This window comes from Carettochelys insculpta, chromosome 4, assembly GCF_033958435.1.
Source record: "Carettochelys insculpta isolate YL-2023 chromosome 4, ASM3395843v1, whole genome shotgun sequence".
NCBI classification, from domain to species: Eukaryota; Metazoa; Chordata; order Testudines; family Carettochelyidae; genus Carettochelys; species Carettochelys insculpta.
In genome coordinates this window covers 112,648,777-112,720,865 of record NC_134140.1, presented here as the reverse complement: position 1 = coordinate 112,720,865, position 72,089 = coordinate 112,648,777, and the positions used below count along the sequence as shown (strand labels likewise).

The following is a 72,089-nucleotide window of genomic DNA, read 5'->3' as shown; positions in this document are numbered from 1 at the left end:
GGCTATACAGAAATGCTCTTCTATGGAGTCTCTTCACAAGCATATCTCCAATCGAAGAGTGAAGAAATCAGGCTTTGTTTGTTTGAGTTTGTTTGGGTTTCCTTGCTTACTCTTAACCAACCAATTAATCTACATAATCTGGCAGTTGGATACCATCTTGACAACTTTAATGTTATAAAATTGCTAGAGTCAAGTGCTATTTCCGGTTAAGCCAGCTTGGAGGGATCATGCTGAGTGGCTGCTGTTATCATACAAACTGCAGCTGGTCTTACTCATGGGAGTACTCACCTGAGTCAAGAGATCAGGATTTAGCCTATCATACGCTGTGCTCTGGTGGCCCTACTGCACTTCTGAGTGTCACCGTATCTGAGGAACAGCTTTGGATGTGAAGTCTGATCTATGGTTTCAAGCAGAGGAACCAACAGACTTGCCAAGCGTCTGGGCAGTCACCAGAATGGTTGGGCAGACAGCCCTCAAGGCTGCTCTGAAAGTGCTGGGTGGTGCTTCCCCTTCACTGCCCCCCCCCAGTCACCCTCCCTTAGTGCTCCCACAGGCAGCCTGTCTGGCACTGCAGCAGCAATTTAAAGGGCTGGGGGCTCTGGCTGCCGTCACTGCTACAGTACCAATGGCAGCTGGGAGCTACTGGCCCTTTTGGGGCAACTGCTTCCTTCTCCCACACCTCCTATGCACGGGCCTGGTTTTGAGCTCAGCCTGTTTAAATCCATATTGCTATCTCTTGCAGAGTGTACTGAAGCAGTGCTTCTCAACCAGAGGTGGAGCACCCGGGGGTATAGAGAGGTCTTCCAGGGGTACATCAATTCATCTAGTTATTTGCCTAGTTTTACACCAAGCTCCATAAAAAGCACTGGTGAAGTCAGCACAAACTAAAATGTCATACAAGTATTTGTTTATACTGCCCTATATATTGTGCACTGAAATGTAAGTACAATATTTATATTCTAATTATATAATTGTATGGCAAAAGTGAAATCCTAAGCCATTTTGCAGTAACACTGTGTCATGCCACTCGCATATTTTTATATCTGACTTTTTAAGCCGGGCGTTGTTAAATGAGGTATAAGCTGTGGTTATGTAAGACCAGTCTGATTCCTATATGGGGCACAGTAGTCTGAAAAGGTTGGCAGCCACGGTACTAAAAGAACAATGCTATCATAGCCAGTCACCTGATGAGCTGTAAAAACAACAAGAAGTCCTGTGGCACCTTTATAGACAAATTTTTTGGAGCATAAGCTTTGGTGGGCAAAGACCCACTTCGTCAGATGCAACAACTTGCCCACAAAAGCTTGTGCTCCAATAAATCAGTTAGTCTATAAGGTGCCGCAGAACTTCTTGTTTTTGCAGGTACAGACTAACACGGCTACCCCTCTTATACTGATGAGCTGTGACAACCTCTTTTCTCTGTGTTCCTCAACCCACTTTGTTTTCTGTTGCTCTTTTTGCATCTCAGTTTTGTCCTTGTTTTACCATTCCCTTGTCTCTTTTCTGCAAGGGCTCAATGCCATACTCCTTTTGCTGGCAAACCTTATGATGATTTGCCGACAGCAAAAGCATGGAACTGGCTTGGGTAGGGTGATGTCCCCAAACACTGTTATGACTCTGATCTATCCACACACACATACACACACACTTTTTTTTGGAGAAGACACAGCAAATAGTTCAGCTGCTGTCCTCTGGGTTTTGAAAAAAAAAAAAAGGGCCTCATATGGATCTGGTGGTTGTGCCGGAGGGTCACAAATCCTTGCGCAGACTGACACTGATATGCAATTATCTTTGAGTGGTGAAAATGGCCTGGCAGTTCTTATTCGTCTGCTGAGACAGCTTTTCATTTTCAAAGTGGTTCCCAAACGTTAACTGGCCGCGTTTGACAGCACTGTGGGGAGATAGATAAGGAAGGATGTTGCTCCCATTTTGTGGAGAAGAAAATAAAAGCTGTTCAGCGATTAGCTCAAGGCCACAGCGGCAGCCAGACATGAAACATAAACTCAGCTGTCCCTATCCCCTAATGCTGTACTCTGACCACTAGACAATGCCGTGGTTCACTTCAGTGTTAAACCATTTAAAACATGTCTCACTTTAACAGGATGGAAAAGGCTTAGAGGATTGAAAAACATGCCTTGTTGTAGTACCCAGGAAGCTCATCTCTTCAGCAGAGAGGTTAAGGGTGTCTTAATCATTTTTAAATGTATTTACAAAAATTAGATAATGGACTCTTTCCTTGGCAGACCAAGATCAAACAAGACAGAATGAGCAGAAGCTCAATTTCAGTCTAGAAATACAGTGCTGACTTTGAATGATAAAGAAAATTAATTAGTCGAATAACTTTAAAATCTGGAGGACTCTATCACTGGCAATTTAGAAGTCAAGACTGGATATTTTTCTAAAAGATGCTCAACTTCAAATAAGAATGAATTCAGGAAGTTCCATGTGGGAGATCTGACTAGCTGATCACAGGTATCGGAGGGGTAGCCGTGTTAGTCTGGATCTGTAACAGCAATGAAGGGTCCTGTGGCACCTTGTAGACTAACAGAAAAGCTTTGAGCTCACGAAAGCTCATGCTCAAAACTTTTCTGTTAGTCTATAAGGTGCCACAGGACCCTTCGTTGCTGTTAGCTGATCACAGTGGTCCTTCTGACTTAATTTATGAAAGTATGTTCCAATCACTTTTGAGATGTGAATGAAAGCCATATATGGTGGTCGGTTTTGCTCCCGACACTTTTGTTACAGCTACCTTGCTGTGAAGATCATATCCTCAGTTCTGCAACATGGTCAGAAACCACACTGTGACTCTGGTTAAACTTCTCCTGACAAGGGCAGAAGCTGAGCTGCAAGGATGCATGCCAGAACTTTGCCTGTGGGGGTGAAGAAAGAGAGAGACCACAGTAATTTCCAGTCTGTTTTATCTGCTTTCTTGAAGAGGGTGACAATCAAGGCACCCCTCATTTTACTAGTATCTCCTCCTTTATCCAGATTTTAAGGAAAAGCAGGTAAAGCTGCTTTGATTCAGTGACTCTCCATGCCCTCTGGATTGTACTTTTGAACACTGGATGTTCTCATAAATGTATCCGTGTCGGAAAGTTGCTTCATGGCACTAAAAACAACAGTTCTCTCAGAGTGACTCAAAGTACAAACAGGAGTCAAGCCAGGGCTGAATCATCTTCCCCAACTATGTTTGTGGTTTCTATTGCCATCGTTCTTTACCTAATCGCTGGGAAGCTCCAAGCTGCCGTTGGAATCATTTGTAGAATGGATGTAAATCTCTTCAGGTTTAGCAGGCTGTAAGCTGGGTAAGATTTCAAACACATCTATCGTGGAACTTCAGAATGCTGATGTCAACACAGTTTTTCCCCACTCTGAATAAGATCCTCAAACTATCCTGAATGCCTCTGCTGATGCTTGCTCATGTCTTAGTCTCACGTTGAAGAGCAACAAGACCAAAGTGCTCCATCAGCCTTCTCCAAACGAGATATCATTCCGTCTATTAAAACCAATGGAGAAGTACTGGAGAATGTCGACCACTTTCTCTGCCTTGGAAGCTATTTCTCATTCAAGGCAGCTATTGATGCAGAAATCCAACGCTGTCTGAGCTGTGCCAGTGCAACCTTTTCTCATTTGCAGCCCAGGGATTTTGAAGATCATGGCATTTGAACAGACACCAGGCTTCTTGTTTATCAAGCCGTTATTCTTCCAGCATTGTTGCATGGATCTGAAACCTGCTGGACCAGAGACCTCCCATGTCTAAGAGGCCCACCAAACTTGGGAACTAGTACTAGCATTGACTTTGAGAGAGCCGAGCACAGCACTGATTTCAGCGGCAATGAGATTGGCGTATGAGCTGTTATACCAAACTGGCATGTGATACTCCAGTGTCAATAAAACTGTGGAGTGTATTGACCCGACATACAAAGTGTGCATGCACCACTCCCCCAGGACGGGCCAAAGAGCTTCTGGCTGCTGATGACCCTTGTTTTTATGGGGGTTTTTTTTGGTGTTGTCAGGATGTTGTGCTAGCTCAGCGTCTAAGGGTAACTCCAATGTATTGTGGTCATGTGATCAAAAGCAGATTGCAAAAAGGCTATGTCAGTGGCACTTGGGCCATTGTTTCACTTCTTTGAGCGGCCAGCAAAGCTAAGTGTTCTTTGAAACATTCTTCTAAGAACTGGTGGCAAGTGCTGTCACAAGGTGGTGGCCTTAAGAAGAGACACAAGATGTTGCTACCTGTAAAAATCACAGAGCAGCATCATTCATTCACATTTCTTTCACATACAATACTGCAGGCTTATTGTTGGCTTTCCAATCAACCAAAGGACTTGCCATGAGATGCCAAGCACACCCTGGAGACCTGGTAGCTAATCAGAGACTGAACAACAGCTTCCCCTTTTTGTGCTTGCACTGTTCAATCTCCATATCCGTGACAGTTCAGTCTCATCTTGTAAAGTCATCAGTGAAGATGATACTGCACTAGCAATGCAACTGTCTTCTCTGAAGGTCTCATACCCTGACTTCTGGACACTTGAGGCTGTTCCAAAGCTTGGCAACTCAAGCAAGTAGCAGAACTGAACTATCATCTTACTATTATTTGTGTGTGTTCTGCCATAGTTATATATGGAACGCTAGAGGTGCTGGAACCATTTGTTGAGTGGGGTGCTGAGAGCCATTGAATGAAACTGTAAACACTCAGCTGTGCTTTCCAACAAAGGGTGCTGCAGCACCCACAGCCCCAGCCTGTATGTAGAACCCTTGCTGAGAAACAACTGGCACCCACAATGAATCTGTGTGGTTCTTCAGTTCTCATCAGGCTAATACATTTCCCCCTAGTTTTAGAACCCCCATCTTTCTCCTTTTACCATCTCACCCCATTTTCTGGCCCCTTTCACATCCATATTTGAAAAATCTCAAATATTTATTTTCAGCATGCATTTCCTACCTCCCGCTCAGCTCATGTGTTTTCCTCCAGAGTTTAAAAAGCCTAACCAAAATTTCCCGTTGCTGATTTGTTAGGAATATCACAAATGCCTTCCAAATTACAGCGGTGTTCCATTTAGTCTCACGTCCTACTTCTGACTATAGCAGTACTAGGTGCCTCACAGAAAGGCTACTATCCACCATAAGATGTTTGGTACATTTCTTCTTAACTGCACCTATTATCTGTTGGCTTATTCCATGAAGCATACAACTTGGAACATATCTTAATGTATGTAACTGTAGATATTCTCATTATTCATATAAAGACCTAACTTTTTAATTTGTCTTGGTCTCAGGTGTAGCTTCTGGCAATACATGCTCCAGCTGCTGTGATGTGGTTTTTATTTAACAAATCAGTGTTGTTCACCAGTGTTCCTTTTTGTTTGCACACATAAGCAAGGGTGGATAGGAATGCCTCACTCAATTTCTCTGTATCATTACAGCATTACTGTGCTGTCTCCTGAGTCTAGATCTGTATACCTCTGGCATGCTCCTTTTGTTGTATTAGCCAAAGGTAGCCTTGGTTTTGGCTATAAAACCTGCTGGACTAGTGACAGCAACAGGACATGAGTCACAGGCATAAGCAGCAAAGCACCTGGCAACAATTCCTTCATTTCTGATTCTATGAGCAGCAGAGTTGTCTCTTGTTGCTTCAGGTACAGCTACAGCCTTCCAAGATATTCCCACAAGGCAGTATCCTTGGAGAAGTAAAGATGACTCAGCGCATGAGGTTATGTTGGCAGCTAACTGTGGGCATACACCACCAGTTTGACGGCTGTGTTCTGTGAGCGGTGCTGTAACCAACAGGTTTTGCCTCTGCCCATGTAGACAAGCCCCAAGACTCATTCTTGCAGAGCTTGACACAACCTTTGGTGCTTCAAAAGGAGGGACTAGTCAAAGTCTTCTGTATTCTGTGTTTGCAGTTCACTTATGGTTCCTAGTGCTGTCGGGTATTCTATGAAGCGTTCATGTGAGAACTCTGGCTGGGGACATGAGTGAATGGTATGGCATAGCAACTGGTTTGGACAGTGACAGAAGCAGCTGTGTGACCCTTCCTGTATCTACTGTATAGAGGGGCACAAGACAGGCCTCCAAAGCGTGCTTGCCCTTCTGTGCAACCTAGGTAATCCATGAAAAAGAATAGCGGGGGGGGGGGAATGTTACTGTCCTGCTCACACTCTTCTTCACTGTGCACTAGCAACCCACATACATCCTGAGTCCCCAGCAGCTGTGTAGCAGGGCAGCTATACCACACTGCCACATCTTCACGACCATTGTCACCCATGTCAGGTAGATTAAAGGTAATGCAAATGTGACTCCTCCTGTACAACTGCATGATAATTTGTGATGCGAATGCAACAGCTGTGGCTGGATCTTTGGCTTTTTTTTCCCCCCAAGTTATTGCTTACTTTTGGAGGCTCAAAGGAGTGGCAGGTGTTAAAAAGAAGCTAAAGACATCCTCTGGGAAATCCCAGACAGTATGCCTGATTACCCCTGCGGTGCATTCTGCCTGCACTTATGTCTTTAGTTCTAAAGCTGAAAGATGAAGTAGTGTCATTATTTCAAGTGTGAAAGTACAGAAGTAGTTCTTTAGCCTTGTAAGTGAAAGGAGAAACTATTCACTGTACTCAGGAAAAGCTCTGCTTGAATCTTCTTTCTTTTCACAAGCCACAAATCGCAGTGTGTCCAAAATGTTAATTACAGTATTTAGCACAGAATTTACATAAATAGAAGTAATTACAATAATTACTGTTACTGTGGTGCAATTACATTTCATAACTGTGTCTGGTAAATAATAAATTGTCCTGACTTTCACTTTAGATGATGTCATCTGTCTCCATATGCCTTTGCTCAGAAGGGAGATGAAAAAGTTCAATTACTTGAGTCTTAATCAGCATTCCTTAAACAGTGTTTTGCAGACTGCTATCCGCTATTGGCAAAATTATTGTCTTGGACCTACTCAGTAGGACAAAACCTGGAGTGTTCAGCTGTCCATTAGGGACAGAAACACTGCAGTTTTATAGGCACCAAGATAACCATGTTTAATGTTAATGGACATAGTGGAGAGGATTGTGGTTTTCCTCATAAGCCTCTACCTCAGGCTATGGCCCCAGGGAGAAGGCAAAAAGCTTTCTGTCAAGAGAGATGATGGCCTTACTACCTGAGACCATAACCTGATTTGTGACAAAATAAGCATAGCTGAGGCTGTAGTCGAACTGGTGAGAAATATTCGATGAGAAGTGATGGTTCACTAGGTAGTATTATATATATGGCCCCTTTTCATCTCGAGAGATGATTGTTAGCAGCAGCGGTGAGGACCTATGTGCACTGTCTGAGTCTGCAGCTTCTCTCATGGCTTATCCGTCCAATATTGGATTTGCAGTTTATTTCTGAATTCTTGAGTCTGAGAGCTTTTCCTTCTAAGACGAAGTTCTTTTGCATGGCTTGCACATATGCTATCAAAGAATGATGTGCCCTGTCGTAGCAGTCATTGACAGGTATTTTGAGCTGATGATGTAGATTCCCAGGATTTTGGATCAATGATGAATTTTTCATGGCATTTTTGCATGTATCCTTGAATCTTAGCTTTGGTATTTCTCTTGTTCTCAACCTGCATGACAGTTCACCAAAGAGGATTTCTTTGGGAAGATGATTGTCAGTCATTCTTCTCACATGACCAAGCCAGCATAGTCTTTTGCTGTTGAGGATTGCTATGAGGCTGGGTATGCCAGATCTTGACAGGACATCTGCATTTGAAACTTTATCTTGCCAGTTGATATATTCATAATTCTGAGGAGTCAGCGAAGATGGAAGCTATTCAATTTTTTCTCCTAGTTCAAGTAGGTGGTCCATGCCTCAGAACCATTTAGCAGGTTGTTCAATGCAGTTTTCACTTTCAGCTTAGGATTGTTCCATGCACGTTTCATAAGTCTGCCAAAAATAGTAGCCGCCTTCCCAATTCTGAAGTTCACTTCTTCATCGATGGAAAGATTTATGGTGACAGTCGATCCAAGGTAACAGAATTGTTGAACCACACCTAATGGGCTGTTATCTAGAATGACATTGGGTTGATGAGGTATACGTTGAGTGAATACAACAGTTTTCTTCATGCTTATGTCAAGGGAAAACAACCTGCAGGCTCTGGACAGAGAATCCATCAGTGACTGTAGCATGTCTTCATTGTGAGCAATGAGAGCAGCAGCATCTACAAAGCGGAGTTCCCTAATGAGGACTTTCTTGATGTTAATTTCAGCAAGGATGGAGTGTCCTCTCCATTTGGCACCCTCTTACGTGCTGCATTGCTTGGGCTAGCATTTGGAGCAAGTGCGTTGCCTGAGTAGCAGTGTCCCCCTGTTGGTCACCCCAGCTGAATCCAAGGAAAGACAGAAGTCGATATGTTTGGAAATAAGGTGACTGCAAGGAGATGCCGGAAAGTAGGTCTGACAAATTCTCCCTGCTAACCACCCTAGGGTATCCATTCCAGATTTTCTGTCTGGGTTTACTCCCATAGCCTTTGGCTCTCCTGAACCTACCCACAGTTAGTGGGGAATTTTCTGACAGGGTTGTTTTCCTTGGGGTGACATAAGGAGTCATGCTCCCCTGGATGTCAGTGACCAAATCACAGTTCATATGTCATTTGGATTATCCAAAATAATCCAGGGACCCAAGTATCCCAGACCCTCATCTCATGCAGAATGAGGGGGCAGTAGCCTTATTTAAGTATATACATATAAAAGTGCTATGAAGTCTGTTAAACTAGTATTACATTATACTGATGTCTCTTATCTTATGGCAGGCTGTATGTAAGGCAAGGGAGTTTTTTGGGTGTGAAGATGTCCACCTATTTCTGTAAGGACCAGTCCTGCATTTCTCTGCACCCTCAGAACTCCTACTGAAGAGTAGTTTTGCTGAAGTGAAATTAGACTCCTGGCCGCCACTGTTACCAATGTATGGAAAAGCTCATTTCTGCTGGTAAAGGTTAGCTGGTAATTGGTGGTGAACTATGGTAAAACAAACAAGCATAGATTTAGTCATCACTGAAAGTGAGTGTCACAAAGGGACCGCAAGCAAAAACTTTCACAAATCTGTATTCTTTCATAGTAACTGGATTTTAAAAAAGTCCTCAAGGAGGAATGTACCCCTCACTTACTTAGCAATTCAGTAGCAGCTTTGATTTCACTAAGACATATGCAGTGAAAAATTATAAAAACTCTGAACGCGATGATTTCTCTTGGCATTGATTCAAATAAGTATCATCATGTAAACATTAATTGTGATGGATTCTGTCTCTGCATGGTGTGTGTAGTAACAGACAAATGTCATTCTAACTTAGCTTTAAATAATGCTTCGTTACTGTAAAGCGTTACCAGCATTTTATGGCCAAAAGGCTGGGTAGTGGAGTTATCAGACAATAGCTCATTAAAGTGGCCCAGAATACCTGTTCCATTGAATTGCAAGAAGTATTTAGAAACAGGTAAGAGTGTTACGTGCGAAGGAGGTAGTCAGCTCACCCAGTTCCTTTGATTCAAAAAAATAACCTGAAAATAGGAGTAATGCATGTGGTGTGTTTGTGAAACTGAGTGAAAGATCATTATTTTATTTCACTACTAAATGCTTTATGGGTAACTTGACAAACATGAAAGTGAAAGATGACTGACAGATATTGCAATTGCCTGTAACATCACTGAAATGCCATATTGAATTAAACTTACCTTTCTCTAGAATCCTTTGTACTAAGTGAATGGCTGATGTATAATTGCGAGCCTGGATGATTAAAAGACTGTTGAACAATGTGGCAGACAAGAATGGCGTTGGACAAACCGTTTCAATTGGATATCTCTCATGGGAGGTAAATGCAAACTCCCTGTGATGCTATCTTGTGAGGACACTGTTGTTTCCTGGTTACCTGTCCCCAGAATCCAAAGAGCGAAGGCCCAAGCTGTATAAAGGAGAGACTGGTTCATGGTGTGCTTGTTCTAAAGCTGTTATGGAACTGGAACCACCGAAAAAAGTCAGTTTGTGGTGTTTTTGAAGGACTGTCGCCTGCCAAAGGCCCTGCTGGAACTGGGGGAAGTACAGGAACAGGTTTGCTCTCATTAGCATCTATGGAGGCTTTTGTTGTTTTTAATGTTTTCTCCAGAACCCTAGGCTTACAGTGACTTTAACTGTTGGTTGTGACACTGTTTATAGCTTTCAGAGAGAACAAGGGGCACGTGCTAGTGTGGTGAGGCAATCTGGCTTGCTGGGAGCATCAGAAGAGATGGAGAGAGAGCCCAGAGAGGAACCTGAGCCAGGAGTAGGAGAGGTCTGTGTCAGTGAGAGATGATGAACAGGTATCAGGTGAATACCTGTGCTGGATAAAAGAAGGGGACTATAGATGCAGGTTTGAGGGAGCCACAGCGACAGACAGGCAGACAACAAGGTTTTAATATTGAACGTTGGTCATAACCTGAAGCTGCCAGTGAAGTTCTCCTCCTCAGGGTTTGCTGTGCATAGTGGCGGTTTGTAAAGATAATCTCCAAAGTACTTCACTATAGATTAAAATGATTTCTGCTGTAAGTGAATATACCATATACTTTTACTTCCCCTTGGCCGAGGGCTCCTGCGAGGTTGGTAATACTTCCTATCTGAGCTCAGATATTATCTCCAACTGATGCATAGTAATGTTAACTCTCAGTTCAGGTGCCTTTATATCTGCTACAGGGATCTCATGACAATTTAGAGGCTTGATTTTTTTCAGAACTACTGAAAGCCATCATTTGTGATGACTTCAGTTGGACATGCAACCAAAATTGGGTCCCTCTCTAGCTATTCAGGTATTTCACTTGTAAGTCCAATTTATATTCCTGGAAAGCTGTAGTGTAAGTTGTGTACACACAATAAACCAAAATATTGCTTTGAATCGAGTATTTTGCAAATACATTATCTGGCAATAGAAACATGATGTAAAAGTTCATTAGGCCCCAACCTTGCAATTGCAATCTTTTGCATGTGCAAAAGACAACTGAAAGTCTTCAAGACAAAACACAAATTCAGAGAAACTTCCAAATAAAACCAGATGAGCTAACAAAGCACATTGTGTCCTCTTCCAATCTACTGCTCTCTCCATGAGCCCTTTTAACAACTTGCAGGATGAAGTCCTAAAACCACTTAACTCTCTTGTCAAGGGTGCTCAATGCCTTACAGGAACAGTCAGTTGTCTCAGCAGTTAGCCCATTTCACAGAGGCTAAGAGCTGCAAGGCATCACTTCCATTTCCTCTGATGTCAAAAACACGCACATGAAGCATTTTGTAGACTTAGCATAGCTGTGTGACAAACATAGAACTCATGGAGCTAATTATACACTGCTTTAAAAAACACAGAAGCGAGCTCTTAAAATTCTCACTTGTAGACTACTTTGTAGCTGATGGATAGAGCGCAGGTTAAATCAAATTTAGGGCCTTGAAGCTTGCCTCCATCCCCCAAAAGCATGGAGCTCTAAGTTATCGCTGAAGCATAAGATAGGTGTAAGAGAAAAATAAAGGGAAAATAGAATTTTAACAGGCTCCATGTATATGTTCTCAGACCCAAAGAGCTCCCTGTAAGCTCAAAATCCCCTCTCACCAACAGATGTTAAGTCAATAGCAGACACTACCTCATGTAGTTTTTTTGCTCAGTTACATTTACCCAGTTGAGTCAATGTGTAATTATGCCACATTCTTATATGGCTGGCAACAAAAAGGCAACGGTATAGGAAATGAAATACCAACACATCACATAACCATAATGTGGGCAGACACTTCACTTGTTGTACTTGTCTCTAGCAGCCATGCAGCCTTTTGTCTGGTTTCAATTTTAGCCACGCTCATTTAACTTGACACACTGGTTGTGGGATAGTGTAGGGGGGTTGGTCTGCAGAGATAATGAGCATCAGGCATTGCAGGAGTTGATCAGGCAACTATGCTGTTCTCAGAGTCTTGTGTCCATTATAATGGAGCCATAATCTGCCACCAGGCGAAAGTACACAGCTCCCATTGGAATCAAGAGGCCTGGGGCCGGCAGGAAGTATTAATGTAACCAAAAGCTAGATTTTTGGTCTTATAGTATGTAGAGGGGCAGCAGTTTGTACACTGAGGGTCAAACTTACTGTCGCGCCTCAGATTTGGTCCTGTAAATAACAGGCTTAGCTAGGGCCAAGTGTTTCCACCGGTCTTCAGTCCTCACTCTTGCAAGATTCTCATTGGTGAATATTGTCCTGTCATGTAGGTGGGATGACACGAGTTGTGGCTGGCCAGGTACTTCAGCCCAAACATCTGAGATTGCTCTGCACCGTTCGTAATCATCCTAGACCAGACTGACATTCAGTTGTATAGGGGGTGCCTTTGTCTCTTTCTCATTCATGGTGTAAATGGCTTGCTGCCGGCTTTGCAGACCCACTGGATTGGAAGACATCTCTTGGCTTGTTTAAACTGCTTGACCATTTGCAAGGGACAATTTGAAGTCAAAGGCTGTTAGATGTTTTAAACCATATTGTTGGCCAGCACTGCAGCAAAAGGTCCACAGGCAGACAATCCCAATATAAGGCACCGTAGCATGGGCCAAGATATGCTAGGACAGGGCTCTCATGGCCTGCTATGGCCCAAGCAATGCCACAGTCTGGTCCAGTTGCCATTGGTGGAACGTTGAGTCCCTGTGCCCTGGTGGGAGGGCAGGGGGCTCAACTTCTTCCCTTGCTCTGCCCCGCTTCATCCCATCCCTACTCTGCTCTCCCCTCCCTACTCCCCCTTGCACCTCTTCCAACAAGATCCCTCACCAGAGGGCTGCAGCCTCAGGTATTTCCTGGGGGGGGGGGCTGTTTGCAGGGGAGGGCAGCAGCAGGAATTGCTCCTCCCATTCACTGCAGTGTCAGGTGCCCCAGAGAAGCAGAGCAATGCAGCAGTCTCAGGTGGAGTCAAAAGTTCAGTTAATAGTTGCATTAAACTTAATTGGCAGAAAATTATGATTTAAAGACTCTTGGTCTGTCTGTACCAGATTGTCACACTTTGCTTAGTACTCCTACTGGAAGAAATCTGGAAGCTCTCGTTGTCCACATTGTTGCTTCTCAGATGGTTGTGTTTCCACTACAGCAAATATATGGATCCAGATGCACTGTTCTGGCTACAGAGGCTGTGTAGAGAAACACATCACAAGAAAAATATGTCTGAGGCCACTGTCAAGGTAGAAGCTCTTTGATGTATGGATCGTGTGACAGGCCAATGTACTGATCTGTTGCTGTGATAGCAAAGCATAAAAGGTTGCTGTTAAGGATTTGCATTAGCAGGCAAGCTTGATGCTGATACTTATTACATTTAGGTGTCTGTTGGACCAAGTGAAAGCCTTAAGGAGCTTTGGTGTATGGCCTCAATGGTGGTGTAGGCAGTATGTGAAGCTGAAAAGAAATGTACAAGTCTCTCCCCTTGACTTATTTCCTTGCTCCCACGGTGAGGATTAATGTGTGAGGCAGGGACTGTGACTTCCATGCTGTATGGACCAAGTCTAGCACATTTCAGATGCTCTTTGAACTAAACGACTAGACCTGCTATCACACAGAACTGCATTAAATCAAGGAATTTACCTAAATTGTGGTGTTCCAGCCGTAGACAGCAGTGTGGTTCAGTGCACAGGCCCTACTTAGAAGCAGAGGATCCTATCCTAGAAAGAGGTGAAGGAAATAAAATTGGGAATCTTGATGAATAATCAAATGTTCATGAGTTCCCAGTGCAGTGTTACAGCCAGGAAAGCTTCTGTAATCCTTGAGTGTGTGAACTGGGGAACTTAGAGATAAAGTAAACGGGTTTTTTTAACCTCGTTTGACACTGGTGTAACCACTGCTGGAACACTGTGTCCAGTTCTGGTGTCAACAGTTCAAGAAGGATGTTGATAACTTAGAAGTTGAAGGGTGATTTGATTACTCTTTCTTATGCTAAATAGCTTGAACTCTTTTGGCCTATCACTAAGGCGTATTTTCTAATTCTACAATCATTCTCTTTAAATAATTAATAACAGCCTCTTCAGTCTAGCAGAGAAAGGTATGACATCATCTAATAAGAGCTGGCAGCAGAAGCCATGTGTTAAATAGGAGGTCAAAGTAAATCATCAATGGGGTCTTTTCTGGCCTTGGAATCTATGAATCTAGGCTGTAAATCAGAACTGGGATCTCTTCTTGGCTCTGGCAGTGACTTGCTGCATTACCATGAGTAGGTAATCTGAAATCCACTGTTTAGTTACTTCATCGGTAACATGGAGATGCTACTTAAACTCCTATAGCACTTTTCATCCATAAAGCCGAAGACACTTTGCAAAGGAGATTATGTGCTCAGTGGGGAGTGATCATCTTCATAAAAACTGTCACCAGAGGTTACGGAGACTGATCACAATGAAGGCTTACTCTGTCTTGTTCTCCTCACACACAAACCAAAAGAGCTAAAATGCAGAATGATTTATATGAGAGAGGAGAATATTGGGTGATGTTGAGACACCTTTTGTGCCAGAAACCTGAAGTTTGGGTGGCTGATGACATTTCTATATAGTAAACTATATGAAATATTTAAATTGTAGACTTAAAGTCAAGCCTAACAGCAATTAGAGCTGCAACGCAATCTGCCTTAAACATGTTCCATTTTAGCAACCTTCAAAACGTAACGTTTACATAATGTCATTAGAAACCAAGGTACAATTTAAGCAATTTTATTTTAACAATGGGGAAATGTCCAATCGCTATAGATGGAAACGAGATGGGAGACAGTATTTGTTTTGAAATGGTAAAAGCTGTTTTTGAACAAAGGGAAAATGTAAATAATTCACTTTAAAACCATAGTCTTATGATAATTGAAAAGAAATATTAGGTGTATCTCCTTCCTCTCACTCCAACCCACAATACAAGGTCAGTTAAGAACATAAGAATGGCCATACTGGGTCAGACCAAAGGTCCATCCAGCCCAGCATCCCATCTGCCGACGGTGGCCAATGCCAGGTGCCCCAGAGAAGGAGAACAGAAGACAATGATCAAGTGATTTATCTCCTGCCATCCATCTCCTGCCCTTGTTCTGAAGGCTAGGGCACCATACTTTATCCCTGGCTAATAGCCATTTATGGACCTAACCTGCAAAAATTTATCAAGCTCTTTTTTAAACCCTAATAGAGTCCTGGCCTTCACAGCCTCCTCAGGCAAGGAGTTCCACAGGTTGACTGTGCGCTGTGTGAAGAAAAATTTCCTTTTATTAGTTTTGAACCTACTACCCATCAATTTCATTTGGTGTCCCCTAGTTCTTGTATTAAGGGAAAAGGTAAATAATTTTTCTATATTCACTTTCTCCACACCATTCATGATTTTATATACCTCTATCATATCGCCCCTCAATTGCCTCTTTTCCAAACTGAAAAGTCCCAGTCTCTCTAGCCTCTCCCCATATGGGACCCGTTCCAAGACCCTAATCATCTTAGTTGCCCTTTTCTGAACCTTTTCTAATGCCAATACATCTTTTTTGAGGTGAGGAGACCACATCTGCACGCAGTACTCAAAATGTGGGCGTACCATAGTTTTATATAGGGGAAGTATGATATCTTTTGTCTTATTATCTACCCCTTTTTTAATAATTCTTAACATCCTATTTGCCTTACTAACTGCCACTGCACACTGCGTGGATGTCTTCAGAGAACTATCCACTATAACGCCAAGATCCCTTTCCTGATCTGTCGTAGCTAAATTTGACCCCATCATGTAGTACGTGTAATTTGGGTTATTTTTTCCTACATGCATTACCTTACACTTACGCACATTAAATTTCATTTGCCATTTTGCTGCCCAATCACTCAGTTTGCTGAGATCTTTTTGTAGTTCTCCACAATCCGTTTTGGTTTTGACTGTCCTGAACAACTTGGTGTCATCTGCAAACTTTGCCACCTCACTGCTTCCCTCATTTTCTAGATCATTGATGAACAAGTTGAACAGGATCGGTCCCAGGACTGACCCCTGGGGAACACCACTAGTTACCCTCCTCCATTGTGAAAATTTACCATTTATTCCCACCCTTTGTTTTCTGTCTTTTAACCAATTCCCGATCCATGAAAGGATCTTTCCTCCTATCCCATGACCACCTAATTTACATAAAAGCCTTTGGTGTGGGACCGTGTCAAAGGCTTTCTGGAAATCTAGGTATATTATGTCCACTGGGTGCCCCTTGTCCGCATGTTTATTAACCCCTTCAAAGAATTCTAATAGATTGTAATAGATAATTCTATAGATTCTAATAGATAGTTGTATTGTTTAGTTTTTAAAAACTGGATTCTTCTTAAAAGCATGATTTTGGAAATGTTTATCCCAAAAAAGTTAATGTTTTGAGAATCCAGTGAATGCAAGGTTGTGTATTTTCCTTGCTACTCTGAACTTTGCACAAGGAAACCACTCACTACAGAAATCCTTTGAATGCTGACATTAATTTTTTTTCTTTGTGCCATTTGTCAATTGTTGGCAATGAAATCTTACAAAAGCTAAACCAGAAATTGATCTTTTTCCCCAGAGTAGCATCTGTGGAATGTGATAGATACCTGAATGTAAAACAAACTCAGACATTTCAAGGCAAAGTAATTGCAAAATTTCAAACACAATCTCTTTAAAACATTACAGAAATTCATCGATTGTCAAATTTCATATAAGGTTTTTACTTTAAAAATTGTTCTCAAAATATATCCCCATTCTTAGTGCACATAAAGAGGAAAGACCAAAAGTATTGACTGCTATTATTCCTTCCAGTGTTTAATTAGAAACTTAGACTCACTTATGTCTCTTCTGAAAGAGTTTGGGGGGGTGGGGATATATGCTTATACAGAAATTCTGCAACAACAGTTCTGAAAGCTAGTTAGTTTTCATCACAGTTAAATTAAGACTATAAACATTTGTCTTGTATTAATGTCCATGGTAACCTCTTATTTAAGTTCAAGTCATATGGAATAAATATAGTGTACAGATAGCTGCCTCCTGCTTAATTCCACTGAATATAACATCTTAGTTTTACTGTTGTACAGGTATGTTTGGAACCTTCAATTAAAAGCAAGTGTTTGAATCCATTGCTTGTAATAGTCAGAAGTTGATGGTTCATTTTATAGGACTGCGTTGGGAGTCGTGAATGGAAAACCTAACTGTCGGTGATTTGCAGAAGAAAACAGAGTCATTGTTTTAAACAAGGCAGATTTAATTTGAAGACCCTTTCTGGATTTCAAAAGCTCTTCCATTTATATGTAACTAATCTCCATCATTCTCAGTACCAGCTTTAGAGTCTCGTTATTCCAACTCAATGTCTCCTGCATACACAGTAATCAGAAGTATAGCAGCAAATCCTGTTAGCAAACCAGCATTCTGTATGAGGAAGAACATTAAGTCTGTTTTCCTTCCAGTCACACTCTCTCTTAGCATATCCGTCATCTCTGGGAACTAGGGACGAGAGAGAGAGATTTTTAGGTAACTGTTGCCATCTTGTGGTAGAATATTTAATTTAGCATCCTGACAGTAATTTTTATTTTATAATTTATCTGTTTGGATCTTAAACCTAAGAACATAAGAACAGCCTTATTAGGTCAAACCAAAGGTCCATCTAGCCCCATAGCCTGTCTTCTGACAGTGGCTAATGCTAGATATTCCAGAGGAATGAACAGAACAGGTCATCATCAAACGTTCCCTCTCCTGTCGCTCACACCCAGATTCTAACAAACAAAGCTCAGGGATACTCTTTCTACCATCCTATCTAATAGCCATTCATGGACCTAACCTCCATGAATTTATCTAACTCTTTTTTTTAAACCCTGTTTAAAGTCCTGGGCTATGGTTACGCTAGTGAGTTTTGCTGGCAAAACCCCGATTTTTGTTGACAAAAATAGTAAAGCCTCTGCACACAAAATGGGATTTGTCAAAAGTATCTTGACAAAACCTGGCACATTTTCTGACAACCTTCTGCCTCTCACAGGTGAGGAAGAGGGCTTTTGTCAACAGGTCCTGTCACCAAAAAAGCTGTGTGGGCACTCTGCGGGGCCTTCTCTCAACAGACAGGGCATCCAAAACAATGGGCATCCCTGTCTGCTGTGCTTCCAGCTGCCTGTTTTGTCAAGAGTGGCCAGGCAGTCTGGCCATCCCATCAAGAGAACAGAGTGCATTTCCAATTGCCTTTTGTGTGTGGCTGCACTCTGCCAGAGGTTTTGTCCGGAAATCCCTTCCGACAGTGACTTCTGTTGACACATCGCTGTAGTGTAACCATAGCCCTGGTCTTCTCAACATCCTCTGGCAAGGAGTCATACAGGTTGATTGTGCTGTGTGAAGAAGTACTTCCTTTTGTTTTAAACCAGTTACCTCTTAATTTCATTTGGTGACCTCTAGGTTGTGTTATGGGAACAAATAAATAACTTTTCCTTTATTTACTTTCTCCACACTTTTTCTGAACTTAATAGAAAGAAGAGGGGGTGGTTGTGATAGGTCAAAGTGTCCAGTTCACCAATTATGGGAAAAGCAAAATGGTGGTTTGTTCTCCTCTGCTGTTGTCTAGCATTGTCATCCAGATCTGAACCACCACCTTCTATGACATCAGGAATCGGTAGAGTTCCAAAAGCAGGATGTTTTTTTCTGTCATGCCATGCGCTTCTGCAATCAGGCACTTGTCTAGGTTATTTTAGGGAAGGCAAAATGAGGATGCTAAGAGCGCATCGCTAAACTGACACAGTGGCACTGGAGCTGCATACATCCCTTCAGAACAGAACACCTCAGGGAGCTCTCAGGTGCACCCATGAACTGAAGGTTAATTGGGGCAGAATGCACAAAATGGCATTGTGATAAGATATAACCCCTCATCTAAGGTACAAATGCATTAAAAGGACAGACTGGAATAAAGATTAATGTATTTTTAATCCATTTCAGGCAGCAACAAAGTAGTATGATGATTCAACATACTGGAGCAGAAGACAAAAGTACTATAACTATAGAATTATTCAAGTTTCTTCGCAGTTAGCGGAGACCCTGTCAGCAAAGGTGATGGGAGTCCTATAAACTTCAGAGACCTTTTCATCCGTATCAAAATCCCTTAGGATTTCTCAATCCAGATTATCAACCACAGGTTGTCCTCAGGTGTTCACAGGTTCCACCCACCCTGTGGCCACCCTATGGACCTTCAATCTGGATATGTATAAAGCTATGTATCTATTACTAGTGGTTATCTGAACATTTCCTTTTACATAAATCTTGTCCCTGCTCCTAGTCTGATTTATGAGTTTCCACTGCATGCTGACACAGCCAATAACCAAGGCACCAATGACCTAATAAGATACTATACTCATAAAATATCCATTTCTTGTGACATAAGTGCTGATTACCTGCCACTCTTCTTAACACAGGCACACTATGTTGACTTCTCTCTCAGGTTCTTATGAACTGTTGAAGGTATGAAACAAAGTGGCTACTAGCTGTAAAACACCAGCCTCTCCGACCAGGAAGTCTTTCAGACTTGCTGTAGTGTCATGTGGAGACAGCGCTTTTCTCATCAGCCATAGTTAATGCAAAGTCTACATCCAGCTGAGCTGGTGTGTACATTGTCTAATGAAACCTGTAGTGTATTCCACAGCCTCAAGCTTCTCCATGCACTGCAGAATGACCATGGGGTGAGTGGCTGGGTGGGTGGGTGGCAGCAAACAAGCAAGCATGGGCTAGACAACGCCACAGCTCCCGGAAGGCCCAGTCAAACAGCAGGAGGTCCTGGACATAGTTCCCTCCCTATAAGCCACTCCCTCAATTCTGAAGTATGCTTCACGGCAGTCACCATTCAGGCTCTCTAATAACAGAGGCTGTCAATTCTGTCTTTGAAAAGGGGCAGCAGAGCTGACAGCCTCCACGGGCCACTAGGCAATGTGGGATGGGAGCCAGCGCTACATTTCTGGAAGGGGTGGGGCTGAGGACAGCCATCCCTCAGTGTGGCTCAGACCACGTGCTCACTATGCCTTTACATTCCAAGAGTACGAGGAGGACACTGGGCTATTTATCTTTTACCTCGCCTGTAAACTCTGCTATCTCCAGTTACCCTGCACCTGAACTACATCAACCCTTAGATGGAGGAGCAGCTGGCTGAAGCTGAACTCAGAAAAAAACAGGACCAATGCTAGTGGGTTACAGAGAGACTTTTCTCAGAACTCAGTAACATCCTCAAAACAGGGTGCTTACCCTCACCAAGGCAAAACTATGTGACCTAGAACACCTCATGGAATTGAAACAAGACAGCAAAATAACTGAGAAGCTTACTTCAACTTGCAATATGCCAGGCGATGATGTCCTATCCTGATCCAACCCAGTGATCCATTCATTTGACCTCCAGGCTAAATTACTGTAACCTGAGTAGTCAGGAATAAATCCAAACACACTTAAACTTGAATGGGTGCAGAATGCAGTTGACTTGCTGGCAAAGACAACTCAGCAGCAACTTCTCATTCTCAAATCATGGCTTTGGATGCCATCAACTGTTGCATCAAGTTTAAAGTTCTAGTCTCGGCTGGTTTACTTTGGTGGTTGGTTTTTTTGTTTGTTTTTATGTTTTGTTTTTCAAAGTTCTTAGTGGGGCGATATTAACACAGCTCAAACTGCCTCTCTCTTCATGACCTTCCCAGGCAAGTGCAATTCCCCCAAACCGGTTAAGACTAATGGGAGCAAACGACTATCTTCTCAGAAGTAAGCCCATCAACTGCGTGAGTCCTATCCGTAAGTGGACATGCACACATACATCAACTCTCACCCACCTGTGAAAGTAACTAACACAAGCACTACTCTGCCTGATCCCAGAACTGGGATGAGACGAACAAGGAGAGAAAAGAAGTGCTAATTAATCCTACCTGTTTCTAGACAGAAGAGTGTGAAAATCAGGAGAGAAGTGGAAAAATCAGACCTCTGTATAGAGCACTTGCATAATTATTTTCAGGTACAATTGTAATGGACAACCTAAAAACAGAAGAGCAATGGATACGGAGACAGGGTGTTATCTATATAATGGGTTTATTAGCAGTTGTTTTAAATTGAGCTACTCTAAATATGAGCAAAATTCATAATTTTCACATGATATTCATGTTACGTGAGTACTTGCATTTATCACCTCACATCAAAGAACATTTAGAAGGATCCTATTTCAAGAATTTTTTTCTTGTAGCAGTTACTATGCTATTGTGAGTTTAAAAGACTGTGTCTGACTTTAAAAAGGCCTCCAGTGCTACCTATGCAAACACATCTTAATGGGCTGTCGCTTGAGGTGGGCCAGAATTGTCACCTTGCTCTGAGGTCTTTCAAATTCTGGGAATCAGGGGGAAATAAAGATTTGAGTTCTGGGCTATGAACCTGCCCCAACCAATGTGATTCAAACCTCTGATCCATTCCAAGAGAAGAGCTGGTCTCAAAAAGTTTGAGCCCAAGGCAGTAATGGTTACAAATGGTAGGTAACTAAATTTCTTAATTTTGTGACTTTACAATCTCTTCAGAAAAGTCCCCATGACTTTAATGGTGTTGTGTCCAAATTGCAGCTCTCAAACCCGAAGGTCCAACCTAAAATGTATCTGTATACCACTCTCCCTAGCCTTACATCTTATTGATGAAAGACTAGGTAGGCCCACAGAGCCTATTAGGAAGATAACATACATCATTTGTACTGAATTAGAAAGGTGGAAAGGAAGGGTCTTTGCTTATGGCTGATGTTTGTTTTTGTGCCATTCTTGTGCTTTTGCTGTACTAGTTACAAATAATTGGGGTATGGAACTTTTGACCACCAAAGCCTTAAACTAAATAAAAAGTACCTCAAAATGCATTGGTAAGATTCCTGACAAGGCTTTTTAACACTTTACTATGATGCTTTAAGTTTGGAGGGAAGAGTCCTCTGGAAACCTCTATCTGGGAAAGGCAAATTAATGCTGACAAAGATTACTGGTCCTCAAAACTTTCCCACTCCAACAATCAGTTAATGTCAGGTGAAGAGTGATATTCATGATGTACATGTAACAAAATTATATTGAAATATAAAGCCAATTGTTGAATGCTAAAAGATAAGGGTTTTGTTAGTTTAATATTAATAGTTGGATATTTATGTATTGTGAATGAGTTTGGATAGGATCTATAATAAGGATTTGGTGTAGCTGTTGCTTGACAGAAGTGTCATATCAATTTTTCTCTTACCTAGACTTCCTCTTCTCAAAACAATACATAAGGTAATGCTACGTTTCTATACTGGAAAAACTTGAGTAAGATAGACTTGACACAAATATAGTAGAGAGAGAAAAAGTTATGTAAACTGAAGCTTGCATGTGCAGTCTGTAGAGGTTACATAAGCCAACTGCTAATGTAGAGTAGAGGAAAGCTAATGAATATGTAATGAGAAAAGGTACAAGAGGCCAAGTGAACAAGGGCTCAAGTCTCAGAAATAACAGACCAAAAACTTGAGATAACAATCTCAAAAAGCAGAACCTCGTGATATCCTTGAACTCAGTAGTTTGGACCCTTATGTATTCCACCTGATATCGTTTTTGTCCAACATAAATAGGATCAAATCATATGTGACAGTTCTTTCCAAATATATACATTTAAAGTTGGGTGTACTTGTGACTTTGTTTCCGACTTACAAGAAGATTTTTTTTTCTTACTGTGCATTGCGGCTAAGGTAAGAAAACAATTTTCTACATTCATATAGTGTTGCACAGTTAGCATGGGGCACTAATAAGGCTTTTCCTTCCTTATGATATATTCCATGTGACAACGTGAGCCCTAAAGCAAAACCCTGCCACGCCCATATTTACCATAGGGATGTATAATTAAATATGTTTTATACAAAGTGTGTCTTGTAAAGTGGTGTTCTGAAAGTCTTGATCTGTTGAACATTAATACCCTGTTGGGTTGTCTGTACTGTGATTGTGTCTGAAGTTATGAATATTGACTGTATACCAATATTTCAAATGTGTTTCCTCCTGGAGTGACACCAATAAGGCAGTTTACATCTTGACTGGCCCATACATTGTGCATGAACCATCCAAGGGAATAGCCCATTAAGAAACTCAATAGTCCACAGAAAAATCTTATCTTAACTTGCTGGGCTTTCCTGTGGATGCTTCAGCCAATACCTGAATAATGACTGCTTATGATTCCTTTAAGCATGTGAGGACATGTGGTTAGATAATTTAGATACCAGATTCCATCTTGTGTCTGTTCTCTTCCACAAATTCTACAGGGGACTTTGCTTGGACCAAAGAAATTCCTTGCACATGGAAGAAGCTATAAAATGAGGAAGTGACATCATCACCTGGCCTCACTCCCCATTACTACTGAACACCTGGCAACACTTCAGGAACAAAAACCGAACCAGAGATGGATGATTAGTGAGCTGTTTATATCATCAGGATGAGACCCTGCTTGATTCATATACTGTCTAGTGTATAGAGCTTAGACTGTAATTTTATTTTATTTCTTGGGTAACCAACTTTGACTTTGATCTGTATGGTATTACTTATTGCTTGAAATCAATCTTTCTGTAGTTTAATTATTTTTTTTAATTAAACCTGTGTTTGAAGTACAAAGTGAAATCTGCTGGTGTGTTGTCCTCTCCATAATGGGGCAGGGTGGGAAGCAGACTAAAAAATAAACTTCCACGGGTCAGGCTTTTGACTAGGGAAAGACAACACAACTCTGGGGTCCTAGCCTGCAGCCTCTCTATTAATTCATGAGGGACTAGGAGGAGAAGCATTCGTGTAACTCCATATGGATACGTCTTTGCAAGTGCAAGAGCTGGAGAGGACTGCTGCTTGTCACCACCTCACAGTCTGAGAGGGGCCCATGTCAGTGAGACAGAGTTCTGCAGTACCCCAGTTTCAGGGTGAACCCCAGGGAAGTTGGTCATATCTCCTACAGGGATCAGAGGGCAAAATAGCAAATTACAGTGAATTAGCCACTATTTGGTTCCTCTGTGGAAATACCTCTATTCCTTTGTATACATAAATTTAAAAAAAAAAGAAATTGTATCTCACCATATCTGCCAGAGAAATGTACAGGAACATACCACCAGCTATCGCAAATATAATGTTAGAAGCAAAGTTGCTTCCCACTAAAATACCAAAAGCCAGACCAAGGTAGCAGGAACATGATGAAATAAAGTTGAAAAGCAGAGCCTGGTATGTGCTCATTCCAGCATTTAGCAAAATGACAAAATCCCCTGGGGGGAAAAAAAGGTGAGAGGAAGGCATTAAGGGATTATCTTTTGATGGTTTGAAAGTAGATTTGTAACTTGACAGAGTGCTGCTTTATACCTTTCATACATGTAAATATTGAAGAACATTTTCATTCAGTACCAACATGAGTGACATCTGAGATAAGGAAAACCTCTTACCCAATTCATGGGGAAACTCCTCACATAAGATTGCTATAGACGTACTAAGTCCCTGAAGCAGAGACAGGGTGAAAGAAGCTCCAATAGCCAGACCATCAATGAAGTTGTGCAAGGCATCACTCAGGGTGACCATCCAGGCAATTGTTCCAATCTCTGACAATGTGGGTCCCTTTAAACATTTGCATGAGCTCCTTTGAGTTTTCTCTTCCTACAGAAGAAACATGGCAATTGTGTAAAGCATTGAACAGCTGCAAAGAAGCCAATGGACTTTACATTTTTTTTAATATAGAGCTGCTAAGAGGTAAAACACTAATTGTTGTGGAGACCAAAATTCTTTGTCCAGAGTTAACACTGAACAGATAGCAGCGCCATATATTCTCCATATCACTGACTTAATATACTTTGACCCAAATGTGGAGGGACAACCACGCTGATTGTAAAATGGCATCTCAACGCCCATTAGGCCTTGGTTCATCTGCTGAGACACAAACACCACGTGTGAGAATCAGGGCAGTGGTGCTGCTGGTCACACAGCAATCTATGACCAACTAGTGAATACAAATGTGTGGCTTGAGTACGGTACTGAACAGCAATCACTCACGCTCCACCCCGACAACTTAGGTAGAAACGAAAAGGAGCTACCCTATTGTCACAGCCCGTGATTCTTGGTTAACCAATTGAACGGGAATAGGGGGAGCAGCTGAGGAGGCCACTCCCACCCAGATGGGCTGGAGCACCCCTGCTTGCGGCATGCCTGGGGCACTGGGAACTGAGGCTTCTCCAGCCCAGCTGGAGCGTCCCAGTTCACGGCACTCCTGGGCTGGGCCTGCTAAGGATGAGGATTGCTCTGGCCATGCTGGAGTGCCCCACCACCTGCAGTGGGTCCTATGAGGCTGAAGCAACCCCCTACCTGTGGCTGGTAGTGAGCTGCTCCAGCCCCCACCTGTTAACCATAAGCGGTAAGCCTCATCCATTTAGTGTGAGTCTTATCAGTTAATGGGTTACACTTTAATATCCCTAGAATGAGTATTTCATAATAAAAAAGTGGGGGGTTGCTATGTAAAAGGTATGTGCTAATGAACAATTACAATCTGACCATAAAATACTGTGTCATAACTTAGGTGTGCTAGTATTGCTACATGTTAGTGTTGCCGTGGCAGCTGATGGAGAGCATCACTCATTCTGCAATCTTGCCAAAAGGGCTTTTTCATAATGTTCAAGTGAGTCATGAGCTAGGAGTCAATAATAGCCTGTTAACTTTTCTCCCGAGATAAGCTTACACAAACAACTAAGAAACAATACCTTAAATAAAACAAAGTTCATACCTGAGCAGAGACTGCACTAACAGTGTCAAAACCGAGGGTTCCATTTGACTCTGTTATGGCTGGATTTGCATAGCACATCATCCCATTATTAGAGTTCAGTGGCGCAGGTGGATTACCTTTTTCCTGAGGAGGATTCTGTTTGTGAGTTACAAAGTGAGAGTGGCCAGTCTGGGAGGGGGGAAGTGGGAAGAGAGAAACAAAACAAAACAACATAAAAAGAGAGACAGCAAAACGGGAATGCATCCAAACACGCGGTGCAAGAAAAGTCAGCATATTCATTTGGATGGATGTATAGAAGTCTATTTTGTGCTTATTTTACTGTTAGGCAGAACGTCCCAAACTGGTCAGTGGACCACTGGTAGGTTGCAGAGCATTTGCTGATCACTAATGGAAATGGTGGCTCCTCACAAGGCAATGCTTTTTTCCTTCTCGATTCCTGCTGCTAAGATGCACTAACAACAACTAAAAATGCATTAACAAGTATTGACTGCTCCCATGCCTTCAGTATAAATTGCTGCAGGGACGTTATGCAATTGCATGGAGCACCTCCCTACCATCTGTAATCTTCAAAGGCAGGGGAGATGGGGCTGAGGCACCTCGGGTGGGGAGGAAGATTCACTCCAGAGAGTTGATATGTGATTTTAAACTCTGAAAAAGCCTGAGCTGCCCTGCTGTGAGATACACACTGCAGTCTGTACCTGAGCACATGAGGCAAATATGGTGTGAGCCTGGGAGGAAACAGAGCCTGCACAGAAACCACAATTCCTGTTAAGGATCCTGCACTGGAACAGGGAGACGATGTGGGATACTGGCAGTGAGGTTACTAGGCCATGAACCTTCATGGATGGGAGCATCTGGCTGTAGCTATTTCTCCTACTTATTCCCTACTGTATCTGCATGACTGCTTGAGGCAGAGATCTGGAATAGAATGCCCTCTATATATTTTCACCAGGCAAAACCAATTCAATTAGGCTTTACTCACAGAATTTGGTCACTGAGACCAAGAAGTGCTGGCCTACTGGAAGAGAAGATAGGAATTTTGTTTCTCAGTTTTCTATTCCCAGCTCTCCTTGTAATTATCTTTGACCTGTGAGCGAGGTTAAATTACTGAGCCTCTCTAAGCTTCAGTTTCACCAAGTATCTCAGAGGGGTATTTTAAGGCTGAGATCCTTGGCAAATAGTGTAAAATATAGTACAGTGACCAACCTGCCAAGACTCTAATACAGCTGTAACAGCTGTTTCAATCCAAGGCTCAATTTTGTGAAAATAAAACCATATGATACATCTGTTTCATTAGCTACCTGGCCATATGCCTTCAGTATCATTTTAAGAATCCTTTCCACAAAGAAGAGAATGTAGAATCCACCAAAGACAGCTACTGCTTTTTCAACATAGTTATCTGTTTTAGGATCAAATCCAAATGCCTAGAAGAGAATGCAACAGCAAACCACATTAGTCCACCTCAGGAAAAAAATACATTTGTTGTGCTGGATTCTGTGAAACACTGTGTGTCTACAATCACACACTAGTTTTAATGGGTCCTTAATTATTATTCAAACCTATACCTTTTAAGTTATGCAATCTATAGTTGGGCTGATGTATTAAAACAGTACAATTTCCAATCAGAGTGTAGAAGTAACTCACAAAATTCTCTCCATTTTTTTCAATAGGCTTAGTTCCCAGTTGGTAATATTTACAGTCATCGAACCATGACATACTTGGCAATTATTGTTTTTGTTTCTGACACTGCATGCATAGAAAATAAACCCCTCCTCTTCCTAACAGTAATACAGACATATAATAGCCATAGTTTAAAATGAAATAATGACAAGTCACTTTAATTACTAGATGAATATTATAGAATATTATAAGAACAAAATGCAAATGTGCAGAAAATATACCATGTCTGTTTCCCTAACCTCTTTCTACTACAGATAATTCAAATGTATTTTGCTACATGTGCCATTTTTATATTGGTTTGCCACTGCTTGATCTAAATTGACCCAAAGTAGTATTTGACAAAGAAATGGGTGTTTGTTTCCCTGACAGCTAAAATCCCCACTAAAACTGAGCCAGGAAGAAACTTCTGTTATTTAGAGGGGGATGGAAGGCAAGTTTGCTTGTGTGAGGATCTGTCTGGCTCCAGGCTTGAAGGGGATTTTACCCGAGTAAGGACAAAATAAGCAGAATTTGGCTATATAGAGCTACCTTAACCCTCAAAGATGCATGTACAGCTCTCATTGCCACCAGAAGAAATAGCATGCATTCTGAGGACCACATTCAGTTCTAAAACTTCAGCTTACCAAAGGTATCTGAAGTAAATGCAATAAAGTAAAAATTACCATGATAACTTTAATGCCTAAATTACTATTGTCAACAAGCTTATCAATTGCCTAGAAAAATAAGGCGCAAAGTCTGAGTTTCACTCCTAAGTCCATATGAACCCACTTTATATGAACAAAACACACTCTACTGCTACATGCACTTAGGTATCTGTACAAGGCACACATAAATGGATCTGTGCACTCAACAAAATATGTAGTGGGAAAATTTGAAAAAAAAAAGCCCAAAGGATGACATTGCACATTTTTAAAACTATTGTACAAAACCTTCCATTGCAGATTCTCTTTCCACTAATATTTATTTGATTATCTGAAATAAGAGCTGCAAGCCCTTTGATAAGTGACTGTAAAAGTTACCTGTTTTTTCCAGGGGATACCTCTTGGGTCTGAGCCTGCATACACTTACTAATTGGAGTAAACACATTGCTGTTTGTAGAACTGATTGCATTATTAACAATGTATAAGACGAGGTTCCATTATTCTTATTTCTTGCAATGTCACTACTACACAGTGAACTACAACAGATATTCCTAAGCCTTTTATCAGTATAGCCACAATACAATACAGACCTTGGTACAAATTGACCACTGTTATAACTTCATTAACTTCAGAGTTACAACAGTCATAACTTTGGACTAATGTATTTCCCCCTTTTACTAGTGGTGGATGTGTACAGTGGTCCTCAACCTCCTCCAAGCCATGCTCCCATTTTACAATAAAGAATAAGGGGGGTCCCCCACCTATGTAGCCTCTAAGACTGATAGTAGTGAATGCCCCTGAAATGTGTTCACATTTCCCCCATGGTCACAGCCCACATGTTGAGGACCCATGCTAGAGTACAATTCAAACATGACAACACTTTGGAACTGGGTAAGTGGCACACAGAGAATGAATGAATGAATACGCTTCCTTACCTCTGGAATGAGCTGGAAAATCGCATTGGAAAAAAGAGTGCCAATAGCCAAGCCCACAAAATAGGTTAAAATCTTGGGGAAATAGGGCTTCTTTAAAAGAGGAGTTAAAACCAATCCAAGGAGGGATGCCAGGTTAATGATAGTCACGGCCAGGAAGCCAAACCCCCAAACTGTGAATGAGAGCACAGCAGAAGCACCAAATGTTATAACATACATCGTATTTTAACAGATGAAGTGATATGAGTGTAAAAATTGGTTCACAAATCTTTTTGAACTACAGTTGATGTTAAACCTGATAAATACAGCAATCATAAATAAAGTGCAGTAACTTAAAAGGAGCTATCCTGAACCCACACAAACAAGGCCACCAAACTGCTGGAATAGAAAATTTAAACTACTCCTAAAATAGGTTCCATCAAATACTAAAATACTGTCTGTGTGTGAAACACTTTGGGCTCTATAAACCCATGTCATAAAAGTATACCCAGAAGAGGGAAATTTACATGGAGAACATTGTGTGGTTCATGGAGTGATGCTTCTGATGCATTATTCCCTCCTGAAAGGCAACGTGGCCTTACAGAATGGGAGAAATCTATATATTTCTGGGGAATTCGTGCAGCAGGACAGCCCTTCTCTTCTCCTCTACCACAGCACAGCATTCTTACTGCCATAAACTAATCCCACTTCAGGTAACAAGAGATAGTACCATATCTAGTGGCAGATTCTGTCCCATCAGCTATTTTGTGGATTTTTCTAGCAGAGATTCTCCCTCTCCGAAACCTTCAGTGCTATGTAAGAGAAGGCTACCGGGGCTCTCAAAACAAAAGTGCAACTACTTATATGAAAATGATAGGTGAAAAGCCAGCTAAATCTCAGATACTCTGCATCAGTAAGAAAGTGACATTAGCAGGTGGAAAAGCAGATGGCTCATAAGTGACAGAGAGAACTTCAAATATTTGCAGAAAGTAGCACTAGACTCCTGAAAAATGCAAAAATTGTGCAAGAGTAAAGGGAGAAGAGCTTTTAAAGACAAGTGTAGAATCAGGCTTTGGAAAATCCCAGTCTCATGCACCATGAGCATAACTCATACAGTAATATGGAGAAGAGATGCCATTGTTTGTAAAATGCTGTGCCATGAATGTTCCAGAATCAAGACAGTTGTTTGCATTGTATGGCACGTAAAATTGTCGAGATAGAGGTTAATCATCTGTGAGTATCAAAAAGTTTTGCTTGTAGACAAACTTGTCTCTGATCTCATCTTTACACAAATTCCATGGCATCACCACAATCAGTTTTCCACATAAATTGTTAGTTCTATCATAAAATCATCCACAAAGCAATAATCAAAGTCAATGTTATGTTGGAACATATGAGAGTAACTGGATAATTCAGAAAACTGCCAGATAAAAGTTGCTTTAAGTTCCTCTCTACACTGCTGGAGCAGTGCAAAGATGACTTAGCAAAGGCCAAGGGTGATGCCTCATTTTTCCCTGTTACACAGCAACAAACATACAAAATAGGGCTATCAGGCTATTAAAAAAATTAATCAGAACTTATCACAGTTTTAATCACACTGTTAAACAATAACACAGTACACTGCAAAAAAGATAGACAAGTTAAAGCATGAAAAGGCATACCAAAGTTGAGAGTATCAGGTGTATAAGTAATTTGCCTTGCGAATGCCTGTTCTCACTTTCACGTGACATAGTAAATAAGAAATGGACAGCATTATCTCCCATAAATGTAAACAAACGTGTTTGTCTTAGCAATTGACTGAAACAGTGCTGAGCAGATTTGTAGGCGCTAAGGTTGAACTTTTATGATAAAGTTGCAGTACTGTTGCTTGTGTGAGATGAACTGAAAAAATACTTCTTTTGGTCATCTTTTTTTACAGTGCAAATATTTGTAATCAAAAATAAAGTGAGCCCTGTACACTTTAAATATTTTGGATATTTTTTTCAACATTTTCAAATATATTGATTTCATTTATGACACAGAATACATTTTACATTGGCGTTCCATTATTGTTTAACAATACAATCAAAATTACAATTAATCATGATTAATTTTTTAATCTAATTAATTTGTTTGGAGTTAATCACTTAAATTAAATGATATTAGTTGACAGCATAAATACAGAGCCAAATGCCTCACTGCAATGGAGTTGTACCAGGTTGAATTGAGTTTATTTTGCCTGTGTGGTGTCAGTGTTACGATTTTCACATGAAAAGGAATGTACATGATATTATGAGAGGAAAGTGAAACCTTGTACAAACATTTTAAAAGCCTAAACCAATATTAACTAAAGCTTTGATTTTTAGCTGTACTAACAATAAATAAATCAACATTTGGGTTCTTTAGTTACCAAAATCCACACAACTTTGTTTTTATCATTTAGGGTCACCATAAACCTGTATCTTTTAATTTTGTGTACTGTCAGCTTCTCTCCATTACCCTGTGCAGTACAAATATTTTAAAACAGATTTAAAAACAAACAAACAAAGTAAACCTATTTGCAAATTTCAAAGAAACTATGTCAAGAAAACCAACAACTTGATGAAGACATATTAAATTGGGATAAACATTTTTAAATTATGATTGTTTTTAATTTAATACTATCCATTTTGACCACAGAAAGAGGATACAATCTAATATCCATATCTATATGTGGAAGAATAGGGACAACAGAAAAATTGGGGTCAGGAAATATTATAAGAAAATTAAGTTAATGCAGATTGCTAGGAATGTGCTGATTAAAAATTAATTTATATTATTTTTGCTGTGTTCATCTGTTTGTCTGTCCGGGCAAGGTTCTACCATATTCCACCCCACCCCCGCATGTGCCAGCCCCACCCATCCCCCGATCAGCACGGGACCTGATCTCTAGAACTTTCTTCCAGCCCAATTTCCACTTGCAAGTAGAGCTGCAACTGGGCTTCTAGTTCTCCAGTAAAAATGATCATGCATTCATAATGAGACTCTTACTTTCACAGAATAACTGAATTTACTAGTGTGTACAGTCCTGGTGTGGCCATGCTGGTCCCAGGATATTCGAGAGACAAGATGGGTGAGATAATACTTTATTGCAGTGTTTCCCAAATGCGTCCACGGAACACATTTGGGCTTGGAATATATTGACGGAACACATACATGCTGGTTTGGGGAGTAGGGGAAGGGGAGTGCATACTGAAAAATTGCATCATGTAAAAGTAGATTTAAAAGAAAGTAGATTTAAAAGAATTCAGTTTTTTAGATGTCTTATTTTACAAAGAACAAAAAACAAGAGAAAATCATCTGAATGAACAGCTAATGCCCTTCTGATAGGAGAATGGCTAGCAACCCTATAACAAAGTATAAAAATTGAAAATTAAGTACAAATACAAAACAAAACATCAATAAAAGAGAGCCAAAAGAAGGATGTTAGTGTCGTTCTTTCGTACAAAAATAAGACAGCATTGTTCCAAAACGGTCTGTCCTTCCTTAAAGCTTACAAAACGTTTTAGGAGAAAGAAATGCTAAACAAATTAGGTGTGGAAGAAATATTTTTAAAATTTGTATTTTTATGAAATTGTTATATTTACAGAAAACTACTGGAAAATAAGGAACATTTAACAGTTATTTTAATTGAAAGAGTGTTTTTGCATCTTTAGATAACAAATCTGCTTAATATTAGGAACAATGCTAGAGAGTTGGATCCTCATATCAGGTGCAGTGTCATGTGACTTCTCTGAACATGACTCTTGCTGAAACAATCCAAACTGACTGTTTCAGCACAAGTCACATAATAACTATATTATTATAAATGCATTATAAATATTAATATACTACAATCTAAATGCCATTCAAATGTCTTAGTATTTTTGAGACACACATAATTGCATATTGAATATTTCAGAAGAAAAATATTGCTAGCATCGAAATTTTTTCATGAAATTTTACATCACATGGAACACCAGTGTTCCACAGAACACAGTTTGGGAAATGCTGTTTTATTGGACTATGCTCTGGCTAGCATAGTGAACACATTTCAAGGGACTACTTTTTCCTCTCCAATAGACCGTCTGTTTTACCTTGTATTTGGCTGTAACACAATAAACTAGTTTCCAAAACCTGAAGATGAGCTCAAAAGCTTGTCTCTTTCGCCAACAGAAATTAATTAAAAGGGAGCACTTTCACTAGCCATTTTGCTATGTTACAGGGTACAGTTTTGGAACTTAAATTCATCTAACAAAAAGCAGGTCTTATCTAACTTCAGTAGTGTGTCAACGTATGTATAATTTTGCACATAATTTAACAAGGGGGCATGTTTGTATGATTCCTGGAATGTATTTAATGAATGCTCTGCATGTTTGAAAAGGCTAATTCTTATCTGTGGTAATCTGAAGAAGCAAGGGAGAGGACTACATCTGATGCTTTATGTTTCCCTTGGACAGAGAGAGAGAGAGCCTCAGAGCATTACCAGTTGGCTGCAACAGTTCTGCAGTTCTCCCCCCGCTACTCCTCAAAGAGCAAAAATATTTACCCACAGTGCATTATCAAATATAGCTATACATGCAGTATTACTTAGCAAGCATACAACCTATACAGAAATAGATTTTCTCTCTTTCTCAGGGAGCAAGCTGCTGCTCCTATCTTGTCACTAGGCACTGCTGATTAGCAGGCAGAGTAGAAGAAAAAAAAGGAGGTTAATTATCGGTCAAGCTTTAAATGTACAAGCTACATAACCCACACAGAAAAATAATAAACTTTTTCTGCTCTCTGTCTAGATACTTAAATGGCCCTTATCAGGCTATCCTAGATCCTACTCTCTGGCATATAGTTTTTTATTTATTATTTTTGTTCTTGTTATTAAACAATGCAATTCAGTAACATTGTCTAACAGTCACCAAAAGAATTAACATATTGCAAGTACAGAAGACAACCTTTATTCAGACTCTGACAAGCAGGAATCCAATATAACTGTGATTGCATATTTATATTTACCTCTGCCCTTGGTCACAGTAGAAGAAAAAATTATTTGGTTGTTATTTCAATAATGCCACTGTTTTATGGATGTATTTTGTTGATCTGAATTATAATTTGTTCCATCCTTTTGTGCGTTAATTATTTATATTATGGTAGCATCTAGAAAACCTGACCAAGGTTCCATTGTGCTAGTCATTCTACAAAAATAGTTGCAGCCTCACAATCTAGATTTATAAAAGGCAACAGATTTACTTTTTAAGTGAGTGTTAAAAATTAATATCCTTTCCAGAGGAAATTGAAACTTGTTTTGTAAACTGTATTATAACCAAAACAATCATGCTAAATGGAGACGACAGATTTAATGAAGTTCTAAGCATCATTAATCAATGTTCATTTTATGTATTTACTTATATAGCACCCTTGAGAAGCACATGTAATTCAGAATTACCTATATTTAATAGTGTATATTAAAATTAATAAAAACTGTTGTTGGCCTATTGATAAACAGTATCCCTGGCTTCATCAAGCATTCCTTGCATGCTGAGTGCACCCAATGAGCTCCCTGGATGTTTTGAATATGCAGAGAATGCCAGTTCAGACCTCATGTGGGGCTTACAAAAGAACATCTGGGGAGAAAAGATACATTTCAGGAAAAACTAACATGCAAAATTTTATTCAAAAGGTAATGAAAATCTGAAAATATGTACAATTCTGGAAAAGTTAGTTTTGGGTGTCACCAGGTGAGCAGGGGTGAAGTGGACGCAAAAAGCCCCATTGCATTATTGTTCACTGTTCTATGCAGTAAGAAAAATAAATGAAAAGAGTAAGATAGAAATCAGCAACAGAACATAAAGGAACACTATCAGTGTGAGTGAGAGCTCAGAGATGCCATGCTTCTATCAAGAAGAGACCGAAGAAAAAGAAAAGTGAGTAAATATTCCCACAGGTAGAAAAAAGAGCCTACAACCTGGCAAATTCTTATGGAAAAGTCTTCCAACATGGAATTTGTGCATTCTATTAAAAAATCTTCACAGAAGTTCCCAGTATGATTTAGTACATTGTTTCTCAACCAGAGGTTTGAGAGTCCTGTGGGACCATGAGCAGGTTTTAGGCGGTATGCCAAACAGGATCCATGTTAAACTTGTGACGGTCCAGGGCAGAAAGCCTAGGCCCTGCTGTGCAGTGATGAACCTCAGGGACATGACCCCATGGCAACCAAGTCTGAAGGAGAACACTAAGGGCTTATCTGAACTACCATGGAAGATCGACTCGCTCAGCATCAGTCTTCCAAGGTTTCATTTTGCACATCTAGTCTGGACGTGCAAAATCGAGCTCTCAGGGGTTGCAGTCGACCCCTGTACGCCTCACAAGACATGAGCAGTAAGGGAGGTCAAAAGAAGAAACTCTCCCATCGACCTTCCCCTGTACAGACAGGTTAGCCGAGTGAAGACATGTTGATTTTAGCTATGCAACTGGCGTAGCTAGAATTGCCTATCTGACATCAACTTTCTTAGCCTACTATAGACACAGCCTAAGCAACTTAGCTTTCTGGGGTACCCTACATCATGGAGCTCTGGGCATCTGCCCTGCTTGCTACTGCTTAATGCTGGCCCTGGCTTCTCTATGCAGAAAACCAATTGCTGAAGAACAGGTGGGCTATGGAATTTCTCACATGTTGGCGGGAGGGGGCACAGAAAGAAAAGAGGCTGAGAACCCCTATTGTTGTGGGCAGCACTGAATAACGGCAGCTTTTAAGATTGTGAGACACCACTGTGTGTATGGACTCAGATGTTTAGTTCACAGGTTTAATAACAGAAATACAGGAAAGGTCTCTCCCAAAGCACAAAAGAGAACAACCTCGAAAGTAGCATTGCTCAAAGCATGCTCTGCAGACGGACCATCTTGCAAGTGGGCTTGGGGCTCACCTTGCCTGCTGCAGCCCCACATCCCTTGCACCAGCGTGTGGCCCCTAACTGATTTTTGTCTGGGTCAGTGCCTCCCCTCCCGCGTCCAACAAAAGGTTCCCCACTTCTGCCCTAAATAAAGGCAATGTTGAAACCTCTTGTTCTGGACATAAATGAATATTTTATTTTAAGTGACCTATTTTGTTATAGCTGCCTGTTTCCATTTTTATGCTCTGATAGCTTAATAGGAATAATTCTATACTTAGAGTATTTAAAGATAAGAGAATGCATTTTGTCGTCATAGATGGTTGGCTGGTGATCCATAGAAAGGGTTGCTTTGAGCAGGGTGGGCTGCAGGCTAAAATGATGGAGAACCACTGTGCTAAAGGAAACCTCTAATAAAATGGGCAGCCTGCTCCTGGGCAAGAGATATGGCTGTTATACCCAGGAGCAACTGTTGCAGCAAGCACATAACAAAATTACAAAACCAGAAATATAAACAAAAGTTGGGGCTCCTTTACCCTTATACCTAGAAACAAACAGTGATAGTTATAAAGTCTGAAAACCAGAGTTAGCTAAAGGGTGGCTCAGGAGCCAAATAAAACTCCCATGGTGATGTCTCTCAGGTGACCTCAGACTTAGTATGAAAGCATGGCACACGCAGTCTGCTGGTGTCAGCATGCAGTGCTCTGTCTTAAGCCAAGAAAACCAAAACACCTGTTGGGAAATGCAGTTTCCAACATTAAGGCTGCAATCTGTTCTACGCCTTACCAATTAGATCCAGACTTGGGACTCCTGGCAAGTTGTTGGTGTGGACCTTATCAAAACAAAGTACAGGTTGCACCTCCACAGTCCAACACCATCCCAAACAAGAGAATTTGCCAGACCAGGGGAGAATTCTTTCCACTGGCCCCCAACTGCCTGCTGGATTCCTTGCCCAGCTGCTGCCAGCGTCGTGGATGGCTCAGGAATGGAAAAAGGACATAAAATTTCCATGGGCTGGACACCCACTGACTGCCCAAAAAAATTGCTTCATTTCCCTGATCCCATGTGCAAATGACAAGTCAAATATTAACTCCTGTCAGTCTTAATGGAAGTTGCTCATCTAAAATGCAACATATATAATATTCATCCTGTAGAGTAGAATCTCTCCTTGCAGTCACTAAGGCCACTTTCTGCTTCAGAGGGTAGTTATCAGTGAAACTGCACTTATGCATCAAGTGCATAAGCCAGAGATGATTGGGACAAAACTTTCCCCTACATGTAAGTTGTTTCGTAATTCCCATGGCAGCAGGGTTTATTGCAGCTTCCTCTGATTGCATCCATAGATTAAGCAGAAACCAATTAACACATTCATCTCAGCAAATTCAACTACTGTTCCATTACAAATCACAGAATATTAGCTACCTTCTGAAGGAGATGGTTTAGATCCACTCTTGTGCTTTGACGAGCTATCACAAGGGTGGAAAATCAGCTGTTGTAGGACAGCTGGACATATTGCAGAGAAGCTGGAGTTTGTTATCTGGCTGGTGTTCGGCAATCCATGAAATGAAAGGATGTCCTCACCAGACATGCACTGAGAAAAAATGAATGAAGATAATTTCATGTCAGTTTAATAAAGATGTGTGAAATAAGAGGAGTAAGTGCTACATTAAAAACATTAGTGTTATACAATGAAAATACAGGACAGGATTTTCAAAGTAGCATATTTTGCATGTTTATATTTGTTCACAGAAACATCATTGAAAAACCTCCCTTGGTATCGGCGAAGTCACCTAACTGACTTGGGAGCACAACTTTCTTTATATGTCAAGGAAACTTGTTTTTAAGTCCCTTAGGTGCTTTTGAAAAATCTTGATCTCTGTGTATTTATGACCAGATAGCTCACTGAAAATATTGGCTCATAGTATATTAACCAGTCTAACAACTAAATTATTAAATCTAATTTTGGACGCCATTAAAATAGCATAACATGTCAGCAAATGATAGTCACTACAGCAATTATTATTCATGTAAATAACTACTCCAACCACATGCTGTGTTGTTTGTCTTGGTAAACTTGAATTCATCTGCCCCAAGCGGTCCTACTATAGTTTCCAATTTTTTTTTATCCATTTCATGGCACTGACTATTATAGCACAAATCAGAATACATTTGCTTAAAAAAAATCCACTCAGATAAGTGGCTCATATGCATTAGCCCCGTAGCTTAGGACAAGCCAGTAGTTCCTTCTACACCAGCATGAATATATTTTGCTTTAGTACATCAATCCAGGAATTCTTTTCAACATCCAGCTAATAAACGCAAATCTTGATGTAAGTTGTGCAGCTGTGTAATGATTTGTTTCACAGTACACATATAATGTAGCAATCCTTTATAGTCACACATTTTTTTCGATAATCCCAATCCCTGAAATAGTTTTGTGTATCTAGAAGAAACAAAAAATGTTGCATACCAAGGACCAGTCCTAAGACATGTGAATGAAAGTGTTCTTTCTATACAAGACATTGCATAAAAGTCAACCTAGGGTTGTGGAATTATAGAATCAGTATAATCAGTGTGATTATAAAAAGAAGGTTTAGGGGCATTTTAGAAAATATAAATTAAAGAGCACATTCCTGCTCCTGTCAGACAATTTTATTTAATTCTGTGATCAAACCACAACAGCTATAGAATGAAATAGCAAGTCTTCAAGTAACATGGCACTGCTAGGGTAACTTAAGATGAAGGGCCAGATTTTCTGCTGGGGCAAATTTGGAGACAGTCCCAATCATTTACTTCAGTAACACTGCATTTATTTACACTAGCAAGGCTTTGGGCAAATAGTATTCAAAGGATGAAAGACTTGTATAGATAATTTGAACTTGCAACATGGAGCCCACAGAACAAATTCAGTCCTGTGAAATTCTAAATCTTCATCCCTGGCTCTGAACTCCTCTGCCCAAGATGGATTGTACTGACTGCTTCTGGTTGCAGGCTGACAAGTCTGTTCTAACCTGTGTAGCTGTCGATTAATAACCTTTCTGTTTTACCTGATGGCTGAGAGTCACATCTGACTGAGGACGGGGGTGCAGGGCCTGCTGACCCTGTGACACTCTCCCCCAACCTAAGCCCACCGCCGCCAAAGATGGGCAGGTTGTGATAGGGTGATACCTGTAAAAAATTAAAGATACTTTCACCCCTGCTTTTGAGCAGACTATGATAGAAAGGCTGGCTGAATAGGTTAAGAAAAGGTTCTGTCTATTTGCTGGGTCTGTAACAGTTCAATCCATCACAAAAGTACTTCATGTTTAGTTTCTTTTGAGTTTTATTCCAAAAATTTAAAAGCTAAATAAGCTAGCTAGACGTTGTGCCTTATTTTTCTGCCCCATTCAAACTGAAATTGAAGTTACAGCTGAACTGACAATCAAAATTACCATCCTTCTGATATTTTGAAATTTTGGTTCCAGCATGAATATGGAAATTTCAATTTATTCACTATGTTGAACCTTTTCATAAATCCCAATCAATGTTTTTAAATGCCAAAATACAACGGCACTCCTGACGCAAGGAGTTTTATTGAAGATTGTTGAACCAAATCATGTCTTTTCTACTCAGTTCAATGTTAAAATCCACTTCAGTGGAAAACTACAGGAGGGGCTCAAGATTCACAAGGGTTCCGTGTTGAGAACCCTTGAGAATGTTGAATTTTGCGAATAGGATGGGCAGCTCTGGGCAGCAGCGGGAGGAGGCGGAGACCAGCGGCAGAGCCATGGGGAGCCAGGGAAGCGGTGCCTGCTGCTGGTGCTCTCGCCTCAGGGAAGTGGCAGCTGCCGCCAGCACTCCTGGCCCCGGAGCCTCAGGGAAGAGAGGCCACTCACGAATAATTGCATTTGCAAATGTGGCCCTGGCTGTACTAAAGTGTTCTCACTAAAGTCCTTGTGTGTGCATTCTTTGGGCCAAATGTCTCTCTTACAGGAAGACCCTTCTGTGACTTTCCCACATACCTGTTTTGAAACTAAAGCTGTTCCTTCCCACTACGCATACACATGTGTATTAAACATAAACAAACTCGTTCCTGTTTTACCTAACTCTGGGTCTGCAATGTGTCTCTTTTTATTTATTTATTTATTTATTTTTGGTGGGGAGTATGGCCTATGATTCTAGTCTTTCTTAGTGCAAAGAAAATATTTTGTAAGTGAACCTAATACAGAGTTGACCTTCTGAATCTGAAGTCAGCAGAGACGATGCCTGGAGGGTGCACAGGGAGTCACATGCACCCCCTGCATCGGAGCCCAGCTGCATTCACCGTCAGTGCTACAGCTAAGAAGCTTACACTACTCTCAAGCTGCATCGCTCTGGGGAGGGGGTGGGGACTGTCCTGCACTCACCTGAAGTGACACAGCACTTCCACAGGAACAAGCAGGCAGGGCAGAGCAGGGGCAGGGAGAGGGTAGGGCATGGATAGGGGGCCTCTGGCTGGTGCCCTCCCTGGAATCCCCATACTAGACGCACTACAGAGGATTGCACCCCCATTCACTTCCATAGTCTGTTAGCTATAACTAACCCCAGGGGTGCCGCTGGAGAGCAGAACCCGCCCACCATTTGCTCCTGTCGCACATCCTACCCACAGGTGCAGCCCTTAAGTGCTGCACATCCTGAGTGTGGAATGTGAGTGGTGCAGAGACGGGCAGCTCTCAGCGTGTCTCTCTGGAGCTAGAGGTCAATATATAAACAGAGTTGGATGATCATGATAAGAAACAGCCGGTAATTAAAACAAGGATCTGAATATTAAGTGGAAAACAGGTGGTCAGGAAAGATGAAGAAAGAGTGAGAGTCAGATGAGAGAGAGTACTTGGCCCCCAGTAGGTGGCAGGTTCTTCCCCATGCTGAGTTGTTAAGCAGTGATTGCTGGGTGATTTGACATTTTAACTGAATACCATACTGTTGTGTCTTTTTTGTTCCAAATTTGAGACTAGAAAAGAATAAGAAAGTGTCATATGAGTATCAAATATGTTTATGCCCTATATTTTCAGGGCTTCAGCTGTACCCAGATCAGTTCCAGCACAAAGAACAAAAATTGCATCCATGTCATACTGACAATGAGGAGAGATTCAGGTGTCAACCAGTTGATTAGCAGAACACCTACAGCCACCCATAGCGAGCAGCATGTGTTTCTAACGGTGAGGCACATCCACATGTACCTCAGTGCACCTAACAATATTAATTCTGTCCATGAATGGAAAAAATTAGAGGGAACACTGTAAGACACGATAATTATTGTTTTCCTTAAGTTAAGTTGATGTGTGAAGATTTAAGCCTTTAGGCTTAAAGAACAAGTAAGTTTCTAGCCTTCATGGATGTGAAGAACACTTCAAAATGTTACACGCACACGCTTCAAAATGTTACACCCCCACACACACACATATCCCAAGGGTTCAAAATACAGAAGGCAACTAAAAAGAATACCAAATCTCTTATTTTTACATAATCATGATTTTTGATGAACAGGACTCAAGCTTTTCTAAATATCTGAGGTTAGCAATACTGTTAAAGTGACTTGAAAGTGTCAGTTTCACTCCCATTTAAAGTCAATGTCTAGTCTACTGTTTGCAGTACTAGCAGATTTACCGAGGGCTGCATAGAATTTTAACTGAAGTAATTTTCTGAAAATAGGTGAGAAACGTACATGCTTTTTTCCAATAAGAGTACTTTCCAAAACTGAAGAGAAATGAAGGCTGGAGTGAGTGTTCAGGGGTGAGGAGGCAGTGGGTGGCTTAGGACGGAGGGCTGGTGGGACCTCGGGGCGGGGGCCATGCAGAAGTTAGTGCAGGGGTCTCAGGACAGGGAGCTGGTAGGTGATCACCAGGGCCACCCTGGTAATCAACAGTGAGAGTGGCAAGTATCAGAGTGGCAGGAGCTCCTCCCAGAAGTTAGGGCAGCTCTCCCCAGCCAGCAGCTCCTCCTTGCACTGGTCGGGGAGAAGGAGTGCTTTGGGGGCTAGCCCCAGCCTCCAGTGGCCCCCTCCATCATGCAGACTCTTTGGTGAAGGGCTTCAGGGTTTGCTCCCCATCTCTCATGTCCCCTGCAGCCTATAGGCTGTCTGAGGAATGGGGGACCAGGATCTTGCGGCTGCCCCTCCCTCCTGCAGACCCCTCCCACAGCCTGTAGATTGTTGAACTGGGAACAAGACACTTCAGTGGCCCCCATTCTACCTGCAAGCTGTGCGGGGAGGCTCTTGGAGCTGCCTCCAGCTGCTCCCCAACACCTACAGACTGTCTGGGGAGGGGCCAGGCTCCAAGAGCTGCCCTCAGTGACCTAAGGCTGTCTGTCGTGGGGAAGCCAGGCTGTGGTGGGCTGCGCCCCTCCAGCAGCCTCCCACAGAATGTGGGCTCTTTGAGGGGGGCCAGACTGTGGGGGGCTGTTCCCCATCCTCTTTGGCCCCACAAGATTTGCAGGCTGTCCTGGAGGGGCAGCTTTGGTGGGATGCCCACTCCTGCTCCAGCTGCCTGTGGTGGTCTGCAAGCTATCTGGGGGCTGCCCCCTCCAACTGCCCCCCATGGCCTTCAAGCTGTCTGGGTGCTGCCCCCCTCCAACAGCCCCTTATGCGGCCTGCAGGCTCTGGGTTTGGGGCTGGGGATCTACGTATCTGGTCTTTGTGGCAGGCAAGATGGTGGAGCCCCAGGGCTGCTGACCTCTGTTTTGGTACTGCAGCTGCCCTCAAGGGCCACTCAGAGTATCACATGCCTCCTGTCTATTACATTGTTTTTAAAGGGTCTAATTGCAAAGTAAGCATCTGCTCAAGATAAGTAAGGATGGCAGAACTGTACCCTTTATAAACTGCAGCTTATAAGCAGATATAAGATGCATACACCCCAGGGATTTTTTATTTTTATATACTTACATCTAACTCTTGATGCAGTTTGGTACATGCAGTAAGCAAAAGATCTGCTCTTTGGAAGAACATTTATAAGGCATCCCTGGTGGGGATGACACGACTGTATCCAGAAAGGGATTATACTCCAGATACCATAAAAGCTATCCTAATCCTACCTTCAGGTTTATGGCAGCTTTATAAGAAAGGGTTCTTGACAACCCTCCAGATCCCCCCCTCACCACTTTCATTAAAAACATACTATTCTGAGATAAATGTCTCATGTTTAATTATGGAAAATTGGAATTAAGTTGATTTAAAGATCACACTAAGTTCAAGGAAGAAGAGATATGAACTGCACAGACCACCACAAAGGCCCCTATAGCATCTAACCAAAATTGTAACATATTTATTATGTCATGTGTATAAACCAGAGGCGGAAAAAGTACTCAAAAAGTTACTTGAGTAAAAGTGCAGCTGTTTTCACTTCTGGATACTTGAGTGCAGTATAGACCTGAAATTTGTATGTGTGTACTTTTACTCAAAAAGTTTTCCAGCAGGACACCAGTAACTTGCACTTGACTACATCCCCACCCAGCAGCTGCACTCAAGTAACTTTTGGGGTCCTTTTTCCACCTCTGGTATAAACTACTAAGTTCCACTCTAATAAGAAAAGCTCTGAAGAAACCAGAAAAAGGGTCTTTATACAGTGGAACTTTTTATTAAAATAGTAATTGTTTTCACATGACACCTTCACTGTAGGCCAATTCCTGCTTTTCTATTTAAGCAGGTTGCTAGGATTTCACCCTAAAAACATCCATTAACTTTTGTCTGTTGCACTGCCGCTAATAACCAGGAAGCTTTCCTGCTTCAGGACGAAGTAAGCCACTTCAGGATTTGAGCCTATACACAGAAATTCACTGATAATAATCAAGGTTTCAGTTCTTCACTATAAACAATTTCATTTTAATCTGGTTCCACTGTATAACTTTTGTAAGTACGCTGCATGAAGTATAGGTCAAATAGTGCAACAAACGTTTGGTTTGTCTTTCCCTCACATCAAAGTGCAGAATATATATGCCAACACAATATGGTGGGAAAATGCAGCTGTGATAGGCTTCAGATAAATAAAACAATGTAGCCTACTGAAGAATTTGCAGCAATTAGTTTCCAAGACATGGCTAAATAAGTTGATTTTATGGATCTTCCTTTATTAACTTATAACAAAAATTAAAAAAATTTTAAATAAAAATCTATTCCAAATTAAATTGACCTTTTTGGAAGGTATCTTATGCACACCTGTGATACATAAAAAGAACACTTACTGTATACTTCTCTATTAATTGTTCACAGGGCACTTTATAAGCCATCTAGACATTAGTATTGAAATCTCTTGCTGAATCTTACACACTCTCTTTCCGCACTGGGCTCTTAGCTGGACAACTTAGCATGTGCTAGGCAGGGACTTCACATTTTCCAGCCCTGGGCTCCCCCAGCTCGAGGAACCTGAGGTTAGTCACACCACCAAGGTTTGGATGGTGTTTTGCTTTACTTTGTCCAACTCCGGGATCTACTTGCAAAACTATGAAGTGGGTGGCACGGGGCTGGTGTGCCAGGCAGCATCACCCCCCGCCACTCCTCTGCCCGGGGGACTCTGTCTGGTCTCCCGCCCCTGCCGGGCTCAGGCAGCAGCCCTACCTCGTTGTGGTGCAGCAGGGGGAGCTGTCCCAGCAGCGCTGCCCCCTGGTGCCGCGCGGCTCCCAGCGTCTGCAGCAGGTGCGTGAGCTGGGCGGCCGACAGGCTGCGGTTCTCCCCGAACAGGCTCAGCACGTCCTCGACGAAGCCCTCCGCGGCCAGGGCCAGCGGGCTGAAGGCGGCGGCCGCGGCCAGCTCTAGAGCGACCGCTGCCACTCCCGGCATCTCAGCGCCCCGGCTCGGCGCTGCTCGCCGCGTGGCCACGGGCTGCGCTGTCCGCCCGCGCCTCTCTGCGTCCCACCGGGCGCGGGAGGGAGGCGGGAACCGGCCGGCCGGCGGCGCCCCAGCGATGCCGACTGCGCCCCGGCTCCTCCTCCGCGCGCCTGCAAAAGAGCACCAGAGACAGGGCGACCAGTCCGAGCCTGCGCGCAGCCCCCCTCCGCCGCGGCCCCAGCGGTCACCCTCTGCCGCCCGCCCGCACTGGACCCCGGGCAGGCTCGGCTGCAGACCCGCGCGGCTTGGGTACAAGCTGCTTCCGCCCCCCCGAGCGCGCCGGGGAAGAGTTTTAGCCGCCCCTAAATGGTCCCTGCCCCGACCACCGCCCTCACCTGCTCGCTCGGCCCCCTTAGCGCCTGCCCCGGCCTGCCGGGAAAGCCCCGAGGCGGGGAGGGGCACGTGTGGCAGTCCCGGCACACCGGGGAAAGACTTTGAGCTCTCACCTCCTCCAGGCAGAGCCGCTGACGTGACTCGGGTTAGACAGTAACCCCTGTTCCCTGCCGAAGCGCTCCCACGTGCTGCGCGGCAACGCGTGCCTGACCCTTGGCCCGGGTTGGGCCGGCGAGGGGAGCGGAGCCAGTTCTCCCGGGCCAGGTCTCCAGCCGTGTCTCTCTCCCACACAGCTGACCAGGGCGGTTGGCGCCAGGGCTGAGGTTAGAGATGGAGGAGGACACGCCACAGCCGGTAAAGCCAATGGGGTGTAGAGGGGTGATTGCACAGCCCGTGAGTTATGTGCCTGAGCCCTACCCAACATCTTCCCTTCTCACAGATGGTTGTTAATATCTATTAGCTTCACAGCTGGCTTTTAATTCAAGGGGGGAACTCCTTGCACTTCAGTTACTCTTGTTTAAGCAGCAGTTTGTTGATGGAGCGGTGGACTGCCCAACACAAACTAGTATTGTAAGGGCTAGATCAGTGTTTCTCAGCCTTGTTATTAAAAAGTACCCCTTTTAAAAAGTGTAAGTACTCCCTGACTTCTCTTGCATACCCCTAAAGGGTAGGTGTACACACCTACCACCCGTTGAGAAACATGTCCTGAAGTAATCTGAGGTCTTGGAACAAGTGCCATTCAACCTTTCCAGATTACTGTACCCTCTTCAGCAGTCAGATTTTGTTTTGTATATAACCAAGTTACCCCTCACTTAAAAACTACTTACTGACAGAAACATGCAAAAATATCACAGATGACTCCTACTGAAAACTTCTACGATCTTATTGTCAAACAGAAATACAGCAGGATCTCAACATTTGCACGGGTTCCATGTTGAGAACCCTCACAAATGTTGAATTTCACCAATGCTGTACGGCAGCTGCTCCTGCCTGGAGCCCATCTGCTGGAGCTCCTGCCCAGGGAAGCAGCGGTTGCTGGCACAGCTGCCTGGATCCCTGGGAAGTGGCAGCCGCTGATGCTCTCCGCCCCGGAGCACTGGGAAGCGGTGGCTGCCAGCGCTGTGTGCCCCGGGGAAGCAGCCACTTGCAAATAATTGAATTTGCGAACCTTAGGTTCACAAATGTTGAGACCCTACTGTATTGTACTTACATTTCACAATAAGGCATATGAAGCAGTGGAAACACGTCATTGAATGAACTTTTAGATTGTACTGACTTTACTAGTGCTTTTTATGTACCCTGTCTTAAAACTAGGCAAATATCTAGATGAATTGATGTACCTCATGGAATATCTTAGTGTACCGCCACGGGTACACATTCCCCTGGTTGAGAAACAATGGGCTAGACTGTGTCACAGTGACTCAACCCAACAAAATGGGCCTGGTTGTTATAGGCCATAGGTTGCCAGCCTGAGAGCATCCCAAGGGAAAATAGTATTTAAAAAGCCAAGAGAACCCAGAAAGCCACAGTTCCTTCCTTCAGTACCCCCCCCCCCCGGCCCCGACCACCACCAGCACCCTTTTCTCCAGAGCAGTGGTTGTCAAGGAAGGACATGTATATCCCAAGGGTACACAGAGATAATTCAGGGGGTGCCTCAATTTATCTATGTATTTGCCTAGTTTTACAACAGGCTACATAAAAAGCACTGGCAAAGTCACGGAGGAGTGTAGCCATGTTAGCCTATGCCTTGACAAATAACCAGGAGTCCTGTGGCACCTCAGAGGCTAACAGTCGTGAACTGTTGTGAGTAAAACCCATTTTGTCATATGGATTTGAGTGGGAATATCGAATCCAGAGGAAGTAGGTGGGGAGAAATTACCTATCGCTAGTAGGACCTGTTAATGAAGCAAATTAAGCTGGATGTGTCTCATTCCTGCAAATATCAAAGGTGGGGAAATTGCCCTTTTAATCCATAAACCAGTGAAGATCTTTACTCTGGCCAAAGTTAAAGGTGTTAAATTCGTAAATGAATTCCAGTTCATGTGTCTCCCTCTGTAACCTTGTGGTAAAATTCTTTGTAGGAGAATGGCTACTTTTAACCTCCCTGGCCATTCAATAATAGATTTAAAATTAACACTTACAGGCTTGTGAGCGTAACCATTCCTGATGTCAGATTTATGTCCATTTATCCCATAGCACAGAGACTGTCTGTGGTATGTCAGTACACACTAAAACTTCATACAGACACTGACTTGCTTATACTGTTCTATGTCCTATACAGTGAAATGTAAATACACTATTATATTCCAATTTATTTATTTTATAATTGTATGGTATAAATTAGAAGGTAAGCAATTTTTCAGCAATAGTGTGCTGGGACACTTTTGTATGTCTAAGTCTGATTTTGCAAGGAAGTAGTTTTTAAATTAAATGAAACTTGGAGTTAAGCAAGGCAAATGAGACTCCTGAATCGGGCACAGTAATCTGGATAGGCTGAGAAGATATCCACTGCTCCAGAGGATAATAGTTTGCTGCTCGGCTCTGATAAGAGAAATTATTGTTCCTTCTTCTACTTTCCTTCTCTGCACTGCATATTGAGTCAAGTCTGCTGGCTGGCATGTTGTAGGTTTTGAGCTAAGATTCTGTTTCCTATTCCATTCTCCGTCCACTCTCCCTTGTCTTGAGGTCTGAAGAGGTAGGTGGAGGAAGGAAGCTTTCTAGATACGTATGGTCTCTCCACTACAAAGTACTTGACAAGTTGCTGCCACAAAATGAATGATCTAATCCACAATGATGTCATTGATTACATATGGTCTTCATAAAAGCAAATGGAATCCGCAACTGGACACAGATATATTCTCCAAAACCATCACATTCAGTACTAAGATAAAAAGATGGTTAAAAAAAAACCCTCGTAAGTATATAAACCCTCATGCTCCAGGACATCCATCAACGACTGAGTGCCTTGGGTTAGGAAGAAATTTCTCCTATAAATTAAATTATACTGTAATTGTGATTATGGGGTTTCTTGCTCGTTCCACTGAATCATATGACTGCTATTAGAGGCAGGATAAGGGTCTTAATGGTTCACTGATCTGATTTGGTGTGACAATTTCTGTGTGACAAAACTTGTGTATCATCAAGATGTAGGCATTAAGGCAGAGGTGGCCAATAATTTTTGATGGTCAGCCACTCCAAGATAAATTGTCAAGGGCCACACTTTTCTGTGGCAGGGACCTGGGGTCTGGGACAGAGGATGGGTGCAGAAGGGAACTCTGGGTGGGGGACTGGGGTTCAAGAGAGGGTGTGGGGCCTGAGAGGGAGCTGTGACGTGAGGAAGTGGGGGGTGAAGAGGGTTGGGGGGGTGACCTGGGGCAAGGAATTGGGGTGTAGGAGGGGATGAGGTGCCAGAGTCAGGCTCTGGCCAGGAGGTACTTACCTTTATGGCTCCCAGCCAACAGCCCAGCAGGACCCTCAGGCAGGCCCCCTGCTTGCTGCAGCCCCAAACTGCTCAGAACTGCTGTCTCCTCAATGTGGCCCTGTGCTGCATGGGAATGGGGAGGGCTTTGAATACTGCCCTTGCCCCCAGCACAATCTCTTCACTCCCATTACCCGGTTTCCAGACAATAGTAGCTGAGAGATTGTGCTGGGGATGGGAGAAGTGCACAAAGCTCCCTCCACCCCCCATCACAGTGCAGAGAGCAGCTCAGAGCATCCAGCTGCTTGCCTTGAGCCCTGGAGCAGCTCTGTGCCTGAGGGTCCCAGTGGGGTGAGCTATGGGCAGTGTTCCTTGTAAGATGAGTGGTTAGGCAGCCATCCAGGAGAAATTCAGGTGTCACACGGTTGATTACCAGAGCACCCACAGAATGTTTCTATGGTGGTGCACATCTGTACATGACTTGGTGCACATAAAATTATTCCACCCATTGATGGAAAAAAATAGAGGGAACACTGGCCAGTTTGCAGGCTGAACTTGCTTGCCCCTCTGTTATGGGACACATCCTGAAAAACAAATATGCCATTGTAACTGCCTATTGGTATGTTGCTTTAGCTGAACTGATGAGCTGCCCCGGTTATATATTTGGCCAAAAACTTACTGTGGCTTGAAGCCAAAGTTTTACCTTAGGAGGGCGTACCTAGCCTGGATAACAGAACTATGATAGGAATGTGGTCAGACACTTTATTTACCTATAAAATGTATTACTATAAATTCTGTAAAAACTATTTCAATGCCACAAAACATCATGAAGCAACAAAACTGTCAGCAACGTCAAGCAGAAAAATTCACCATGAATTATATTTATAAAAATTCTACCCTAGCCTGCCGCTCCCATGATTAGATGCCCTTTTCCAATTCCTCCCTGCAGTCTGCTCTGAAGTGAAAGATGTAGCTGACAGAGCACTAGCTACATTGGCTTTTTTACAGCACAAGGTTTCTACTGCGGCAAAAGGAAATCTTGGCTCCCCCTTTCTTTTGGGCAGGGATGAGCAAACTTTTTACATCAGGCCCCACTTCTCATACCTGCAGTCTTCAGTCACCTACTCACCCAACTTGTCTAATGTAATTCAAACCAGGGAAATTTCAGTTACGTTCGTAAGAAAAAAAAACAACTTTTGTCATGTGTAAGAAAATAAGTTTGTAAAATATGAAATCTTTTTAATCAGTATATAAATGTGAATACACACACATAAAATAGTAACATTTCAATATTTTTAATAAGATGAATTAGCCTGAGACCCAGCAACCGACTGTGTTGTGCTCCTGTTATGAAATTTCACACACCCCTTCAGAGAAGGCCTGCCCCTCCAACTTTGTGCACCCCTGTTTTGGGGTACTTTAATCTGCTGTGAACAGCTGAAGCAGCGAACTGGAAGTAGAACTGGGGCCTACGATGCTTTGTCCCTCAGTGGATCCTTGTGTGAGATGGGTGTAGTAATGTCTAGCTAGGTGTTGCAGGTGCTTTGGAATTTAAGATTTGGAAATGCTTTCAGCTGAGTGGGCAAACGGTATTAGATAACTACAAAGTATTAGCACATTTTTGCAAAAACCATAAATTGTTTGAGACATCGACTCCAGACACTCTCAATGTTGTGCTGCCTTTGTTTTAAATTGCAGAATTGATTAAAATCCCTCATTTTCTCAACAGCAGTATGTAAATGATAATAAAAACAGTATGACTATTCGAAATAAGTATGGAATGATTTTTTTTCCGGCACTTAACAACAAGTTATATCTTGTACAATGTCCACAGCTCCTGAATAGTTACTTTCAAATTGCGTGTATTTTTATTGCATATATATAAGGAACTTTAGTGACTAATTATTGTTTTGACTCGTGTTTCCCATGTGTTGTTGCTATTGTAGAATTGCAGGAAAAAATATATTTGGATGCATTTGTTTTGTGAATTTCACTTGGTACCCCAGTTAGAAAGGTACCTTTGAAGCTGTAATCTTTTCTCATGTGAAGAATTTACAGTGAGATCCTAAATTACGTCAGTATTCAACTGTTTTTTTCACTATGAATTGTATAGTTCCTTTTAAGTTACACTCACCAGAGCTCATTAAACCAGAACAATAGCCAACTCAGCAGTGAGATTCTTGGGCATCTGTGTATGTATATTCTTTGTGAAATGACTGGCACCAGCCTCCACTAAAGAGAATGGGAGTTTTGCCATTAGTTTCAATAGAAACAGGATTTCATTGTGCATTTTTAGCCTAGCCTTAGCAAGGCTTGGGAGGTGGGCGTGGGGTGTACATGCATTCAATTATGCCTGCAATGTACACAACCCAAAATGGAAGGGTTTGCGAACTTGTCCTGAAACGAGGACTTCAGCAGGCTTCAAGGACCCAGCGCAACATGAATTATAACCCCCCGTACACTCAACAAATCATCCCTAAGAATGCATTTTGAGTGGAATTTTCTGCCTCTGTGATCAGATAGTAACAAAATCTCAATGTCATAAGGAAGTATGTGCTCTGCTAAAAACAAAAACAAGGTTAAAAAAAAACGCATTTTGCCTTGTTCACCACAAAGCTATGAAGGAATGGATGAAATGACCCCTAAATATGCAATTTTTTTTTCAAGAAAAGGTTACAGCCACTCTTGGCAGAGAAGATATTACTATGGCTGAAGGGTGATACAGATAATTCAAACAAAAGAAGAAATGGGTAAAGACAAGAAACTGCTTCAACACCACAAACTGAGAGAAATTGTGATTACAGAATAGTAACAGAGAGATAGCCGTGCTAGTCTATATGCTATCAACTTTGATAACAGTGTTACTTTGTTCAGAGCCACACACAGTGGTTCCTTTTCATTTTACTTAAAAGGCCATAAAGGCTGTGTCTACACGGGCACAAATCTTTGAAACAGCCATGCTAATGGCCATTTCGAAGATTACGAATGAGGCGCTGAATTGAATATTCAGCACCTCATTAGCATTAGGATGTTTCCATCTGCAGCGCTTTGAAAGCGCGTGGCTCAGCACAGCTACATGGGGTCCTTTTTAAAAGGACCCCGCACCTTTCGAAATCCCCTTATCCTGCTCATTGAATGGAATAAGGAGATTTCGAAAGGGGCGGGTCCTTTCCAAAAGGACCCCATGTAGCCGCACCAAGCCACACGCTTTCGAAAGCAGCACTTTCAAAGCACCGCGTCCGGAAGCATCCTATTGCTAATGAGGCACTGAATATTCAATTCAGCACCTCATTAGTAATCTTTGAAATACGGCTATTTCGAAGATTTTTGCACATGTAGACACAGACACAGAGTTTGCACTGCAAAAGTGGCATGGATCAAAGTATAGTGTTGACCCTGGCTGAAGTTTTCACCCATTTTTGTGTAACCTGAGAACGGTATCTGGACCACAATTTAAAGGAAATTTCTTCAGTGAGTCATGTGTGCTGAGCAGGCCCAGGATCCTTACACCAGAAAAAAAAAGCCGAGGTCCAGATTGTTCATGGACAAGGGAGAGTCTATGTGCACTGTCAGAAGGAGCTTTCCCTGCATCCTTTCTCTGCAAGGGTTTTCCTATGGAAAATATGCCTAATGATGTAATCCACGCCAACAAGGGGAGAACATAAAGGAGGTGGGGTTATGCCACCATTCCACCTTCATGATGATACATAAAACTTCCCAGCTATAGTGGCAGAAGCAGACTACACCATCCAAGGAGACTCAAAGGAAATGTTATCTATTTCCATCAAGTCCATGGACTTGATGACCTCTTGAGATCCCTTCCAGGTCTAATATTCTATGATGATGATAATGATGATGATGATTATTTCAGGGGAAAGAGGAGCAAATGATGTGAAAAAAAGAAGGGAGCTCAGAATGCAGAATTAAAAGAATGACAAGAGCAACTATTTCCTTTAAAATGAGGCATTTTAGTGATTAAAGGAAATGAAAACAATATAGAACAATAGATAAATAACTGAAAGAAAAGTTCATGAGGAGAAGTATATAGTTTCTAATCCATTGGTTCAGACACAAAGCAGAGCTTCTAAAGGAACAAAGAAAAGAGTGAATAACACCCCCACCAGTCATTTCTGATTTTTTGCTCAGTCAGAAAAGATGCCTGAATAGATGTCTGAAAATAGATGTGGTTCCAATCTTCAATAAAGGACAATCAAAGAAACTAATAAATTTAAATAATAATAAGCACCTCTGAAGTGCCCTCCATCTGAGACCTCAAAGCCTTTGCAATTTTCACAGATATCAATGAATTAAGCTCATGGGAACTTTGACAGCTGGGGGAATATTCATCTGGTCTTATAGTGGAAGAAACTGCAGCACAAAGTAGTTAAATCACTTGCCCAAATTCATGTGGGAACCATCAAGAATAAAACCTACTTCTGCATTTAGCCACAAACCATCTTGTTCCTGATTTTGTAATGGGTCTTTCATAAAGTTGCATGATGGCTGGCTCTTCAAGGGAGATGAGTCTCTGTCCCACCTGTGTTGCAGTTACGTCACTTATCCAGAAAAGGAAAATGAAGATGTGTCATGTGAGTCGGTCAGCCATCTGCGTAAATAAGAAATAGATCAATAGGGAAAGAAGGTTCATCAGAAATTTGGAGAAGGTTCTGTGAGTAGGAAGGCACTTGGAGGAGATACTGAGATGCCAAGAGAGTAGTAGAGGGAGATTATTTGCTTACCTCTTTATGCTAGTGAGACAATAACTTAGGAAGAACTTTGAATCCTCTTCTACAAGGCTATGTCTACACTTACCAAATCTTTGAAATGGCCATGCTAATGGCGAGATCGAAGAATACTAATGAGGCACTGAAATGCATAGTCAGTGCATCATTAGCATGCCGCGGGCTGCAGCACTTCGAAATTGCTCCATTTTGCTCCCATGTGGCTTGTCTACACAAGGGTCCTTTTCGAAAGGACCCCGCCAACTTCGAAATCCCCTTATTCCTATGAGCTTAATGAAGTGCTGCATATGCAGCGCAGCACTTCATTAATAATCTCCCGACACCCTACTTACCATGCTCCCTTTGAAGTAGGGAGCTGGTGTAGACAAGCACATAGCATTTTAGTAAGGGACCAACAATTCCCTTACGTTAACAAGCTAGTCAGAATTACCAGGAAGTGCAAGAGAATAGCAGCAGCTTCTGTGCTGAACTCCAACCAGAATTCCCAACTCTTCACTGTTTAGGCAACAAGAAAAATATTGTCCAACGTCTGAGAGGTGCCAGTGACAAACTAGATTGTTTTCCTCCTTTGAGAGAGGACTCTGATTTTTATTGAACCTCAGGGTCTGGATGGGGAAGAGTTAAGCCTTACCATGAAGTAATTTCAAAGGAGGAAGCAGTCAAAGACTTTGTTTAAAGACTCAGAGGACAAGTTAACCTCATGGTTAATATTAGATTATTTCCAGTCTGTCAACATGCCTCCCAGGATGAGTCAATCAGACAAAACTGTGCTAAGATTCCACCTCCCCAAGAAGTTTGTTCACAGTCAGTTCTTGTAGGATTGGAAAGCTAATGTAGAATTTTAGTGTATTTTCCACTAGTGCATAAAAATGGGGCAGGGTGCTCTCCTTTCTAAAAGTATGCTGCATCCCAAAGGTGAAAACTCGTAAGATTTTTACGTAATGCTAGTTTGAAACTCCTAAAATCACTGCAATCACAGCCTTTGTACTTCTGCCCTAGTCCGTCTGACGAAGTGGGTCTTTGCCCATGAAAGCTTATGCTCATACATTTCTGTTAGTCTATAAGGTGCCACAGGACCCCTCGTTGCTCCTGTTTCCTGTGTTATACAGAAAATGTAGTTAAATAATGCTTCACCTTGCAGTAGGATAATAGGCCTGTTTGACAGCTGCACAGTTTCCTAGTCAGGAGGAAGTTAAGCGATGGTACCTAGAATTTGATTGTTCTGAGATTTGTGGGACGGGGAAGTTCATATTAGGTTACTAATTTGTTATCATGTTCAATAGCAATAAAGAAAAGAGAACTCCCTACCCAGGCCCCAGGAGTATGTAGTTCAGAAAGATTTCAACCCAGCCTCCACTGACACTGGTACAGGTTGAACCTTTCTCATCCAGCACCCTGGGGCCCTGACCAGTGCCAGATGAAGCAATTTGCCAGATGACAGCAGGTCAATATTTTCTAGCACATTACAAACACTTCCACTGTTTACTGGGCTTTTAGAAGACATTTAGGGCTAAATTATAGCTAAATAATGGTACAGAACACTGAGAGCCAGGACTGGTGGCTGTAAACAAACTATATGGGACCATGGGAAACTTGGCCACATCCATGATAAGTGTTTGTCCAGCCAGCTGAAATCGTGCTGGATTACAGAGTTTGCTGGACAAGAGAGTTCCGGCTTAGAGATGTTCAACCAGTGTGTTAAATATGCGCATACGTACATGCTAACAGTTACACCAGTGTGCACTGGTAATGCAATCTGTATTTGTAAAATCCACTGGGAGGAAAATGGCTTTTCACATAAAGCCTGGCAGTGTGTCAGAATAAATTAACTGTGTGCACAGATGTTAATACAAAAGTATGTGTGCACAGGTGCACGAAATGGGAAGGAGGGGTCTGCTAATCACAAATTCCAGGTGAGCGTTAGCAGAAAATGTCAATCCTCTCTTCTACGATAAAACAATCCAGTTATTTTCCTGGTAAGCTAGAACTGTGAAATACTAGCTGAAGTTCTGGCCCTGTGCCTGGATGCATATATGTTTTTTATTGATTCAACCTGCCTATATTGTGTAAAAAAACTTAGTTTAATGGGTTAATTTGCAACAACTTTTTTAGACGTTTGGATAACTGAAAACTTGGCTGTCAATGTTATGGCCTCCTTTCTAGACAGACACTGCTGCTACAATTTCTAGATTAACTATTGGACCACTGGGGCCTATGCCTGGACCCTGAGTAACTGGGGTGCCCCCATCCCCCGATCCAGTCCACCTGCCTGTCTAGAGCTCCTACAGGGTCTTAGAAAAAGCCTCCATACCCCAACTCCACTCCCCAGCAGGAGTACGGGAAGGCATGAGAGGACTGCAGACAGGTTGTTCTGTCCTAGGCCCTACAAACTCCTTAATCTGCCTCTGACCTTCGATAGATTAGAATGGGGACATGTAGGCTAATGCTTGCAAGGCATTAATGACTTCTTAATATGAGGACACACCTTTTATATGCTAACCTTATGGCACACTGCACCCTGAGAGCATAGTTATGTTTTTTGCTTAGAGTACTTTACACTCTCAAGCTTTCAGGCAAGTGGCCTATTCATTTCCTCTCCCTATAACTGTAGGTAGCAAAGTTTTATAGTGGAGAAACACTGGGACATAATCCGTTCTCAGCACTCTGTCACTAAGCCTTAATGTACCCAACTGTGTCCCACCGAGACCCAAGAGAAGGTATTATGTGAGAGACAGGCGGCTGCAGGGGTGATGGTGTAACTTAATCCACGTATGTGGATCTTTTGTAACTCATAGGCTGTGTCTACACGTGCACGCTACTTCGAAGTAGCGGCACTAACTTCGAAATAGCACCCGTCGCGGCTACACGCGTCGGGCGCTATTTCGAAGTTAACTTCGACGTTAGGCGGCGAGACGTCAAAGTCGCTAACCTCATGAGGGGATCGGAATAGCGCCCTACTTCGACGTTCAACGTCGAAGTAGGGACCGTGTAGACGATCCGCGTCCCGCAACGTCGAAATTGTGGGGTCCTCCATGGCAGCCATCAGCTGGGGGGTTGAGAGACGCTGTCTCTCCAGCCCGTGCGGGGCTCTATGGTCACCGTGTGCAGCAGCCTTTAGCCCAGGGCTTCTGGCTGCTGCTGCTGCAGCGGGGGATTCATGCTGCATGCACAGGGTCTGCAACTCGTTGTCGGCTCTGTGGATCTTGTGCTGTTTAGTGCAAGTGTGTCTGGGAGGGGCCCTTTAAGGGAGCGGCTGGCTGTTGAGTCCGCCCTGTGACCCTGTCTGCAGCTGTGCCTGGCACCCTTATTTCGATGTGTACTACTGTGGCGTGTAGACGTTCCCTCGCAGCGCCTATGTCGATGTGGTGCTGCGCAACGTCGATGTTGAACATCGACGTTGCCAGCCCTGGAGGACGTGTAGACGTTATTCATCACGCCACATCGAAATAGGCTACTTCGATGTAGGCTTCACGTGTAGACGTAGCCATAGTGTGGCGGGAAAGGGGGCGAGGTGCTACTTTTGCATAGGACACTCACTCAGCATAAAAATCTCCAGGAAATGATCCTTTGTGTACCTTGGATGGCGTGGAAAGGTAGGACTCAAGGACAGAGTGCACATAAGGGTATGTGGCAGGCTCCAGGACAGTAAATAAATGATTCTGGATGTCTTGTGTAAGCTTTCTACAGAAACAGCATCCCACAGTAAGAAAAGCTGTGTTTGGATTTGGTGTCTTGGAAGGGTCAGGCTGTGCTCCCTCCTTTGTCTTTGAAAAGGTATTCAGAAAATATCTTGCATCCTTGCCAACACAGAGCTATTGTTTTATTTTTCTGTGGACACTGTGTACAGTGCAGCTTCAGAGCACTGCATGGTAATGAAGTCAGCTGCCTGGTACTGAAAAGACTACAGGGCAGATTCATGTGTCTGCCAGTTCTGTTTGTTCATTTGGCAGCACAGTTGCAGGTCAAAGGCCTACCACGTCCGTTGAGTGCTGTTTGCCAATGAAGAGGTAAGTGGAAAAAAAAAGAAAAATCAGCAATGAGGAGATAAGAGCATCTAGTCCATGGTACCAAGACTGGGTCCAGGTACCAAAAACTTCCAGTCAACTGTGCTATAACCAGACCTGAGAATAGAATCCAGGATTTCTGACTTCCACACTCCCCTCCTTTAGCCACTAAATAATATCTTCCCATTTTCCTTCCCCTCTCTCCACAGCCCCTTACCTGGAAACAGGAACACAACGTATGTGAGAGGGGTACGTGAATGTAAATGGGGCCCTGAAGAGCAATGGACAATGAAGAAGCAGGAACAATATGAGACCATTGGTGCTCCCTTGCTTGTTTCCTACTGAAGCACCACCACCAATCCTTTGCCCTCCTACTCTTCAAACAAACAGGGATGGCATGACCTACTTTCCTGCTGGAGAAAGGCACAAAGCACGCTGCAAACCATCTTACTTCCTGTGTGGCATGTAGTTAGGCACCTGGAAGGTGGACTAGGCTTTCTGGAAGGCGTTCTTTGCTGTTCTACACTCCTATATCACGTGAAAATGGTTGCTAAAAGGCCACTGTTATTTTAATGGTCTTAAAGAATATTAGATTCCACAGTATAAAGGGGCGACCTGGGCTAATCTCTTGTACATTTCACTCTGATATACTGTCATTTAGTGGGTACAGCAAGGGACTAAGATTGAGAACTCCTGATCACGATTCTTGGCTCTGCACTGATTCACTCTGTGTCTTGACCACATTGCCTGGGGCCTGATTTTCAAAGATAGTGAATGGCTGAAATTGATACTCATCACCATTGAAAAATCACTTTACATATGATAACCATCACCATGCTGTACCTCAGCTTTGCCACTAGATTATTTATTTTTCCAAAGAGGAGTGAAAGTAAAGCCAATACATACATTCATGGGGCTTTTTAGAGCTGGTGAATGAGGAGTTAAAGATACAACTTCAATTAACAGGAATTGCTAAATCAGGGAAAACACTGAGCCTTCCTCACACTTGAAATGCTCCTGCAAGACCAGTATTGCTTCACACAATGTAGCAGGCCAACAATCTCTAAGGGTTCTTGTTAGCTGTGTGCTGGGAAAATTGTTTTCACAGACTATGAAGTCTTTTTGTTGCTTCTTGTGTGATATGTGACAGTCATGAATTTGAAATGAAACGAGGACCACAAGCCCGCAACCAGTGCTAGTAATTAAAAGCAAATGTCAGAGGGGTAGTCGTGTTACTCTGGATCTGGAAATCCAAGACCAGCATCTGATGAAGTGAGTCTGTGCTCATGAAAGCTCATGCTCAAAACTTTTCTGTTAGTCTATAAGGTGCCACAGGACCCTTAGTTGCTGTTAAAAGTAAATGGAGTTTGGAGAGAGGCACTGGCACAAGGTAACTTCAAGTGTTGCCTATCTCTAATATTGCCATAACATTGTGAAATTGCATAGAGATTTACAGAAGGAAATTGGATCAAATCCAAACGTTGGGCAATGCTCAAAAATACTGTGTGCATCTGGCATGTGGAATTTCCAGTCTTGTTAATTTGTTTCACCTCCTCTACTCCTCTTGAATTTGCAAAATCCAAAGAAATGATGCCAGATCATTTCTTCCAGTGTTAACTATTCACGTTTATTGTTGCTCAGACAGAATTTTAAATGCACACTGTAATGAACTTTAAATGGATTCATGATTTGACTGCATTTTTGTCCATTTTAGTTCATGTGAATGAAAGCACACACTCTGTACTTTCAGACTAGACTGATCCAGACTAACATGGCTACTCCTCCGATACTTGACACTCTGTACTTTTTTTTTGATTTGTTTATTTGTTATTTATTATTATTATTATTATTATTATTATTATTAAAGTGACTAATGTTTTGGATTTGATTTGACAAAACTGTTACAAATGTGCTTTACATTAAGCATCTATTTAGGCCATCACTAGTAAGTAAAGCACTTAAGTGCATTGCTGAATTTGGGCCTCAGAGAAGAGCCTCTCGAACAGATGTGTTTACAGTAGGAAGTTTCTTGGCTGAATATCTATTCTGAGTGGTCTTACTGTGTACAGACCTTTTGGTTTACCAACTTGAAAGTTTCATTGACTTATTGGAAGCTTGCAAAATCTGAAGACTGTTAACTTCCTTGCTGGTATATCGCAATATGTATCTTATTTCCTCTGTCTGTGAGGACTTAAATAACTTTTGGAAAAGCACCTTTCAGACTGTGTGGATAGTGTTTTAAGCATGCTGGTGCAGTTGTCAGTGCTACCAGGTGTGTCCTCCTACTCAACACAGATAGTTTATCCTTACCCTGGTCATTGCATTTGCAATCTCATGCCACCACAGCTGTACCTGCCACGTACATGGCATATGAGCAACCAGTAAAGTGCAGCCTGTGATCAGGATCTATGTGATGTTTTGAGATTTCAGCAATATTGCCTTTTTTGAGAAGGAGAAGATGGAAAAAAGACAGTGTATCCCTTCATTCTTCAGTGTTATCTGCCCACTCCAAACGACCTGGCACAATCTCTGGCTTTGTTTGATGCTTGTAGATTTGAGACCACCTTTTCAGATGTTTCTTGAGAACATATCTGTAGGGCTTTGGAGTATTTTTTCCATTATTCTCCCTTTGAATACACCACTCATAAGAAGTGCTGCATTGTCAAATCTGCAGCATGAAGTCTTCTAACTCTAGTACAGTATAAGCAGCAGCAGGGTGTTTCTTCCGGTTCCTTTTTGATTGGTTATTATTTTAGAGTCAGTGACGAGCTGCAGGAATTATCTTTGGTTCTTGATCTGGATTCCTGAAGAAGATCTGTTTTGGGAGAAGAAAACACATTTCTTTAACTGACATTAAAACCATGTTGTAAAATGTTTTTATGCAATCTTGATAATGTCTGCAACAAGTATTTCAGGTTACATAGTGATGTCATGTTATTAATTGCTCTGTAGTGCGCAACCTCTTTGTCACTTTTACTGCTCAGAAATCTGCATGAAAATACACAGGTTGAACCTCTTTTGTCAGGCACCCTCAGGACCTGATAGGTGCTGAAGGAGAGAATTTGCCAGACCACGGGAGGTCAGTATTTTCTCGCTCATTACCAAAACTTCCATTGCTTACTGGGCTCTTAGAAGACATTTAGGGGTAAATTCCAGCTAACAGCATAGAACACTGAGGGCCAGGACTGGTGACTGTAAAACTTTATGGGACCACAGGAAACTTGGCCACGCCCATGATAAGTGGTTCTCTGGCTAACTAAAAGCATGCTGGATTATGGATGTTGCCAGATGAGAGAGTTTGGGATTAGAGAGGTTCAACCTGTTCAGCATAGGCAGCAGCCCCAGCCCCACGCCTTGCACCTGGAGTCCTTCCAGTTCTGCATCCTCTGAAGCCTAGAGCACCATGGCTGCTGGCCCCCACACCTGCTGGGGAGTGCCCATGGTTTCCCTTGGCCTCAGAGTGCTGGAAGGGAGAGCACATGGCATTGCCATAGCCCAGGAATGTGGGCTGCATGGCCCCAGCCTATGAAGTCCAGTGGGGGCAGCATGTGAGGGAGGCTCAGCCTCCCCTACCCACCATCCATGACTGAGACACTCTGAGAAACTCAGGATAAAAGGGTGAGACTGCAACATCAGTCACGCCGTAAATACCGTGTTGAAGAGCGCTTCCCAGTGATCAGGATCTCGCTTATCTGGTCAGTAATCCTGAAAAAAGTGCCCTGCCTTACCCCAGCATAATCATTACATTGCAAAATGTTCCTGCTTGTGCCCCAACAGGTACCTTGCGTGTGATTAGGTTGACCATCTGTCCCGTTTTTACCAGGACAGTCCCTGATTTAAGCTGTCTCACAGGTGTCCTGCATTTTTTAAGAGATGGGCAAATTGTCCTGTATTTTGTGGGGCTCCTGGCCCCTGGTGTCTCAGGGCAGCAGCCTCCACTGCCATGGAGCCCCACTGCAAGCAGCTGCCCAGTTTCCTGTCACCCTGTGCCTTGGGACAGCAGCCCCTCTTGCTCCTCCCTGGGGCAGCTGCACCATTCCCCAGCCCAGCAGACCCTGCTGACAGGGACCCTTGCCAAAGGGTGGCTGCCGTATTCCCTGTCCCCCTGCTGGGAGACTGCAGAGCCCTTATTCTCAGCAAACACCCCCTCCACCCGGAGGCTGTGGAGCCCCCATCCCTGATGCCCCCTCCGTCATTGAGAGGCTGCAGAACTTCCATCCCCAATGTCCCACCATGGGACAGCAGCTCCTGTCACTGAAGAGCCCTGACATGGGGCAGCAGCCCCACCCTCCCCATCCCCAGAGCCCAGTGTCCTGTACTTGCCATAGGGAAATGTGGTCACCTATGATGTCACTGTATGTCTGCATACCACTCAGAGGGTAAACCACAGTGCATGGAGACATGCTTTGATTTAGCTTGTTTGAATAACAATAGCGGAGAAGCTGTGGCAGCACAGGCTGTACCAGACCCCACCCTCCCTGAGCAGACTGGTTACGTACATGACTGTGTTGTTACTGAACGAACTAGATCAAAGCAAGCTTTGGCAGTACGTCTACATATGCTGCAGTCAGACCTCTGAGTACTTGGCAGACACACCCTCCATCAGTCGCTCTTGTTTCAGAGAACTGCTACCTTGTACATTCTGTGCAGTCTTCTTTTTGCATTGTGCCTTTGGCCTGTGGTCTGCCTATTGACTACCCCATTGACCATGTTATACTAGGCACTGTGCGAACATGCAACAAATAGACAGTCGCTGCCTCAAAGCGCTTCTAATCCAAGTACATTGAATCAGGAGTCACTAGATCATTACACTCACCTTATAAAGACTACAGATTAGAATGCAACACCCTTCCTCACATTGGTAAGCACTTGCCCATGTAATTCCATGTGACTTTGTGGTCTCCTCGCCTGTAGGTATGGTGCTGAATCTCTGGGGAATGAAGCACATTTCTTTAAGTGACATTAAAAACCAGCTGTAAAACCTTTTTGTGCCATCAAGTTTGCAGAGAGTATTTTAGGTTACATAGTGATGGCATGAAGTCCTATGGCACCTTATAGACTAACAGATATTTTGGAGCATAAACTTTCGTGGGCAAAGACCCGCTTTGTCATGTTATTAATGGATCTGTAGCTCTTAACCTCTTTGTCACTTGTGTGACAAGGTAAGGCTGGGAGGGAGTAAGAACAAGAGGGAAAAGCAAGGCAAGCAAACAGGCAGCGTGTGAGCAGCTTGGGAGGAAGCCACCCTGGGCCAATTGGGGCGAGCTGGTCCCACTTAAGCCAGCTTTTAAAAGAACCCTTGCCCCACTAGGCAGAGGAGAGGAGAAGAGAAGCAAAAGGAGTACCCCTGTCCTGGTCCCCCCCCGCTGCCGACTGTCTGAAGAAGGGCAAGGGTACTCTGGCTGTGGGCTTAGTGGAGTAAACAGAGGCCCAGAGCCCAGGAGCGAGGCTAGCCTTGCCACACTTGCATTTCCCACAAATCTGCTTGCCAATATTCTTGGGATCATGGGCAGCATGTGAGCTACTGGCTGTGGGGAGGCTCAGGAGGGAAACTGAGTGCACAGCTCTCGCTGGGCCCATCACTCTGTTATTGACCAGAAGGCTGGTAATCGTGCAGGCATGCTAAATTCTGCTGTTTCCTAACTTTTAAGTGCTTGTCTTTGCTACCTTAATAATGTTCTTTTAATGGAGTCGTTATGTGTCGCCATCTGAGGTGCTGGTGCTGTGGGTGCTGCCACAATGTTTTTTAGGAGAAAGACAAGATGAATACAATTCCTGGGAGTTCCAAGGTCCTCTGAGAACGTGTGTGAAGTGGATTTCTTCAGCAAATACCTTGATGTGAAGGGAATGCAGGTTCTCCCCTCCTAAGCCAATTTTTTGAAGATATGCCCAGGGGAGGAAGACCCTTTGCACACTCACTAACTGGTTCTGGAAACAAGTTTAAAGACCCTTCAGCTGCAAAAAGAGGAAACTGACCATGCTTATGAGTGTGCTTGTTCTAAGCTGAAGCTCTGATGAACTTGTAGAAAAAGGATGTCCCTTAGGTGGGGTATTAAAAGACTGTACTTTCCTGAGCCATGTGAGAACTGGGATGAATTCTGGCATGCTTCTTAGCATGAGTGTCAGTATTTCTTATTTTCAATACATCTTCTCTGTAAGGCTTTTACTTTCGAAATAAAGTCGATTTCTTTAGACAGAGCTGGGTGGTAATTTCTATCTGTAGCAATTACATTGCCATCCATGCCTGAAAAGACATGTCTTTGCTGGGAATGACACTAAAAGCAAGAGACAGGTCTAGCCTGGGACTATTCTAGTCAGAAGGGAGGGTAGTGTGTGTGCATCCAAGAGGAGCAACAGCTGGGGAATGGAAAGCCAAGAGAGATTGAATCTCTGAGAAGTATCAGAGAGGTAGTCGTGTTAGTCTGTAGCTTCGAGAACAACAAAAAGTCTTAGGGCACTTTATAGACTAACAGATATTTTGGAGCATAAGCATTCGTGGGCAAAGACCCACTTCATCAGATGCATGAGGTGGGGTGGGGGTTTCAGAGAGGTATTTAAAGAGTGGGGTCCCAGTAAGAGGGAGGGTCAGAGCTGACAAGGTCTATTCAGCAAGGTGGAAATGGCCCAGTATAAACAGTACTTATCAAAAGAGGAAAAAACAAGTCAGATCAGACAGGGGGATGTGAGCCTTTGTCAGCGTCTAATGGGGAGCGATCAACACGCAAAGCAGAGAAACTGTCTTTGTAAGCTCTGATTGGGACCCCACTCTTTAAATACCCCTCTGAAACCACCCCCGCTACTCATGCATCTGATGAAGCCAGTTTTTGCCCTCAGAAACTTATGCTCCAAAATATCTGTTAGTCTATAAGGTGCCACAGGACTTTTTGTTGTTCTTGAATCTCTGAGAGGAAATGCAGGTGCAATTGCCTTGTAGTGCATCAGTTGCGTACAAGTGCGCCCTCTAGTGTAATTTTCTGCTAACAGCATGTAAACATCTGGAATTCTAAGCAGCTCAGAACTCAGACTAAGATCAGGTTATTCAATGCCAATGTCAAATCAGTGACAGTCCTACTGTATGGAGCAGAAGCTTGGAGAACAACAAAGAGGACTGTCAAAAAATCCCAGTGTTTTTAATAACTACCTCCATAAAACCCTCTGGATCTACCTCCGTAAAACCTCATCAACAACCAAGACCTGTGGCTACTGACTCGCCAACCTCCTGCCGCAGAAGAAATCAGGACGAGAAGATGAAGAAGGATTGGACATACACTTAGAAAACCAACCACCAACATCACAAGGTTGGAACCTTGGAACCCACAAGGAAAAAGGAAAAGAGGTCTCCCTGATGTAGGGACCTAAAAAGACAGGGTACATCTAGTCAGAACTGGAAAAGATTGCCCAAGACAGGGGACGCTGGTGGATGGTTGTTAATGGCCTATGATCCAAGATATAGGAGTGGAAGAGGCTTACTACTACTACCTTCACTTAACTTAATTTTGAGGAGGGGGAATCAAAGCTTATCCATTAAGTGGGACTTCCTTGCCCCCTGTTAAGTATAAAGAGATAGCTGCATGTTGTCTTTATCCAGTAGTGTCTCTTCTGTAAGACAGTTACATGACATATTTTTTGATTCCACATTTTAGGAGTTTCCTAAATGAAGAAATTAATATTTTACATGTTTCTGTCTGAAACTATCTTCTGCCAAGACTGATAGCTTTATCCAGCTATTCGCTTCTTACAATTTAGAGCTGGAAAAAATGCATGGACTGCCCAGCCAGCTATGAATTCATGCACAATTGTGTGACAATTAAAAAAACTTCTAGATATTTTTCAGTGCTGAATTAATTTTATTTTCTTTGAGATGGGGGCGGGGAGAAGAGACCAGAGCCAGTGGGATGCATTCTCATCTGCTGTAAATCATCGTAACTGTGGTAAAGCTATGTCCACCAGCTGAGGATCTGTCTCATGATGTCTGGATAATGCTCAGTGGCATTATAGCTTGTCGGGAACACTAGAGACATTTCAAAGGTGCTCTTGGGTTCCCTTTAAAGTGATGTATCTCTCCTGGTGGGGCCCACGCACTTCCCTGAACCACACCATGCTACATGTCTGTGCTCTCTGGCATGCAGGGGGATCATGAACCATGGAGAGGAGCACAATATTAATGCTTAGACAGGTAGCAAGCAGCAGAACCACGACCAAACCCATGTGTCTCCCAGGGCGTGGTCATACTTTTGCTTACTTTGGTATAGCTTAGGTTACACAAGGTTGTGGAATTCACAGTGGTGGCTTTACCATCAGACCAGATATGCCTTGGCCCCAGACTCAAGCTCAGAAGGGCCCTGTTTAACCCCATTTCTCTTTCCTCCCTGCTGTGCTATGCAGGAGCCTGCAGGGCATGAGCTGGGGGTAGCCTGTGGGAGTTGTAGTTCCTTGGCCAGCTCCCTACCTGAAGTGTGGACGCAGAAGCAGGGAAGAGACTACGTTTCCCAGAATTCCCTTGGCCACTAGCAACAGGAAAGGAATGGGGAGGGAATGGGGAAAGTTGTGAGCCACAGCTCTTTTCTGTGAAGGGAAAAATGGTTGCTGGGAGGGAGCGGTGTTGAGAGGGGAATATGTATGCAAAGGGAGTAGAAGGTGCTAGTCCAGATCTCACGCTCAGAAGCCTTCCTCAGACTGGATTATGGCTGATTGTGGCAATGAATCAAGGCCCCAAAGAAGGAACTGAGTGCACAGTGCATCTCTGTCTGAGGCCTAGTAAGGGAAGTGCGTGGGCCCCACCAGGAGAGGTTAATATGGTAAGTAAGGGAGGGAAGGCTCTACAAGAGGGCCTGGGCAGCTTTTGGTGCAATACCAGGCATACAGGAGAATTTGACTCTATTTCCACGGCTGTGGAAGTAGAAATGGGCTTTTCCTTTCCAGATTTATCTAACATTCAGAAAGGAAACCACCATTCTGGGATTCCCTGCTGCTCTCTGTATCCCTCTTGCTCTTGGGAGGGGCAATGAGGAGGGACCCGGCAAGCTTGCAAGCAGCCAGCTGGGGGTGTCTGGCATTGGAGTGGCCTGGTGCTGCCTGGGGTGGGTGGCTTGGAAGGAAGGAGCTCAAGATGGCACTTGAGCTCAGTTTGGTAATCAAGGAGCCAGTGCCTCAGCCTAGCACTGGTGCTTAGAGGTCAGTGGTCCCACCAGTTCTCAGTATGGGTAGTAGCTTGGCTCGATCCCGGGGTTTTGAGGCTGGTACCTTGGACCTGTGCTGGGTTTGGGAGCCAGCAGCACAGCCCAGTGCTAGAGCTGGCATGATCTGGTACGGGGAGTGGGCCTTTGGGGTGGAGGGATGGTGCCTCGGCTTGCACTTGGAGGAAGGGCTTGGCCCAGTGCTGGGGCTGGACTGGTGTTGTGGCTAGAGCCCGATGGCCAGGTACCCTCTGGTCATGCCCCCACCCGAGGCTCCTCCTGTTTAGGGGATGAGTTCTGGGGGTTCTGGTGTGGGGATGGGACCTCAGGTGGAAGGAGCTGGGCCAGCAGGCTAGCATCACCAAAGCTGGAGTTCATCCACTGCCTATGAAGCCAAGCCACCCCCTTTTGAAGGAGCTTCTGCCTGTTCTGGGTCCCATCCCAGAGGGAAGTAAGGCTGATAAGCTGTTTGTTTTGTTTTACCCACCCAAGGGCTCTCTGCTGAATGATATGTTGCCCTATCCACTAGTTCCACCACTTCAACTTGCCTGTCCCACCCTGGAGGCTGCAGGTTTGCTTGCTTTGCTCCAGCTGGGATGTTGCAGGGCATAGGCTCATGGGTGCCATTTAGAGGGGACTAGGAGGTGTTGTAGTTACCTGCCCGAAATCTGAACTTCTCAGTTTCATACCTGTCTGCTCTAGAGCTGTGTTGAGGTAGGACATTCACTTTAACAGCAAGAGAACTTGTGCTGCTCCCAGCTTTGCCTTTATGATAGGGAGTTTGTTTACAAATGGAGAGCTTGTTTTTCATGGAACTATGCTCCTTGATCTTACAGGGTTCCAATAAGAACTAAGCTGTAGTTTGAGGTTTTCCACCATCCCCAGACAAAGAGTTCCACAGGTCCACTGTGAAGAAGTAATTTCTTTCGCTAGTTTTAAATCTGCTGCCTGTAAATTTCATTGGGTGACCTTCTATAGTTATGCTAGTGAAGGGCTATGATTTTGTATGGCTGCAATTGATATTTTCTGTTTTATTATCTATTCTTTTCCTAATGAGTCCCAGTATTCTGTTAGCTTTTTAGATTGCCACTGAACATTGAGAACTATCCACAATGATCCCAAGATCTCTTTCGTTGGTGGTAAGAGCTAATTTAGACCCTGTCATTTTTGTATGTATAGTTGGGGTTATATTTTTCAGGTGCATCACTTGGTATTTATCAACACTGAATTCCATTTGCCCTTGTGTTGCCGAGTCACCCAGTTCTGTAAGATCCCTTTCTAGCTCTTAGCAGAGGGCTTTGGACTTAACTGTTTCGAGTAATTTTGTGTCATCTGCAAACTTTGCAACATCACTGTTTATCGCATTTTCAAGATCATTTATGACGGGGGGTGGCCAACCTGCAGTTCTCGAGCCTCGTGCAGCGCTTTGAGCAATTAAATGGGGCTCCTGCGGATGGCACTCCCAGCGTGCAGCTCCGAGCTACGCTGTACGTGTGCCCCAGTGCTTGGTGGGAGAAACGTGGCAGAGGTGGTGGCAGTCGCAGTTGCAGTTGCAGCAGCTCTGGTGAGTTGCCAGTGCTGAGTTTGAACGGGGCACTGGGGACTCCCAGCTCTGCGGGAGGGGGAGGGCATTGATTTAGAGTGGGGAGGGGGTGCTTTGGGTGTCTGGCTGTGGGGTAGGGGGGTTTCTCACTCGGGGGGAGAGGGAGGGGATGGGATTATAGTGGGGAGCTGGCAGTGACTGGTTCTGGAGAAGGGGAGGGCGAGTTGGTTTAGAGCAGGGGGTTGGGGGTGCCTGGCTCTGGAGGAGGGCATTGAGCCGTGTTTTATACATTTATTTTTACCTACAGATATTATATCTATATAGATAAAAATATATAATACGGCTCTTTGCACTTTATCCGCGGCTTTTAGTGCCTAACTGGTTGGCCACCCCTGACTTACGACTAGGTTGAGCACTCGTCCCAATACATACCCGTGGAGCACACTACTTATTTCTACCCTGTGTTTCCTGGAGTACCTGGCAGTGTTTTCATGCAAACAATGAGAAGTCCGGTGGCACCTTATAGACTAACATTCATTGGAGCATAAGCTTTCATGGGCAAAGACCCACTTCGTCGGATGCATGGGGAATGTTTTCGTGATCATGTAATCATTAGATACAGTGCTCCTATGGGCTAATTGCTAAGTTATCTAAGTTTTCAATGCTTTGGTAGCCGCTGGGAAGAGGTGATATGTCTGGGGAGAGGACAGAGAGGTAAACGGAGTCAGTCCTCCACCCCCAGTTTGCTACTTGGCTTGTACTGTGCCTGCTCATTACCACTGCTGAAGCCACTGTCCTCTCTTTGGCACTCCTGTGCCCTCACTCTTGCCCGACCCGCTACAGCAGCTTGCACAAATTCCCCCCAGTGAAAACTGAAAATAGAGCTCCTGCATAGCCTGTTTGTTTGCACTCCTCCCCTGGGGCCACAGATTGCTACCTTGCCCTGCTTAGTGAGCTGACTCTCCCAGTGTGACCGCCTACCCCAGCCTGAAGTTGCAGAGCCATAGATTTTTTTTTGTTTGCCTTGCCCTGCCCAGCAGTTGCAGCCGGCTTGCTATTGCACCCTGCTCAGAGGGCTAAAACCCTGGACTTTTTGATTGTTCTGCTGCCTCAACCGGGGGTTGTGAGGCCCCAGATAGCTTGAATGGCTCACCAAACAGACCCCGCAGATTGTCAGAGACTGGTTCCTGCTGGACTGAAGGGGTGCCCTAGCTTGACCTGCAACGCACTCATTAAATTTGTATTTTGGTAGACTCTAAAGACAACTACCTGAATTCCCTGTGTTAGGTGCTCTATGAACACGTAGTGAGAGACAGTCCCTCAATCCCCCAGAAAGTGCAATTTAAAGAGAGAATATAAAGAGTGCAAGGGGAAATGGTTGTGTCATTCATTCCATACCTCCTGACATTGGTAAGAATAAGGGTTTCTCTTACTGGGTGTCAGAGCTTTGAAGGACAATGGCTGCATTTCAACTACCACAGTAAGTCGATCTACATTACGCAACTCCTGCTACACAAATAATGCAGCTGGAGTTTATGCAGCTTAGGTTGACTTACTGCAGTGTCTGTATCATACTAGGTTGACAGGAGACGTTGTCCCATCGACTTACCTATTTCATCTTGCTTGGGGTTGATCGGAGAGTTACCTGTTGTTGATTGTTGGGTCTTCACTAGACCTGCTAAATAATGGTTTCCTAAACTGGGGGGACATGCCCCCCTCGGGTGTGAAGAAATTCCAGAGGTGTGTGAGGTGACCCAGCCCACCCCATCATTCCCCCACCCCAAGAAAGATCCATCTCTTGCTTCTGGCTCTCAGCCCCTGTCATTTCATGTGGGCGACCCAGTGCTGCTGCTGTAAAAACCAGGCAGCCGGCGAAGACCCAGTGGAGCTAGATGCCTCCTGCAAAGATGAGTGAGTGTGAGTTGGTGAGGGGGGAGGGAGAACTAGGGAGTTAGGTCAGGGGCTGGGGGTGCCTGGCTCTGGGGAGGAGTTGGGGTGGTGTACGAATGGGGGGCTGGTAGTGCTTGGCCTTGGGGGAGGGGCTCAGGCAGGCAGCTCATAGCTCGTGGGGCTCAGGTGGCTGGCCCCAGCAGCACAGAGGGCTGGCGGGCAGGCAGCTGGCCCCAGTAGCTTGGGGCCCAGGCAGCTTGGTCTGGCAGGTGGGTGGCTGGCCCCAGCAGTGCAGGACTTGGGCTACCGGTGGACAGGTGGACGGCTGGCGCTGGCAGCTGGAAGGTGGGCGGGTGACTCTGACTGCACAGGGGTCAGCGGGTGGGCGGCTCGTTCAGGCAGCTTTGGCAGCAGGCATGGAGCTCAGGCAGCTGGCCCACTGGGGCTGCACCAGCCACCCACAAGGGACCAAGAAAAACTACTTTTAAATAACATTTTTATATCGAGTTTCTGTTTATTTTAAATTACAGACTTATTTTTTTGTTAAAAGGAGGTTTGGATGATGGTAAAGAAGAGGTGGGGGGGGTGTGAAGGTTTCTCAAAAATCAAAAGGAAGGTGTGATGCTGAAAAGTTTGGGAACCACTATCTGAGTTGACCCTTGGTGCATCCGCTGGAGCATCAATCCGGCTGTAGTGTAGACATAGGTGATGTCTCCTCCTCAGTGCCATACACAATCAATGGCCTTTGGAGCTGGGAATAGAGCCACTATTGCATCTCTAAAACATATGACACTTTGACACTTTGTTTATCTTTGAGAAATTATTCTAATCTGTAGCATTCATACAGAAAATAAGCCTGAAGCAGATTGTTTTCAAAATAACACTGCCAAGAAAGAACACTATATCATTAAAAATAACCTATGGTAAGCAAGAGACCGCTGCCCATCCGTAAAGAATTTACAACAGAAATAATAATTGAAGATAAAATAATAACAATTCTATTCTTAAACGTGTAATTTAATTACAGCATCGCCAAAATAGGATGACAAAGAATAACAGGGTGGATGTTAGTGCTTTGGAAAAATGGATGATTCAGTGTTAGTAAGTGATTGTAGTATTCTACTAGCATATATGCAATTTCAGTCAAGCACTGTAATTTTCTTTCTATTAGTCACTGTCTGGTGGAATTTTAAAGACATCCTCTTTGAAAAACCTATCAGTATTTTCTTCTGTATTCTCCTTGTCTAACTTTGGCTGGTTGGGGGAGGTGTTTTTTTGTTTGTTTTTTGTTTCAATTTTGGTGCAGGGAAGCATTTTTCCCTCCAGGACAACATCTCTGAATACTTAAATATATATTTTAAGTGCAATTATTTGGCATCTTGCTGACAGCAGATGGAATGTGTATTCTGGTTTGGGAACATACACTGTGGCTATGTCTACACTACGGAGAGCTTTCCAAAGAAGCCCTTCCAGAAGATCTCTTCCGAAAGAACTGCTTTCGCGAAAGTGTGTCCACACACAAAAGAGTGATCTGCTCTTTCAAAAGAGAGCATCCACGCAGTCCCTGCTCTTTCAAAAAAACAGACTAGAGATCAAAAAATCAGGTCCCATGAGGACTGCTCTTTTGGGAAAAAAAGGGCCTGCAGAGCTTTTAAACATGTTTTCTTTCAAAATGGAGCACTTTTCCTGAAATGAGAAAGGAAGAGCAATTTCTAAAGGAGTGCCTCATTCTTTCGATTTACTTTTGAAAGAAGGTCTTTTGTGTGCAGATGCTCTGCTGGATCTTTCAAAAGACCCCCCAAATCTGTCAAAAGAACTTGCTCGTGTAGATACAGCCTATATGTAAAGGCAAAACTAACAGCTGAAAAAAGTATGGTCTTTAGTAACATGGGAATATTCACATACAGCAACCAGGAAAGACAAAGATAATACAAGTACACAAGCAGATCTTGATCTCAAGAAGTGAGAGGAATATAATAAATTAGTTAATTTAAGCCGAACTCTCATTTTTAATGTTTACTTGTTTCCTTTGGCTCCTAAAATTTTCATTCAAGGAAACCCCTTAAATTCTAAAAACGAATATAACCTACCCGAGATTTCCCACTGATGTCTGCAACAGTACTCTCCCCAGCAACAGAAGCCAATCACTGGACCTGTGCCTTGCAGTGACTCTGTCTGGCAAACTAGAGATCTGGATTCATGTTTGCAGAGACCAAGATCTTTGGTAAGAAATGTGAGGACCCTGGAATCCTGTGGATTGAGTTGCAATAGCTCCAGTATCTGCATACCATGCAAACCATGCTCAGAAAACAGAGCTGGTGAATAATTATCCAT

The 72,089-nt window shown here is 43.2% G+C and overlaps 1 protein-coding gene across 3 annotated transcripts; it reads right to left on the bottom strand.

The window, feature by feature from the left end:
- Positions 1-16,639: 16,639 nt before the first annotated feature.
- SLC39A8 (solute carrier family 39 member 8) lies at positions 16,640-45,039 on the bottom strand. Of its 3 annotated transcripts, none has more exons than XM_074993504.1 (9): positions 44,985-45,039; positions 44,380-44,759; positions 37,236-37,404; positions 28,960-29,129; positions 27,005-27,127; positions 25,704-25,871; positions 24,379-24,586; positions 24,020-24,204; positions 16,640-17,432 (listed from the first exon to the last, which is right to left on the bottom strand). In XM_074993504.1, exons 2-9 carry the CDS (start codon positions 44,599-44,601, stop codon positions 17,283-17,285), a joined length of 1,395 nt encoding a protein of 464 aa, XP_074849605.1. In that variant the 5' UTR covers positions 44,602-44,759; positions 44,985-45,039; the 3' UTR covers positions 16,640-17,282. The 3 variants fall into 3 exon arrangements, 2 of the variants coding, with proteins under 2 accessions (XP_074849605.1, XP_074849606.1); XR_012645457.1 differs by lacking the exon at positions 44,985-45,039 and adding an exon at positions 20,858-20,963 and having other exon boundaries at positions 17,295-17,432; positions 44,380-44,906; XM_074993505.1 differs by lacking the exons at positions 27,005-27,127; positions 44,985-45,039 and having other exon boundaries at positions 44,380-44,894.
- Positions 45,040-72,089: the final 27,050 nt, after the last annotated feature.

Coding starts and splice junctions, on each gene's coding strand:
- SLC39A8 (XM_074993504.1), bottom strand. CDS start 44,601: ATGCCGGGAGTGGCAGCGGTCGCTCTAGAGCTGGCCGCGGCCGCCGCC. Junction 27,128..28,959: donor TTTTCCAGCTCATTCCAGAG/GTAAGGAAGCGT, acceptor ATTCTCTTCTAG/GCATTTGGATTTGATCCTAA. Junction 25,872..27,004: donor TACTGAAGGCATATGGCCAG/GTAGCTAATGAA, acceptor CCCCCCTCCCAG/ACTGGCCACTCTCACTTTGT.